The sequence below is a fragment of the Lactuca virosa genome, chromosome 4 (genome assembly GCF_052849685.1).
Source record: "Lactuca virosa cultivar CGN04683 chromosome 4, Lactuca_virosa_CGN04683_v6, whole genome shotgun sequence".
Lineage (NCBI taxonomy): Eukaryota > Viridiplantae > Streptophyta > Magnoliopsida > Asterales > Asteraceae > Lactuca > Lactuca virosa.
In genome coordinates this window covers 101,718,357-101,790,445 of record NC_136429.1, presented here as the reverse complement: position 1 = coordinate 101,790,445, position 72,089 = coordinate 101,718,357, and the positions used below count along the sequence as shown (strand labels likewise).

Sequence of the window (72,089 nt, the reverse complement as noted above, 5' to 3'; positions counted from 1 at the left end):
ATTTTTGACTTGGCAAATACTTTTATAAAACCATTTTTTTTATTATTTTCTTCCAATAAATTTTACGTTAGGTTGGATTACTCAATTTCCCTTTATTTGTACATTAGATTCCAATAAACTAAGTAAACGCTTTAGAATTGAATAAACCAAAACAATATGGATCAAAACTAAAACATTTAAAATCTTTGGGTACTAAAAAACGCAACAACACCAAACTCGAAAACCCCAAAACGCAACAACAAAACGTGGTTCGAGTGGCAATCGCATGCTTAGGATTTTAGGGTTAGGGTTTATCGATTACGGGGTACCAAATCACCAACTAACTGAACCTCGATTTCTTCATTTCAAAGGCGTAGATGGCGACGATCAATGAAACGGCGGCGGTGGAGATTGAAAATCAACAACCAGAACAGGGAGGAAGAGGAATAGTGAAGCGGAAGCCGGTGTTCGTGAAGGTGGGTGACCTGAAACCTGGAACCAACGGCCATACCCTCGCCGTCAAGGTATTGTCTTCAACGACGGTCTTAGACAAGAAATCGCGCATCTCATCGTCATTCAGTAGCCGACCCGGCGCTGCTAACACTCGCATCGCCGAATGCCTTATTGGTGATGAAACCGGCACCATTCTCTTCACTGCTCGTAACGATCAAGGTCCCCTCTCTCTCTCTCTCACACACACACACACACTACTTCTCCATGATAATTTCTTAATTTTACTTCGTTCTATTTACTGTGTCCAAGCTTCTGGTTCGATCTATTTGTTCGAATTTAGAAATCGATGATATTTAGCCATTTTTGGTTTTGCAAAGTCATTTTGTGTAAGTTTTTGTTATGACAGTGGACTTGATGAAGGCTGGAAACTCTGTGATAATCCGAAATGCGAAGATTGATATGTTCAAAGGGTCCATGAGACTTGCTGTGGATAAATGGGGGCGAATTGAGGTGACTGAGCCTGCAAGTTTTACTGTTAAGGAGGATAACAACTTGTCTCTGGTGGAGTATGAGTTGGTGAATGTTGCTGAATAAAGATTTCGGGGGTTTTGGTATACAAGAACATGGAGGTCAGTTTAGTCTTTTTCTTGTTGATATTATTTTAACATGTAATGGAACTAAGTCTTTATGGCCTTCATACTGGTTACTCTGTAAAAAGATCATCTTTTGAATTTTCTTAGCTTTTGTGCTTACATTGGTTTATTAGATGTGTTAGTTTGTTATCCTTTTATATCTGTTTATGCTGTGGTTCACATGTTTATCTTTGTGTTTGTGTCAAAATGCCCTCATTCAACTCGGCTACTATCTGTTTCATGACTATTGTTGTTAACAACTTTTTATGTTAGTAGTTTATCTCCATTATTTATTTTAGCAACAATGGACTTGTATTCTTCAACATTGATCTTGAACTCTGTAACAAAATAAACTTTGGGTGAGATTAAAAGAAAGAGTTGTTCACTAGAATGACAAAAAAAAGTGGACTCATAGTTCTAGTCAACAACTTCAATATTTAATAAAAAAACAACAAATCTGGAGTTTGACATTTTTCGTGAAAATGGTTGCTACATGCTCAATTTATTTGTATGTAAAAATGTGTGTAGAAGTCAATGTGATAATCACATTAACACCGATGATCTCATTTAATCATTAAGAAAAAAACATAGAAAAATTTCATGCTTTCCTGGTGTTCATCATACGATTATTAAGACACCGACTAGTTTGCGTTTTTACATACAAATAGATTGTATGATGGAACATTTGTAATATAAAAATTTATTCTCTATTGTAATCATGTAACTTGATATTTATCAAGGTTGTTGGATTTTTGGATTATTTGATAATATATTTGTGTGGTTTGTTGGGTATGAAGTGAACAATTATTGGATAAGCAACTTTCAAGTGATAAATGTTATGCTATAGCCATTACATGTATTTTCATAAATGCAATTAATACTACAATCCAAAGTGAAAATCACTAAGACCATGAATACAAAAAACCCTAACCAAGATAACATTTGCAAACTTTTGATCTTCCAACTTCAAACTAATATATTTGTTGTGCTTCTTCTAACTACATTTTCTGTAGTTATTATATATGTCATTCGAACTTTAAACTGTTGTTTTATGTTTATGTTCTTTTTCAACTCAAATTACGTTTCTTTCGGTTCCTACCAAGTATCTTTTAACTCATTGGCTTGTCAAGTAGCAAAACACATGTAGTTTTGCAAAGTTACTTCATCATGTATCAATTTGAAATATTTATTGTCCGGTCTCTTATCCAATAAAAATATCACACTTTTCATGGATGAAATTAACAATAATATAGGTTCATTACAATCCCTACCAAAATGTGTTGCACAAACCACATCAAAAAACTTCATTATAAGGTTGAAGGGGGTCCATGATGTAAATGATGGACCTTTAACATTACATTAATTCCTTTAGATTTCATTATTTTTTATCGACAACCTTCTCCTTCGTTAGCTTGTTTTAGATGATGAATAAAAGATTAACATCGATGATCTCATTTAATAAAGAAAAAAATATAGAAAAATTTCATGCTTTCTTGGTGTTCATCATATGATTATTAAGACACCGACTGGTTTGCGTTTTTTATTTATTATTTGTTGGGTTTGTTAGATTGTTTGATGGAACATTTGTAATACAAAAGTTTATTCTCTATTGTAATCATGTAACTTGACATTTACCAAGTTTGTTGGATTTTTGGATTATTTGATTATATATTTGTGTGGTTTGTTGGTTATAAAGTGAACAATTATTAGCTTAAGCAACTTTCAAGTGATAAAATGTTATGCTATAGTCATTACATGTATTCTTATAAACAAAAATAATACTACAATCCAAGGTGATAATCCCCATGACCATGAATACAAAAAACTCTAAGCAAGATAACATTTGCAAACTCTTGGTCTTCGAACTTCAAACTAATATTTTTGTTATGCTTTTTCTAACTGCATGTTCTTTAGTTATGATATATGCTCTTCAAACTTTAAAATGTCGTTTAGGTTCCTGTTCTTCTTCAACTCGAACTGCGTTTCTTTCGGTTCCGATTAAGTATTTTTAACTCGTTGTCATGTCAAGAAGCAAAACACATGTAGTTCTGCAAAGCCACTTCATCAGCTATCAATTTGAAACATTTATTGTCCGGTCTTTTATCCAATAAAAATATCACACTTAGCATAGATGAAATAAACAATAATATAGGTCCATTACAATCCCTACCAAAATATGTGTTGCACAAACCACATCAAAAAACTTCATAATAAGGTTGAAGGGTCCATGATGTAAATGATGTACCTTTGACATCACATTGATTCCTTTATATGTCACCATTTCTTACCGACAACTTTCTCTTTCGTTAGCTTGTTTTGGATGATGAATACGAGATTAACACCGATGATCTCATTTAATCATTGAGAAAAAAAAACATAGAAAAATTTCATGTTTTCTCGGTGTTCATCATAAGATTATTAAGACACCGACTAGTTTGCGTTTTTATTTATTATTTGTTTGGTTTGTTAGATTGTTTGATGGAACATTTGTAATATAAAAGTTTATTCTCTCTTGTAATCATGTAACTTGATATTTATCAAGTTTGTTGGATTTTTGGATTATTTGATTATATATTTGTGTGGTTTGTTGGTTATAAACTGAACAATTATTAGCTAAGCAACTTTCAAGTGATAAAATGTTATGTTATAGCCATTACATGTATTTTTATAAACGAAATTTATACTACAATCCAATGTGAAAATCACTATGACCATGAATACATAAAACTCTTAAGCAACATAACAACTGCAAACTTTTGGTCTTCCAACTTCAAACTAATATTTTTGTTGTGCTTCTTCTAAGTGCATTTTCTTTAGTTATGATATATGCTCTTCAAACTTTAAAATGTCGCTTTATGTTCATGTTCTTCTTCTTCAACTCGAACTGTGTTTCTTTTGGTTCCGACTAAGTATCTTTTAACTCGTTGGCATGTCAAGAAGCAAAACACATGTAGTTATGCAAAGTTACTTCTTCATCTATCAATCTGAAATATTTATTGTCTGGTCTTTTATCCAATAAAAATATCACACTAAACATAGATGAGATAAACAATACTATAGGTCCATTAGAATCCCCACCACAATATTTTTTGCACAAACTATATCAAAAAACTTCATAATTAGGTTCAAGGGGTCCATGATGTAAATGATGGACCTTGGACATCACATTGATTCCTTTAGATTTCACTACTTCTTGTCGACAACCTTCTCCTTTGTTAGCTTGTCTTAGATGATGAATAAGAGATTAAGAAGCAAAAGAAGAGAACGAACGACCTAATATAAACATGTTGCTTAGGACTACAAAATTGAAAAGGCCTATTTTTCAAACATCTTGTGTGTACCATCTTACACCAATCAACACTTTCACGAACTTTTAAATGTAAACATGTACACACAAACCATTCATGTGTTCACAAGGTGTATTTTCATATGTGAGATTTTTCATGCAAATGTTAATGCAAAGCGTGAATCATCAACATAATTCATGATGTTATTTATTAAAGCGTTTGTTTCCAATGCAACTATTTATATCATATCCTATCCATAGAGCAAATCATGAATTGTCTTTGAGTGTTTACATTGTGTAGGTTTTTTTGGTATATAATATAACATCGACCGGAGATTATGGATTAACCAAACTTACGCGCAAATTATCTTTTGATTAAGACACGATGGTATGAAGGCTCAAAACTTGTAGAATAACTACCAACAAATGAATAGGTCAACAAATTACCTTCCATTTATCTTGTCCTATTTCCATTTCCAACAATACTTCTTTATCAGACATATCTACTTCGTCGAGCCCAAATTTCAGCATCAAACTCTACCTTTCCATAATGATCCTAAGAGATTCGTGAATGCCTATCGGAAGAATTTTAGATTTTGCAAAAATATGGATTCTGATATCACTATCCAATGTAAGATCAAACAACACCGAAGTCAGACAAGGTCATTCCAAACACCACCACATCAATACATCTTTTAGATCGACAAAGTAATTCTTGCAAGTAAAAAAAATACGAGGAAAATGTTTAAAACTAATATCAATGTTTTTTTTTTAATAATATGTTTATGAACTAATATTGATGTTTTTTTATCTACTTTATGTTAACTAGTTTAGCAGTATTTAACTAATTTTGTTTAGGAAAATCTCCGAAAAAGTCCCAAAGTTTTGGTCCAGTTTACGGTTTAGTTCCAAATTAATTTTTTTTAACGAAAAAGGACAGAATACCGGCTAATGTAATCAGTTTGACCATTTTAACCTACTGGTAAGTGCTGACGTGACATCTGACTTGGCTAAATTGTTGACATGGCTGGCTGATAATACATGCAACGTCAGCTTCTTTGTTTTATTTAACAATTAATCACCGATGAATGGGGGAAACATGTATCGAACTCGCAACCTCCGGTTCAAAAGGTAACACACTTAACCACTTAGCTAGAACGCTTTTGATGCTTTATTTGCTGAACATATATATATATATATATATATATATAATTCATAAACTCTTACACATATATAGCTATTATTTACTGAATATTATAAATAATAATAATAATAATAATAATAATAATAATAATAATAGTTATTATTATTATTATCATTATCATCATCATCATCGAAAAGAAAATAAATATGAATACGTATTTAAATACGTTATATAGAATACGTTTTTAAAAATGTTTTTTTAAACATTTTTAAAATATGTTTCTAAATACATTTTCAAAAATCCATTTTTAAATATGTTTTTTGAAAACACGTTTTTGGAAATACGTTGCAAAATACATTTTAAAATACGTTTTTAAATATGTTGTCAATATAAATTTTCAAAAATCCATTTTTAAATATGTTTTTTGAAAACATGTTTTTGGAAATACGATGAAAAATACATTTCAAAATACGTTGTCAAAAAATATTTTTTGAAAATATGTTTTTTGAAAAAATGTTGTCAAAATAAATTCCCAAAATACGTTTTTATATAATGAATACGTTTTTAAAAACATATTTTTGACAACGTATTTGGAAACATATTTTGGAAAACATATTAGAAACATATTTGTGAAAATGTCTTTAAAGACCTATTTAATAATAATAATAATAATAATAATAATAATAATCTAAACCATAATAATAATAATAATAATAATAATAATAATAATCTAAACCATAATAATAATAATAATAATAATAATAATAATAATAATAATAATGGTCAACAAAAATTGTAGATTATATATAAGTATAAATGAATAAATTAATGACATCTGTGTAGCCCAAGTTGTTAGAAGCATTTGTTTAGGGATGTCGTACGAGGGGTGGCAAATCGGGCAGTAGTTTCGTGTTTTTTTTAACGCGACACGACACGAAGTTCATTTTCATAACCCGAACACGACACGACACGAAGTCGTGTTTTTTTACTAACACGAACACAACCCGACTAAAAAAACAACGAACCCGACAAACACGAAAACACGACAAAAAATGACATAACATGATAACATGTCCATTTGTTTATAAATGTCTTCGAACTTATGATATAAAAAAATCATTCCAACTTATGCTTTCATCATCGATTCATCTTTGTCCTTGCTATAAATAAATATAAACTTGTGATTGTTTATAAGAAATTACCGAAGATATTATGAAATTGAATATAATAAACAATATGACATAAATCAGATGAAGTTTGAAAAATAAGAAATTTTCTATATCTATGCAAACAAATTCTTAATGACTATGTATTTATGATTTATTTTCTTCATTTTCATGTGAAGTTAACAATCATATCAGGGCATAGGCGATTAGTTTATATTGAATCAAAATAGTCTAATTAATAAACACAACTTTGTATAACAAGATGTACTAACATATAAAAATTAGATTGCATTAGTTATTTCATTCATTACTCTTTATAGAAGTGCCTACCACGATGTTCGAAGTTTATAAACTTATCCAAAGTTAACATAATCAGTTTAATCAAAAGACAAATTCATGTTCAAGGTTTACTAACTTCTCCAATCTGATCCACTTCTTGAATATTCAATCAAATCAGCTACCAAATTGAAACTTATTTTCTATTCAACAACGGTTATTCAACAACAAATGTCTATCAAACTAACTCTATAATTCACTAAAATTATAAGAGAAGAAAGAAAACAATGGCTAATGCAACAACAAACGTCTATCAAAATGTCATGATTCGTCAAACACAAATTACGAAACCCAATCAAATTACAACGATTACAACATATGTTATGAAGATTCCACATTTTTTTTTCTTCAATTATTTTTATATAACAATATTCATTGTTTATAACTTTATAGTTAAATTATTGTATTTTATAGGGAAATTGTCAGAAAAGTCCTAATATTTTCGGAAAAGTTACACTTTAGTCTCAAGATTTTTTTTTGAACATAAAAGTCCCGATTATTTCATTTTGGCTCAAGTTTACAAAAAAGTCATTTTATTTCTTTTAACAGGAAATGACATATTATCGTGTTTTTACAAATAATCGGGACTTTTATGTTTAAAAAAATATATATTGGGACTAAAGTGTAACTTTCCTGAAAATATTGAGACTTTTCTAACAATTTCCCTATTTTATAAGTTGTTATTTTGGCTCTTTATTATATTTCAAAGTTATATTTTTTGTCTCTTACATAATTTGTTTTTATAGTTTTCATTATTATTAGTTTTCGTAAGATACATTTTCAATCCTTATTAGTGTTCGTCTCTTCCATAAATAATTGTTTCTATAGAAACTTCATTTTGATAACTTTGTGGTCTACTTGATATGGTATATTCGTCACTATAATATATGTGAACTTTTGACATGTGTAAATCAAATTCTATATATGAATTACAAATGAGTTATTTTGCGCATTAAAGTTATATTTTCGTCCCTTACATAATTTCTTTATATACTTTTCATTTTTATTAATTTCCATGAGATACACTTTCAAGTCTTATTTTCCTATATCTCCTCCATACATAATTGTTTGTATTAAAATTTTATTTTGATAGTTTTATAGTCCATTTGATATGGTATAAACATCACGATGGTATATTTGGATTGTTAACATTTGTAAATCACATGCTAATTACAAAGAAGCCAACCCACACATTAAAATTACGTTTAGGTCCCTTACATTTTTTTATAGTTTTCGATTTCATTAATTGCAAACGAACTCTCTGCCACAATGCGTGTCATGACCTAAATACTAGTTTTAAGTTAAGTATTTAAGAAAATTAGTTCATACATACTCAGATATGATTATTCATAATAAGGTTTGTGGTCATTTTTTAAAGTCCCAAAAACCTGTGGTTATAATGAATATGAGTCTTTTTATGGTCATTTTAGCGAACAAGTATTGAAAGAAAGCAAAAATGAGAAAGTACATACAAAAAGACAGGACAAGGACTTGATATCTTCATCTCTTACCTAAGCAAAAGACTTAAATGCCCTTTTCATCTCATCATTGAAAAAAAACCTTTAAAACATGATTACCAAACTAATAATATACTCATAACATCATCTTATCTTAATCAAGGGAATGAATAACCATCGACATTTGAGAGTATGAAGATCATTAAATTTCATGTTTTTTTTTAAAAGTACAAACGATAAAAATGGAGGATGTGACTACCATAACAATGGGCGACATCTTGAGAGCTAGCGATCAAATGCATAAAATCATCCATCTACAATCAACAAACAATTTACCCGAATGAAAAAACCATATGCTAATTCTTGATGCCCCAAGTCAACAAGTCAACCAATCACAGCCCTAAACAAACAAAACCCCATGTCAAATAATATATGCTATGTTTGCTACAAACTCAAATAAGATCTAAGTCTAAAACTTCAATTTTAGTGATGGCCAATATTATCATAATTAACATTAAAAAAAAAAACAAAAACGAAAGGGAATCCAGACTTGCTTTTCTTGTAGTAGGTTCAGAGCCTTCCAAAAAGTCATCATACATCGTCGTTCATATCTGATTAAAAGTACTAAATTAGCATCATACTTTTATAACTATGATAACTTATGTCAAATTGATCAATATCTTCTACAAATTAAGTTATCTGTATTGTGTTAAAACTTAAAAACTGAAACTTTTTAATACATACTAATACAAGGACACTTGACTAAACAAGTTGTGGAAATTTGCTTTAAATAGAGTACAAGACTATGTTTAACGATTCTAAAATCATATTGTTTGAGTGTACTATGAAACATGACAAGTTTTGAAGCAATCACAAAGTAATGTTTTACAAATACAAGCTTTTATCATGTTTATGGTCAAAGTATTGTTACCTAACATCAAATTAATAAGAACATATCTACAGGAGAATCATCTATATGAACATTAGTTGCACAGAATAAAAGCATATTGGCTTCTTCTAATAGAACAAAATTCCATTAATTTTCACAAGGCAAACATGAGAATTGAAACATAATATATAACACGAAGGATAAAATAATAAACAAAGTGAAACAAATATACCTTCAAGAGTCCAACCACAGGTCCTTGGAGCAGCTGAAAGCATTGATGTAAGCAATGCAGAGGCAGTAGCTGTGTGGAATGGAAGCATCGATTCAATAGAGACACAGCTCATCTCAACTGGTGACCTAACAAATTCAGATCCAAAATAAACATTAAAGGTGCGGCATTTGTGACCAATTAAACAAATTTCTCATTTTCTAATATCAGTTGTATTAGATTTACTCAAAAACCTAAGTAGTTTAACCCCAAAACTTTGGCGATCATATCATCACCAGGTAGGATTGATATTTGGGATGTAAATTCAAATTTATATATCATGAAGAACACGAATAACATATTGCGTTAAAATTGGAGGAACAATCAGTAGCAGAAAATAAGCGTATACGACGTATCATAGTAATGACCTGAAAATGCGATGAGAAAGGGGGTTTTGAGAGGGGAGACGAAAGGGAGAGCGTGCTGCCGACGTCGCATTGGGTTTAGCGCCAGCGGAGATTCTAGAAGCCGCCCTGCCAACGGTGGTGAAGGTGGAGGCGGAGCGGAAGACGGACCTAGCTGCGACGGCTGTTGCCATGTAGTTCGTCGAAACAAAATGTATTGGGGTTTGGGATCTGTACAACAGGGGTTTTGTGAGTGGAAATATAGACATGTTTGGTCCCTTAGATTTCAATATTTTCTAATTAAGTCCTTTTTCGACTTTTTTTATTCAATATTTCTTCATGTTTTTCTTTCTTTGTTTTTGCAACATTATTCATAGTACAATTAGATCCATGAAGTGAGAAATCCAGAACAAACGAAATCTTTAGAGTAAGATTACTTGATTTAAACTTAAAACTACGTGATCTTGAGACAATGATCTCAGATTATAAAAATATTAGTATTGAAGTTCTACTATTGAGTTCCTAGTTTTACATTTTCCATCTTCCAACAAACAAGTTTCAAAACATTTGTCCAAAATATTTTTGATCAATAGACTCTATCCGATTTTTATCTAGAATCTTGCATATTTGGGCTTTGGTACGTCTAGGAAACTTGATTATTATGTAAATTATTTGTAGTGAATTTAAACACAAAAGGACCAAAATGGATGATTATCTTTTTAATTAATTGACTAAATTACAACAATCTTCATCTATGAAAATTATGAATCAAGTCCCTAAAATACTTTTATTTTCTATCTTATTCTTATGGTTTCAATTTGTTTTGAATCAAGTCCCTCAAATTTACCTTTAAATTTATAAGTTTTATTCATCTGTTTATTATTTTTTTTTGATATGTAGGCCCAACCAAACATTCATCTTCTCCTTCTTAGACATGATTGTTAGGCCATGCGGATGGAGGCAAAATCACACATAGAAATCTGATGTGGAGGGGGTTTCCACTAGTGAACACCAACCCCAAAGTATAGTTGGTATCTTGTGGAGTAAGGATGGTCATGGATCTTGACAGAAGGAATGTGTCTATCTCTCTCTTTCTTTCTCTTTTTCACTGGTAAACACCATTTCCAGAACCTTGTGAAATAGTTTGATGATGAGGTGGATTGCATTTCACGCGTGAGGACTCTTTCTTCATCACGCTTTTCATGTCAATCGCCAACACTTCAAAAAAAAAAATATCATGCGTGTGAACAACCAAACCCGATTAACACAAAAACCCAAATATTATGTGCTTTTCATGTCAATCGCCGTCTGTTCCCTACAACAGATTCGTCAGATTCGCCGTCTATTCCCAGGATACAGCAGATTCGCCGTCTGTTCCCATTTAATCATCTCACTGTATCGCAATTACATCTAAGACCAACTCTTGGGATATTAACACTAGTTTATACACAAGATACAACATGTAGAAGTGTATTTTCACAACTTAAACTTCTTAACAATTTATACGTATTTGATGCCTTACATACAACTTGTGCAGTATTTTTTGGGTCTTACTGTCTTACACACAAGACCATATGAAGAACATTATTGTTGACCTACAAGAAAGGAGATTGTTATTCCTTATGCTATTTTGTACATATTTGACGATGATATTAGTAGTTAAACTAAATACACTGTCACTAATTTTACGAGGATTATAACACCACAACATGAAATTATAAGGTTTACGGAGTGTGATAAGGGTCCCAAAACAAAAAAGACATGACGACAAGATTAGGCAACAGGATTGGAATCCAAGGGTTGATATAATTCCCTAACCTTTTCCTTCTAAGTCTCTTCTTCACATACTCTATCTTATCTTCTTCACCCCATTTTGGTTCTTCTACGCCTTTCGCAAGCACCAAGGGTTGGGGTAGTTGATAAGGGCACTTTGACCTCCAAGATGCTTTCTTCATCGATACCCTCCTCATGAAAAGACTTAAAGCCCATCGGAATTCATGGTGTTTAGGGCACAGGATTGGAGGGTATTCCCAATCGAGGTAACATGGGATTTGTGTGGCGATGAAGAATTGGGCATGGAGAGATGGGGTGGTTGTATGGTGGGTTAGGATGTGAGTTAGGGCATGGTGTCTTTGTTCCCATGTCGTTTCTTCCATTTGGAAATTTAGAGGGTGGGTTTTTGTTTTTGATTGGATTGAATTGAATGGGTCTATATTACTAAATATATATATGGTATAAAGTGTTAAAAATTAAAGTATATCAATATACAATATAAAAAAAGAAAAATGTGTCGGTAGTTCTGTTGTTGCTGTGTTAAAAGTTTATAATTCAATAAATAAATGTGGTTATCCATCAAAAATCAAAAATTAAAAATATAATAAATAGATTGAGATCGTTTTTTTTTTTTTTTTAATTTTTTAACAAGTTTGAAGTAAAAGAAGAATTATCTGGAAATATATGCTTAGATATTTTTATTTTATTATTATTATTTTTTTGTAATAAAAAGCTTCTAAATAAGGAATTACTTCAACTGTTTTTTAGATCTTTATGAATTTTTAGCTTTTATATTTCATTTAAATTTATGATTTAAAATATTTATAGTTACTTAAAAAAATATTTTTACATAAATAAAAAGAGAAATTAAATATTCTCCTACTTTTTGTTCTTACAAATCCTCCTATCAAATTAAATAATGACATGTATAAAATTTAATGTTCATTTAATGATATTTTAATATATTAATATGATACATGTTATCATTTAATTGGGTAGAAGGATTTGTAGAAACAAAAACAGGAGAATATTTAATTTTTCAAATAAAAATGACATCCTCCTGTTACAAAGTATTTTATAATTTCAAAACTTTACAATTATTTTTACCAAACAATTTTATAAGGATAAAATCATAAAACTTATAATTTATAATTATAATATATTTTTGCTAAACATATCATGAAACAAAATAATATTTTATATAATGAAATGAACGGTTATTGATTTTTTTTTTCATTTTGTTGATTTTCATTGCAAATGTTTAATGTAATCCTTTTTATTTATGTAATTTTCAACAACACAATGATTTTTTAGAAATTTAAAATTAAACTTTTATTTTTTTAAAAGTAACTAGAAAGTATATAACTTTTATTAATAATATTTTTAGATTTTAACAAGCTTTTGTTATGTATAATTTTTTCGAAAATATTAATACCAAACCTACATAATATTATTCATCCCATGAGTTTCTTCATTTCATTATTCCATTAGGATAAATTACACGGATGATCCCTGTGGTTTAGGGTAATCTGTTAGATTGGTCCCTAGCAACTTTTTTTTAACTCGGACCGTCCCTAATTTATATTTTCGTTACACGCTTGGTCCCTGACCATTCTAAAAAGACTAATTTACCCTTACTGATTTCTTTTACCTTTTTTAAATTATAAATTAATTAAAAATATATATATTAATTAAATGTGGAAAAAGTATTAATTAAAAAATATTTTGGTCTCATTCAAGAATCTACACAACCGAAGCCTCTTCCCCTCCCTTCCCTCCTTGTGTTAAATCCTTGGAAAATCTCACTCCTTTCGCCGGAAAATCTCACACATTAACGATGTCTTCTCTGGCTGCACTTTCACCTCCCCCACGGCTGTCTTCTCCAGCTACAATCGAATCTGATACTGAAATCAAACACAAAATTGAATGGAACCCGAACCTTAAATTGATCCAAGATGCAAACCTAAAACTGAAACTAAAATCGAATATGAAACTGAAATCAAACACAAAACTCAAAATCAAATCTGAATTCAAACCTGAAACTGAAATCAAACATGAAATCAAATTGAAAACTGAATGCGGAAATTAATTCAAACCTAGAACTCAATCAAACATTAAACTGAAAATTAAACCTGAAATCAAACCTAATCGGTGTTGTAGAGTCGATTTGGGCACCAAAACTGATATCAAACAAGAAATCTATTGTATTTATCACTTCTGGTTCGGTAACATACTTTCCAGTCCGAGACAAAGAAAGAGGCCAATGCTCAAGTTTGTATTGTCTCGTCGGATTCGAGTGCCTGCATCACCTCCGCCTTTTCTGGTGGTGCTGGAAATAGATGTTGGTGGAGGAAAACATGAGTGAGGCAATTGGATTTTTAGGTGTCGTCTGCTTTCAAATGAAATAAAGAGTGGCAGAGTAGAGAGACGGGTTAATCCCATGAGTGAAGAGGGGAAGGAGATGAAGGATTTTCTCACTAGCCATGTGTGATGTTGTTGGAGTCGCCGGAGATGCAATTGATCGGTGATGCAACTGGTGAATGGTGATGATGGAAGACAAGGGGTGAAGAGGGAGCCAATGAGGGATTAGAGACGTTGCTTAGCGTTTTAGGGATTTTTTTAATTTTATTTTTTTAATTTTTTTAATATATTATTAATATAAAAAGGTAAAATAATAAATAATAAATAATTAAGGGTAAAATAGTCTTTTTATAACGGACAGGGACCAAGCGTGTAATGAAAATATAAATTAGGGACGGTCCGAGTTAAAAAAAAGTTGCTAGGGACCAATCTAGCAGATTACCCTAAACCAAAGGGACCATCCGTGTAATTTACCCATTCCATTATTTCCAATCAATTATAATATTTTATCTTTAATGAATCATGATTCCGGCCCATCTTTGCCAAACTACAACGAGTTACCCAAATAGCAGCTGTAGCAGTGTAGCCTATACTTTTAGCCATCCACCGAAGAACTTCAAAACTGAGCACGATCTAGCAACTTGATCACTCTCTGAATGCACCATCATCTATGGTAGTAAGATCTTTCTCGTATTTACGATTCTTGTCATATTAAAACCCATCATTCGTGTACTTGGGTGTCTCCAAATGATTGTTTGATAACATGTCTACAAACTGTTTGATAAAATGTCTGAAAGAAAGATCATCTTTACACCAGGCCTTCAGATATCCAGTTTTCACCTGAGTACCTCCGATAGACTTATGGGGTAGTTTGGAAAAAATTCGTGGGTATTTGCGACATGGCGATGAGAAGCAAAGCAATTATCAAATGGCCAAAACAAGTAACAACATCTCTAGTTGAGCAACTGATTAAAGCTGAGCGAAATGTAGAAAAAGCTGTCATCGTTTTTGATTCGGCATCAGCAGAGTACGCTAATGGCTTCCGCCATGACCACACCACTTACTCCCTCATCATCTCGAAGCTGTTATCTGTCAATCAGTTTACAAGAGCAGAAGATTTCATCGACAGAATGACAAAAGAATCCTGTAAAGTCACCGAAGACATACTCTTATCAATATGCAGAGCCTATGGACGCGTCCATAAACCTCATGACGTCATGAGAATTTTCCAGAAGATATCTGAACCCACATTGAAAGCTTACGTCACTGTCTTCTCCATTCTCGTTGATGAAAACCAGTTGAAAGTAGCCTTCAAGTTCTACAGGTACATGAGACAATTAGGATTCCCTCCAAATCTCCCTTCACTTAATGTCTTAATCAAAGCTCTTTCCAAGAACATCTCCACCATTGATTCAGCCATTAACATCTTTCGTGAGATGCCCAAACATGGGTGTACCCCAGATACATACACATATGGGACTTTAATCAATGGGTTATGTAAATTATCAAAAATTAAAGAAGCCAAAGAGCTTTTTAAAGAAATGGAAACAAAAGGTTGTTCTCCAAGTGTTGTCACCTACACTAGCTTAATCCATGGATTATCCCAAAACAATTTAGATGAAGCTTTGGCTCTTTTTCAAGAAATGGAAGCTAAAACTATAACCCCTAATGTATACACCTATAGCTCTATTATAAATGGGCTATGTAAGAATGGGCGTAGTTTGGAGGCTATGGAGATTCTGGAGGGTATGATTGCCAAACGACATAAACCCAACATGGTAACTTACAGCACTTTACTTCATGGATTATGTAAGGAGAAAAAGATTCGGGAATCTTTGGAGATATTTGATAGGATGAAGGTTCAAGGGTTGAAACCAGATGCAGGATTGTATTGGAAGATGATTGAGGTGTTTTGTGATGATGGGAGATTTGATAAAGCTGCAAACTTTCTTGATGAAATGGTGTTTGAAGGGATTCCTATAAAGAGAGTGACTTGGGGTGTTCATGTTAAGATACATAATACTGTGGTGAGAGGTCTTTGTAGGGGTAGTGATGGAAATAGAGGGTTTCAAGTGTATTGTAGGATGCGAGGTAAGGGGATTTGTGTTGATGTTGAAACTTTTGAGGTTCTTGTTGGTTTCTTTTGTGAGAAACGTGATCTTGAGAAGGCGATTAGGGTTTTTGATGACATGATTGTTGATGGATGTTTTCCTGAAGAAGATATATGGAGTGATTTGGTTTGTAGAATTTTGGGGAAACAAAATGTGCAAGAAGATGATGAATTGATGAGTAAACTTGTAGTGTTTGGAAATCAAGTTTGATAGAAGTCATCTAATCCTTTGTCGTTTTTTTTGTCATTTTACTTTCTATAATTACTTATTTTAATCATATGTATGCAATGAGCAAAGGTTTAGTTTAATGGTTAAGATATTCATTATATTTATTTTAAATTGAAGAAATAAAACCCAACCCAAAAAGGAATATCACAATTCACAATCAACCTTTGAATGTCAAATTGTCAATCGCATTCCAATGCTTTACAAAAGGAAGCGTCTATTAGCCATCCTTTGAGTTAGGGTCAAGTTTGTCTATTTTGGGAGGAATGTGTGGTTTAAAGGGTGCCGTATGCAAGTTGCGTGTTATAGATGTAGTTGATGGTGACATGACATCTTTGTAAATGTTGCATCGAGGAGGGCAAAGTTATGATAAGTTTTTGTGAGAATCGTTTGAAAATATGGCGAATAATATAATTTCTTGTGATTGCATATATAAACAATAAAAAGAAAACTGTAAATTTGTACTCTTTATCCATCGTTAAGAGCACACAGTGTGGACCTTCAAAACGTCGTTACTGCCTACGTGGACGAGCCACAACGGCGTCTTAACAAGAAGAACACCGCCCTGGCTTCTCGTTATGTGTCATTCGGTCATAACGACGACGAGCTCACTTTGATTGGCTGATCGTTTTTTGTCCATTGGGTTTGACCATTAGGGTTTGAAGCAATATAAAAAAAATTAATTACTTTTTTTACCTATAAATTCATAACATATACATTTTTCAATTCACACAATTCCCCTCTTTCTCAATATTCTCTACAATTTCAAAACTTTTCAAAAAAAATTATGGATCCTTTCGACTCGTCCGACGATGACGGTGATGATATATTCATCACTATGATGTACCCGTATTGCACCAACGAGCCACTACAACTAGACACAGCCCCTCTACTAGCAAGACGTGCGATGTTAAATAGAAATTGTGAGGAAGGACATGAACGTCTATATCGCGATTACTTTGCGGATAACTGTGTATATGGATCGAAGAAGTTTAAAAGAAGATTTCGTTTGAGTAGGAATGTGTTCCTACGGATCGCCAACGCCTTGGAAAGTCGGTATCGTTTCTTTAATTTAATACATATTTACTATATTTTTATACAAAATAAATAAAAATTTACTACATGTACAATATATTTTTTAGTACAAATTTACTATATGTTTCTTTAATTTTAATACAAATGTACTATTTTTTAAACATAATTACTATACGTGTCGGTATACATTTTTCCAATTGAGCTATGATGCTAGAGGTAGGTGAAGATTCACAACGTTGCAAAAATTTGTTGCGGCCATTCGTTTGATGGCTATGGAGGAGTCACGCGACACCATGTACGATTATATGAGAATGTCCGAAAGAACTGCATGGAAAAATTTGTATAGATTGTCAAAAGGTGTTGTGGAAACATTCGAAGACGTATATTTGCGGAAACCTTCGTTGCATGATACGCAAGAACTTTATGCAACACATGAAGAAAGACATGGGTTTCCCGGAATGATTGGAAGTATTGATTGCACGCACTGAAAATGGAAAAATTGTCCAGTAGCATGGAAATGACAGTATGCAAGTGATCATCATGGTTCACCTTCGTTGGTTTTAGAGGCTGTTGCCTCGCAAGATTTATGGATTTGGCTTGCGTTTATCGGGGTTGTGGGTTCCAACAACGATGTCACAATCATCAATATTCGACGATCTTTTGAATGGAAAGGCCCTTAATGCTCATTTCACAGAGAATGTAAACAAATACAAGTTTGGGTATTACCTTACGGATGAAATATATCCTCCGTATTCCACATTCGTGAAGACATTTCGACACTAGGTTAAAGAAAGAGATAAATTATTTAAGAGAATACAAGAAGGAGCATCTAAAGATGTGGAACGTGCTTTTGGAGTTCTAAAGTCGAAGTGACACATAGTTGAACATGCAACACAACCATTGGTCTTAGAAACTCTATGGTATATCATATATGTGTGTATCATAATGCATAACATGGTAGTATAAGATAAATGATATAATATTGCACACTATATCCCAACGGAGCCCAGACACATTCAATTTAAACTAGGAACAATATAATATTTGCATAGATTCGTTGACATTCAAGACACAAATAAACATATGAAACTTCGAGATGAATTGTCGGATTATATCTTCGACGGTAACGATGTCGAATAGCGTTGTTTAGGAAAAATAAAGTATGTATTTTTTTTGTCTTGTAATGTTTTTTTTGGATGTTATGTGTAATTTAAATGTTATGTTATATTTATTTTTCAAACATTATGTTTTATTTAAATGTTATGTTTTATTTAAAATATATTCGTTTTAATAAATAAAAAAAAACTCGAAAAAGAAATTATGAAATGAAAAATAATTGGTGTTATAACATGCTTTTAACATGGTTACAATTTCCTCACTTAGTGTTATAACCAAGGTTTCAAAAAGCTCGTCATGGCTCCAACGAGTGTGCATGCCGTCAAGCTTTACCAAAACGCCGTCTTAACTCATATATGTGTATAAAATAGAATAATAGTTGAAAATACATATAAAAATATTAATTATGTGCTGAATTGTAGCTTTAAGTCATGCCTTACAAACGACATGGCTCGCCAAAGCTCGGAAAAACTTGAGGCTTGACATTGCCGCCAAGTCACGTCTTACGTTATTTAGAACCTTGGTTATAACACCGTTGATGAAGTGACATGTGAGGTGACACCAAAATGATGTTATAAGTAGTAGTCCATATCTATTGTCAGAATGGATCTAACGTAGAATGGATCTAACGTGTTGCTAATTGATGCATCATCTAGTGACATATTTCATCGCTATCGGATGGTTAACCTTTGAAATTTTATTTTATTTATTTTATTTTTTATTTTTGGCACACTATCGTTCAACTACCTTTAATTTAGGGTCCCTTTAATTTATTAAATACCTATCAATCCAATTATCTAATCATAAACATTTTCAAAAGCTAATAAAAAAAACATACTAGTTCATCCCTATCTATAAGTTTTATAAGAAAACCTTTTTTTTAAGCATACATATACAATTATAAAAAAAGAGATGAATAATCTTATGTATAATTATAAAAAATAAAATAGAATAAAAATATTATGTTATCCTTATATTTTTTAACATTTAATATTTCTCTCTCTCTCATATATATATATATATATATATATATATATATATATATATATATATATATATATATATATATATATATATATCAAGGTTATAAAAATCGCTCGGCTGTAGCTCGACGGTCGACTGGGGTCAAGCGATTAATCGGTTTGGCGGGGATTAATCGGAGACCATAAATTACTAATAAAACAATTTTTAAACTTAATATATCCTAAGAAAAAATAGTATTTGAAAATTTAAAATTTTGAAATTTTGAAATTTTGAAATATTTGGTATAATATTTGAATTTGAATATTTAAAAATTTAAAATTTTGAAGTTTTGTAAATTTTGGTGTAATATTTGAAATTTTGAAAATTTGAATTTTTTAAAATCTTCCCGCCGAGGACCACCGAGGGCCGCCAAGGACCGCCTAGCCTGAGTTTGACCGGTATTGACCAATTTCCGCCAAGCACCCCTAATCGTAATCAGTTGCAGACCGCCTAACGCCTAGGCCGATATTTACAACACTGATATATATATATATATATATATATATATATATATATATATATATATATATATATATATATATATATATATATATATATATAGAGAGAGAGAGAGAGAGAGAGAGAGAGAGATGATGGTTCAATTGAGAAAAAAAATATTGAGAATGGAGGAAATGACAAACGATACACATGTGTATTCTAACCACAAAACACTTGGTCATATTGGCGGAAATGGGCAAACGATACACATGCGTATTCTAACCACATATGTTTCCTTAAATTATGTTATCATTACATTAATATATATAAAAACATGGTTTTTTTCGTTTTTTAATTATTAAAAAGCTATTTTTATCGAAAAATGATTTTAAATATATCAAAATTTATAATTTTTTATTCTCTATAAATAGACATCCATATTGATATTGGTTTAAGACAAAATATTTTTTATTTTATTTTAATTTCAGCTCTTGTTATTTATAACTAAAAACAATGCATCAAAATTTTATTACAGTACATTCATTATTCACTTATGAATAAAACTTATGTTTTTTTTTTGCAGTTTAAGTATTATTCATATATTAATATAACACATAATAAAATTTTCTTACCTAAAATATATTTTTTACATCATCTTTCGTCATATATTATATTCATATATGAATAAAACGTGATTAGCTATCGTCATATGTTATATTTACATATGAATAGAACATTTATTGGATATTTGTTACAGTTCATTTGTTTTTCATATATGAATAAATAATATGTTAATAAAAGACGAAGTGTTTTGAAAAATCGAATTATTTATTCATATATAGATAACAATGAACTGTAACAAAGTTTTGATAAATGTGTTATTCACATATGAACATAACTTGTGAGAAGTGCTAATACACGTTTTATTGATATGTGAATAAAACATGTGACGAGAGCTAATGTAAAAAATATATTTTAGCTAAGAAAAATCTTTATTACATGTGATATTCATATATGAATGATACTTAAATTATAATAAAAATAAGACAAAACTGCAAAAAGGGTCCCTGTGGTATGCATTTTTTGGGGTTTTAGTCCAAACCATGAATTTTTTGGCTTCGTTGTCCTTTTGGCCATGTTTGTACGTAGATTTGGTCCCTCGTAAAATTGAAATGACTAAATTGACCGTATTAGATTTATTTTCAATTTTCTTTTTTTGTATAAGTATTTTTATATATTCAATAAAGATATGGGCTCTCTCTCTCTCTCTCTCTCGTATAGAAACTAAAAGAACATACACACTTAAACATCTTTCTCTCTCACTTGGAAGAGACCACCGATCTCTGCATTGATAACCTCCGCCAAAGATCTTTCCGCCTCAGAAAACCCTCAGCATAAACATCATCCTCATCCCACACTCGCGACTCCCAATTTCATTTGGGATTTGGTTTCGTTTGCGATTTTAGGATCATTGAATCGTGTGTATCTTGCAAATTGAAACTGAGCGATTATCCTTAATCATCATCTTCTTTGACTTTGGTGTTCCATTCATGTGTTCAAGTTTGGGTTGGATCTGGCGTAAATTCGGTTTGTTCACTGTGGGTTGAAGGATTCACTTTGGGGTAATTATTTTGGTATCATATTCGATTTTGAGTTCGATTTTGGCATAGTTTGATTTCGTCTTCTTCTGATTTTGGTTTAGGGTTTGTGTTTGATTTTTGTATCGAATTTTGTACTTGATCTAGATTGCTATAAGTTTCGATTTTTTGATTTTGATTTATGAGTGGGATGTCGGTCAGAGAACAGGGAAATGAGATGGTGGGTTCAAAGGTCTATTATGGCTAACCTGGATCGTTTGAGTTTCAATTTTGGGTTGTTTTTCGTATTGTCATACCACCTGCACAGGATTCAAGTTTCGTGTTCATCTTCTTCAGTGTGTGTCTCATACAATCGGTAAAGGAAAGAAATAAAATAGGGTGAAAGGTATACAATCCAAATGCAAGAATCGATTATTTGAGAAGGGTAAATCGGATCTTTAATGGTGGAATCGAATGTTTGTAAGAAAGAAATTGCATCTCTAATGCTGGAATCGATTCTGAACAAGGGTTGGATCATAAGTGGGTTTGCACAGGAGAGAGAGAAAGAGAAAGAGAGAGAGAGAGAGAGAGAGAGAAGTAGGCTCAAATTAATTATTTATTTTCTTTTTCATTTAAATTAAATAGAAAAAACATAAAAAATATATTAGAAGGACATTACAGTCATTTCAATTTTACGAGGGGACCAAATCTACGTACAAACATGACCAAAAGGACCATGAAGCCAAAAAAATTAGGGTTTGGACTAAAACCCCCAAAAAATGCATACCATAGGGACTATTTTTGTAGTTTTGTCTAAAAATTAAGTGAATAACTTCATATATGAATGATACTTAAACGGTTTATTCATAAGTGAATAACGAATGTACTGTACTAAAAAATGAATAAAAATGTATTTTAGATAAGAAAAAAGTTTATTACATGTTATATTCATATATGAATGATACTTAAACTATAAAAAAACTAAGCATATTTTTTATTCATAAGTGAATAACGAATGTCATGTAATAAAATTTTGATGCACTTTTATTTACTTATGAATAACAAGAGCTGAAACTATAAAGAAATTAATTTATTTTAAAACTATATACGTATGCATGTCTATTTATAGAGAATAAAAAATTATGAATTATGATATACTAAAAATGATTTTTCGATAAAAATAGCATCTTAAAAGTAAAAGTAAAAATAAAAAACTATGTTTTTGTATATATTAAGATAATGATTAGTATAATTTAAGAAAATATGTTTGGTTGGAAAACCCACGTGTATATATTTGCCCCTTTCCGCCGGTATGATAGAGTGTTTTGCGGCAAAATAAATGTGTGACTGAGATTGATTCTTAATTCTTAACTTTATTTTTTCTTAATTGAACTTATCTCTATATATAATTGAGCTATAGTGAGAACCACAAAACACTAGGAACTTGAGAACTCTTTTTCTACATAATATTTTTCAAAAAAAAAAAATACCAAAATTCATCAATTGCTAAATCTATTACATTTTAAAAAAAATGGATTTTTTTTATTCATATGCATATTCATATGTGTTTATGCATATACACTATTGTTGGAGATTATTAAGCATCAAGTACACTATCTAATAGGCAGGGGAATAATCAAAAGAATGACCTAAGTGTGCATGCATCCTAGAATCTAGGTTTTACTAGTTATAGACACATACTTTAAAAATCTAACAAAAGAAGAGTTACTAACCTCTGGATTGCGTGTTTGTGATCTTGTGCGTTCCAGCTCGTTGCAAGGATGAAGGATCCAACGTAGCACCCATCTAATGGAATTAGACCCACAACACCAAAAGCACAAAGAAGAACCCACAAATTAGGGTTTGTATGAAAATCGCAAACCCTATGAGAGAGATTGTGATTTTCGGATTTGGAGAGATAGAGAGATAGGGATTGGACGAATTTAGAGAGGGAAAAAGCAACTCTAGGGTTTACCCTTAACATTCTATTTATAGGGGTTATTCTTATCTGATTTAAACTATCCGTCTCCCTATCCAGGGACACCTCAAAATCGCTCCCTCATGGTCTCCAGAGACTTCTGGAATATTCCAATTAATATATTTGATTAATTGATATTCAAGCCCTTTAATTAATTAAAACCTTGTAAATAATTACGAAAATAATTTATAATTAATTTATTAATTCCTTAATAAATCAACAACTTATTTATCTCAGTTTCTTTATGTCATTTGGGTCATGAGGCCAACCCAAAATGACTCTGCTATTATTAAAAATATTATCAAAACAGTTAATGACCTTGGATACTATTTCCAATTCACTACTAGAAAACAACCCTTTAATGACACGCAAACAATGACACGCACTAATTTACGATACACATTTTTTGTGTGTCCTAAAATAATGTCAGTTTTGCAATATTTGAAGGATAGAGGACACGCATTCGTGCGTGCCTAAAGTTAGTGTCAAAAAAGAAAAAAAAAATACGGAGGGCGCCTATCATAAAATGTGTGTCGCTTTATAATCTTTTAATGAAACGCGCGTTTTAATGGGCAGGAGGGAAATGAAATCCCCAAAAATTAAACCCCTGCCTGTTCGATCCCAAAAATTAAAACCCTAATTGGCGGCCACATAACACGCTTTATCATCGTCTCTCTTCCATTGATGCACAAACCCTTATTCTCCGGCGATTTTAGGTAATCCCCCTTTCTCTCTCTCTCTCTCTCTCAATATTATTCCTTCTGCTTCTTCTCCATTTCTACTTACTGTAATATATGTTTCTTCTCCTCCCCCAAGTAGGTGTTTGGACATTTGTTAAAGTCGGTGTGACTTCCACGGTTCCCCATTACACCGTTTCCTCATTTTTAGACCTAAGATACCACAAAATGGTGACAAATTTTATTTCTTCTCTTCTACATCGAGATGGATAGAAAAATCCACCACCTCATATGTGGATTGAATCACCCACCACCAAAGGCGTATACTGAAATATTATGTAAACAACACCTTAAGATGATATGATAAGAAAAAAAAGTTAAATTATTATGTATAAACTTGTTTTAACAAACAAAAAGATTATAAATACATAAATATTTACTTGAATACCAGAAGACCATGCAACAGCCTCTACGCGTTGGCGAAGACAATAATAAAAAGCAACTTGTACAACATTTGATCCAAGAAATGCACGAGTTCAGATTATATCAATCTGGAAAAGGTACAAATCACAAGTCAAGATTCAACTTTGATTTATCACAAACTAGAATTACTACTTTTTTTTCTTTAACAGAGATAGTGTAGAAAGTTGCTCCAAGTTCAGAAGTAATGGGTCTCGTGGTCTTGGGCTAATCAGGCTTGAGGAAGATTTTAAAGGGTCGAGGAATTTAGTGATCAAAGGAGAAGAAGAAGAAGATGTGAAGGTGGAGGTTGTCTGGCCTGAATGGTGGCCAAGGGAGTGGTTTTTGGAGCATGATCAGGCTGCTTGTTAGAATCTTTTTGTCGGGTAACTTTTTACCATTTTCTTAAAATTCGTTAAAGTGTTTCCTTACATGAGAAGAAAATAAGAGTTGTTATGGTGGGTGGGTGGGTGTATAACTTTTGTTTTATGAAGTTTTGTTGTGTATTTTTAGAAGATGAATAAATTAAAGATAAGCCTCACTCTACAAAGGCCGAGCTTTCACAGAGGTTGTTGATGTATATAAAACAATGCCCAATTTTTGTGGCATAGGGAGAAAAAACTTAACAATGCCCTATGGTTTTGTTGCATATGAATGAGCCTATTTACCTTTCATGTCAATAGGGATAGTTGCTCAAAGCTTGTAAAAATATATTAAATAGTGGTTGTTGTTTGTTTGTTGAGTTGACACCAAGACCATGTTATGATAGGAATTTAGGTTTTGTGCATTCAGGGGTTCTTAACATGATGTAAGCATGCAGAGCGGATAACTCTACTGGTTGAGATGTTGCAGGTAATCAATCTCACTATTTTATTGAAATGTAATATAGACAAAATGCTTTTCCTATGGATATTTTGAATAAGTTGAACTTGTATATTACTATTTAGTATTTATTATTAAAATATTTGCAAATCGAGATTAATAAATATTAAGCTTTGAAATTTTGTAACTTTTTTCATCAGAACTCTAGTTTCCCTTGTTTCAAAGGCAGTATCCCTGATTCGTAGCCAACTTAGATGCATGGAGAACACGTAAATATGATTACTATAACAAGGTTATGAGTGGAATTTTATATAACCAAAATCTGATTCCATTCTATGATTTTTCTTTTCAATTGGGTCATGTGATATATAAATCCAATCAATTGGCCTAAAAAGCGGGTATACCCTCCTTGTTTGTAAAATATGTTTTTTTAAAGATTTATGTGTTTTTTAGATCACTTGGTATGATCAAGTGGTTTAATATCAATACACAAGACAACACTTGGTAAGTATAAGTTTTTTTTTGTCATTTTTTCTCATAATTTGTGGTTTTTTTATGATGGTTGAAAATTCTGGTCATGTTTACACACATATCATGTTTGAGGATGATGTGATGGTGCTTCTTGATTTGGTGAAAGTTGATTCATGTATCTTATTAACTTCTAATGTTCCATTAGTAATTGATTATACTTTTCAGGTCAAATTTAGAGAGATTATGTGCATACATTTTATTTTTGAATAATGAGATTATTGAATGTGATTCAGTTTAAATGTTAATACATTTATCGTATGAAATGAATTGTTTTCTTATTATGCGTAAATGTGTGTCGTAAATGCGTATTGTAAATGGTTGATGAAGTTTATGACACACAAATGTGTGTCGTCTTCATTTATGACAGGGGCTTTAATGATACGCAATGCGAGTCGGAAATACGTATCGTAAGATTATGACACGCAAATGTGTGTCGTTTTCCTTTATGAAAGGGTCTTCCTTAACACACATTACGTGTCGTAAACGTGCGTCATAAATGCGCGTCGTAAATTTACGACGCGCAAAAACGTGTCGTCTTTCTTTATGATAGGGCCTTCCTTGACACGCATTTGTGTGTCATCTGTGCGTTTTACGACACACAATGCGTGCCATTAAAGGGTATTTTTGTAGTAGTGCGCAACAGTCTCTCATTTGGACATGTCGTGAAATTTTCAGGATTTGAATATATCACTAACAATTAATAGAGAGTATGTAACACCCCGATTTTTTTATAACTTTTTCAATGCTATGATTTTCAAAATAATTTTGGGTGTTAACCCACATTTAGTAAAAATCGGTCGTACAAAAACATTTACAATTAAAACCTTAGGTGTTACCATTAAGCATCATACAACCATAGTAAGCAAATACGAATTTCATCAACAGAATTATTAAGGAACTTAAGAAGTTCCTCTCCATTCTCTATCTCTTGACTTCTAACTTTCATCTATCATCCTCTCTCCTTAACTGTAACCTGAGATACATGGCATTAAAATAGAAACGTAAGACAAAAATGTCTCGTGAGCTACGTGGTTTGCTACGCAAAACATTTATCACATTTCATCAAAAACATTTCATCTTTGCAAAAAAATAGTTTTAGACCATAAAACATTTTCAAGGAAAACTCTTTTCATACACCATAAATATCATTTCATATCTTATCCTTTGCATATCTTATCATTCTGTTTCTATTCATTTCATTTCAAAAGACATCTTTCTACATTTCTTTCTATTTTATTTAGGGCTAATTCCGGTATTAAATAGTTGCCATTTTTATACTTAGGGTACCCCCAAGTCCAGACCAAGGTTGAAAGAATAAATCAATCCACCAAAGCATCGTGCTACTAGGACATCTACTTCGCGAAGGGAAGACACCACCCCAGTAGATTCCTCTAGATCCCGTTACGGGGACATCATGAATCGAGCAATATATTCTTTCCATTACTTTCCAATTCTTTTCATTACTTTCCAATTCTTTTCATTACTTTTCCATTTCTTGTCATTACATTTCATGCTTTACACATTTCATATGTTAGTATCAAAATACTCATTTCCATACTTAAAGAAACATCTATATTTCAAAGCATTTCAACACGTTATCAAAACATTCGTTCTTCCAAAACGTTATTTGCTTTCAAAAACATTCTTGCCTTAAAGGTATTATTTCAAAATATTCTTTCCAAAAAAATTTAAAACTATCTTTTCAAAATATTTCATATATCAAAACATTTCATTTATTATTATAAAATCATTTTTCCATTTACCCCAAAGTGGGAAAAATGTCAACACGTACTCACCTCAATCACACGTAGATCATCTAGTTATCTTCTAGTTCCTTTCCTTATGGAAACACTCTCAAATGCCAACTATGTAAAAAGTAGGCGAAAGTCAATATAATGACCAAAATAACCTTCAAGGGTTCCATTACCAACTTTTATTGCTTCGAACTATTCCTCATGAAAAATTATGAATGAAGCGAAAACCGCACGTAAATTGAAGCCCATATGCAAAAGTTATGAAGAAAACAAGTAACTCTCTAACAGAGCCTTCCATGGCTGTGGATATTAAGACATGAAATATCCATGGGTCGTGTTTTCATGTCTGCACACATACACACACACACAACTCGATTTTTCTCAAAATAATACCCTGCTTTGCATAGCTCTTGAAGACCCTTTTCCAAATCACTTTGTACCATTTATTTAGGTTCTCACACATGATTAGGAGGTGTTTTATCATCCAAACACACCCCACTTAATACATTAAGTGCTCATTGAAACCACTAAGGATATAATGATCTCTAAGTTCAATTGAAAGTTTAACTAGTCTACCTTCCAATTGCACATTCCAAAGTTCCCAAAACTTGTTCCCAACTTAATGATCACCCAAAAGAATGATGTTAAGTACATGAAACCATAAACAACCCCATTGCAAGTGTTTAATTTTACAATGGAATCCTCAATTCCGTTATTACACTTTAAATGCTTATAATCACTCAATTGAAAGGTTTAAGAGTTCATGTTGCTCAATAACAATCTTCAACCCATAAGACTTATGCCCAAATCATCTAATACATCATTGGGTGTTTTCAAGTACTTAACATTACACAAGTCTCATGTTATTCCTTAATGTAGTTATGGAATATCCATTTCCATTGTAACTTTCCCATTTTGCCCTTATAGCCAATAACTTCATTTATTATTATAGAAATCAAGCAACACCTTATGTTTTGAATTCAAATCATTCCAAGAGAATCCATTCATGATTATGAGCTTCCTTTACTCATCAATTTCTCTACGAAAAAGGATTTCATTTTTTTCATCTTATTGTCCCCAATTCCATTTCCATTCAATCTTGAACATGATTCTCCTATCATGGATGAATTTTAGCATTCCAATTGGATTTGTTGCTATCAAATATCATCTAGGTCATAGAATCCAATCCCAATTTAACATATAAATAAGAAATCCCCAATTTAGATTTCTAGGGTTCATGGTTCTCAGCCAAATCCTCAAATCCATCAATAAGATGATTGGACTAAGATTGGAATCATCAAAAAAACTCAAGAGAGGTTAGAAAACCAAACCCTAATCCTCAAATGAGATGAAAATCATACATAATTCCTAATCCATAGATGAAGCTCGAATTCTACATTAAGGGAGGAAGAAAGTATACCTTGAATCACTTGATTTCGTCACAACTTGCACCAAATGAACCAAGAAGGATTGAGATCGACTCCTAGGGTTTCTCTTGAGCTTGAATCGCAATTTTACTTCCTCTATTCTCATCTCATCGTTAATATTTGGCTGAAATGAAGAGTATGCATTCTTATTTTTGGATTTGTCATATTTGGTCCTTCAAGTTTCCTTCTTTTGGCTAAAACCTACCAAACTTTAATATTTATGATTTTAACTTAATTTTTAGCATAAAAAGCCCTTATCTATCCATTATACAACTTTTTTTAGTCCTTTACACTAACTAAGTCAACCATTTAGTCAATTCACTTTGTCAATTTGACACTTTTGGCCCTTCAACTTTTAAAATGTTATTATTTTCACTTCTAAATTTCCAAACTTCATATCAACTAATGATATGATTATACCTTGATTATTTAACTATATAAATCATTTTTAATTTATTTAATTTATTAATTTAAGAACTCAGTCTTAAAGTTTAGGATGTTATAGAGTAGTCATCCATTGCAACTGCCAAACTCTGATTAGAATCTGATCTTTAAGACAAGTGATCAACTTATTCCTTTGTTATGGATATCTCTATGAACATAACCCATGCATATGGCTCAATCTCAACGTTCAACATTCCGTTTCCCGATTAACGATTTCTGACATTACATTTGACTACTAAATCGAACAAATCAATTTAGTCAGGGCTCGACCAAGCACTTTTGATATCAACACCAAATCATCAAGGGGTTAATAGATATCGCTTCTGAGTTACAAGAAGGAACAAATAAAATTTGACTACATAGCTTTCGCCTACTCATTGAATCATACATGGAAACACCCTTTATGACTACTAGTTACAGATAGTGTTAGAGCACATCAATGCACAGTTGATTTTTGCATACAACCCTCTAAGTATGTATCTAAGTTTGAAGAATTAAAGATATTGACACTAATGCACAACTGATTTTGCTAACACACCAAAGCACAACTTATTTTGCAAACAAACCCCAATATTGATTTTGTAACGTCCCAAAAACCATAGTAAAATTTTCATTTATAAAAAGAGATAAAAGATGTTTTCATAGCCGTTTACTCGCGCCAAGCGACGGTTGCAAATATTTTTTTTTTCAGAAATTAGTTTGTAGAGGCGATTAATATTTTTGCGTCAATCGTTTACTACATCTAAACAATTATCAATAAAAGTCAAACTAAAAAATATAAAATTAGGAAGAATAAAAAATGAAAAGTTAAATTTGTTTTCAAATGTGTACGGACACATTATTGATTGTACATTATTAATTGTGCTATAAGTTTTTATACACTACATTTGATGTATAGACCTCACTACCTTTTGTTTAAATAAATTACTATCAATATTCAAAATATCAATAAAAACAACAAAAATTAGTACTCTGGTGTAGCAAATTTACCATTTTTAAGTTTAATTAAATATTGGGATTTTCTAATATGTGCCCTAAGGGCACATATAAGAAGTATTAATTAATCACAATTATTACCATAATTAAATGTTAAATACATTAATTATAATAAATATTACCATAATAAATATAAAATTCATTAATAATCTCCATAATTAATGCATTTCACATTTAATTATGGTAATATTTTTTATAATTAATACTTCTTATATGTGCCCTTAGGGCACATATTAGAAAATCCCTTAAATATTATTAGATGAAATATAAATACAATAATGATATACGGACATTAACTGTAAGATGGTCAATTAAATATCTAATATTGATTTTCGGCACTATTTATGCCCAAATATGTACTCATAATCTTTTAGGAGAATCCTTGGACCCTTTAAATGTTCCAAAATTGATTTCTAGTGATTAGGGAATAGTTTCCTTTTTATAATTGTTTTCCTTTGAGAGATGTCTTTTCCTTCCAAGATTACTTTTCTTTCGAAGAACGATGAATAGGCGTAATCGTATGTGGTGGTATGGTTGTAGATGATGTGAAGAACGATGAATAGGCGTAATCGTATGTGGTGGTGTGTTTGTAGATGATGTACAGAATAATAGGAAACCCGGACTGATTTTACAAAAATAAATTATTTAATTTTTTCTTATTTTATCACCGGTGGGTGTGTAGGCTCAATGACAGACATATAAGCATTTTTTCAATATAATATAACAAACCGGTTATTTTAACATTTAAAACAAGTGAATCATGTAAAAATGAAAAAAATAATAATAAATTTATTATAGGGCTAATTACTAATCTAGCCAAATTAAGGGGGTAATTATCAATTTTTAGCCAAAAATTAGCAAATACCAAAAATAGCCCACGAAACCGTAGGTTTCGAGATTCGCCTACTGTTTTGCCATTTCGTCTACTGTTTCGCGTATTGTATAATTTTTTTTTTCATTTTTGACATTCAAAACCGTAGGTTTTTTAAAATCTACGGTTTCCCAAACCGTAGTCTACGGTTTTCGCAAAAAAGATACGGTTATTTATTTATTTATTTGGGGGTTTTCGCAAAAACCTACGATTTTTTTTTCCAAACAAAAATCATAAGATACACACAAGGAGATACAAAAGTTTATTGGCTATTAAATTTTCTTTAATAAAAAAAAACCGGTTTTTTTGTGAAACCTACGGTGTACAAGTGTTTAATGCACAAACTGTGCAGTAAATACTTGTACACCGTAGGTTTCTAAAAAACCTACGGTTTCCCTTTTTTTTTTTTTTAAAAAAAAATTATACCATAACAAAATACATCCAATTCCTATTCTATTGATACCATTTAAAAAAAAAACGAAAAAAAAGTCCGTACGGTTTCATATGAAACCTACGGTGTACAAGTCGACACTGCACAAACAATGCATTGGACACTTGTACACCGTAGGTTTCATATGAAACCTACGATTTTATATATTTTTTTTTCAAATTTTTTCAAAAAAAAATTATCCCCATAAACATAACCTACTCTTAATCACAAACACGGTAAAATTTTTAAGAAAAGTAGACAAACCTGGTTGTTCTTCGGGTGTTCCATTGAGAGAAAAACGTAGCAAAACAAAAAAAAAACAATAGGAAAATGACCTAATCTGAAAAAAAATTCATTATATACTTTGGACTAATGGGTCACGAAAAAGTAAACGGCCCCTTGAAACAATAGCCAATTAGGGGAAAAGAGTAGTCAACGGGCGTTGACCATAGTCATCCTCTGTTGACCGTAGTCAACCAAAAGTTAACTACTCTTTTGTGGGCTATTTTTGGCTAAGTGAGTTTTTTTTGGCTATTTTTTATTAGTAATTAGGAAAAATGGCTAGTTTTGTATTTTTCCATTTATTATATTGAAATATCGACTGATGAGCCTATGCTGTTAAAGAAAGTACTTTTGTGGCCTTGTGGGCATAAAGTTAATCATAATTTATAATAAATAAATTTTAGTAACGAATGCTACTTAGAATTGATTCATTTAAAAAAATTGTATAAATATATTATGAATCTATGAGACTTGAGATAATTAATTTTAATTTACGTTTCTATATACTAAAACAAAAAAATGACATATTTATAAAAAATATTATTATTTTTCTTTGAGAAAAAGAGGCAATTATTTCATTCAAAATAAAAAGAACAAAAAAACGATAACCTATGTAGAAATCATAGCCAAACTAAATAAAAATTTGTAATCTGCCAGACTCTATGTAATCATCTCTAAGGGCTATATAATGACACGGTCTTTGTTCTTCAAACCAGGCCCAACAGTCTATTTTGATCGATATGACCATATTTTAATAATCGTTTTTACAACACTGACATCAAACCCTTTTAAAATGAAGTTTTTGCCCTCCACTTAATATTTTTACTAACTATTAGTATTGTAAAACAAAAAAACCTCATCTTACTTTATTTTTCTTGTTATTTCATTGTACTTATATTTCTTCTTTGTACTTGGTATAACATCCTACTTCTATTGATGTGCATTGTATGGTATTCTACTTTTAGTTCAACAGCAAAGAACCATATGCTAAAATATAGCATCAGGTTCTATAATTTTTTTTTATAAATGTTATTAGAAACAACATTATGTGCTATAAAGTGTTTAAGAAGCAATACAATGTGCTAAAATAACTTAAGTATATCTATGACTGATCCTTGATAATAAGATAAATGTTTTGTAAACAACACCAGCTTTAAACATCAAAGTAATGCCTTATAATAAGAAAAATATTGAAAATATGGTGTTAGAATTAGGTACGGTTTTCAAAGAAGAATGCCTTATTTAGATAATAACTTAAAGTACGATGTTAGATCACCCTGGTGCTACTGGCTATGATCTTCTAAACTATATTGCTACAAATGAATTTGTCTAGACATCACACTATTGAATCAAAACTTTCAAAAATAATAAAAATAAAAATAAAAAATTGACCTTTTCTAATGCCTTACTAAGAATCTTGAAAACAAAAGTCTTTTGTCTATTCAACAGTTGCCAAATCCTTTTGGGTGTCAACTGATTAGTTGATCTCCATGTAACACTTGATGTTAACGTTCACAAGCTGCAAAAACAACATACAAGAGAGAGTAAATGTGTTTGTAATCATTATACCACAACCATTTCCTTATTCAACAATGACAACCAAGTTTTAATTTAGAAAATACCCAAGGCTAGTTGTTTTAAGAAACAGTTGAGGGCATAATGGGGAAAAGATTTTGAGGCCAATGCCCAAGATGTATTCTTTTCTAAGGGTTTAAGAATTGGGTTCCTTTTCTAAGTGTATTAGAAGAGGACCCGATTTGATAACGTGGATATGGCGCTTGAGAAGTGTTGTAAAATATAAGCAAATGGTTATGTAACAAAACCAAAAATGATACATGGTATGATTCCCAAACTATGTACCATTCATTGATGGAATCTATGTTGACGTGATTTTGTTCAACTTACTGCACATTCCACATGATCTTTCATCATAGGCAACTTTCTCAGCCTGTAACAAAAACTCATAACAAACCGTTAGGAATAAAATGAACGAATGCCCTCCACAAATTGAGTTTTATACCCACTGTGAACCTACTAAAAAAACTGCATGTTGTCGCTTTTTCAAAAATAAGTGTTGGTTACAGTGTGAAAAAACAGATATTCAAAGAAATTTGTTCATGATCTTTTTGAAAAACCCCAAAATCAGAAAAAACCTTAATACAAAAAAAGCAAAACAGAGTTGCACACATAGTTATATACACATATACAGACACACACAGAGAACCTAATTTTACACTGAAAACAATTAAACATTACAATAATCTTGTTAGTTTGACCCCAATTTCAACAATAGTCGGTTAACCTTAGGACCAAAAATGCAAAGCAATCAAGATCTAGAAAGGGGGTGTAACAGTAGCAGCGATCACGGCTTTCTTAGTAGAGAAGGAAAAAGTAAAGGAGTGACGTCTCTAACCTGATACCAATCGGGAGAAAGATATTGTAGGGTGAGATTTTTTTGAAACTGAGGATGACTGAGCATCTAACATCGATTCAGAACTCTGACTGTGATAACCCTTTCTTGGATAAAGGAATCAGGTCCTTTAAACAATAACTTGTGAGCATTATCAAAAGCTAAAATGTCATCAAAAGCAAGTTAAAATCATGAAAAAGCAACATATCACATACAAACATCAGGAAAATGCAATGTATACTTCGAAAGGAAAAATAAAGCATCAATTACCTTAATTTTTATATTACCTTTTGAGATATCAGTGTTTTGTTTAGGAAATAAAGTATCAATTGATAAAATCTCCCCCCCCCGTCTCCATAAATCTGAAGTAGCAAACCAAAAACCCTAATTTATGCTAAAAAAATTAAGCTCTATATTGAAACCGGATGGAATCGATCAATGTAGTGAAGAGAATTTCAGATTTACCTCACTGCGTTCACGATGAAATAGGAGAAGCACACATCAATGCATATTCCATAGTATCGATTACGTTGATAAACAACAGTGCTTGGTCATATAATTTTCCTTCCATTGTGGCTTGCATATCCTTCCATTGTTAGTTATATGAAGAAGTGGCGAGTAAATACATGCCAATAGCAGCAAGGGCCATCCTTTTTCCAATAAACCCTGAAAGCGAAATCTGGCAGATGGAAAGAACACGGAACGGTAGTGAATTGTGATAGTGTCATAGAATAGGGTATTAGATACAAACAGAACATATGTATTTAACTTTGAACAATTCAAATGGCTGAAATTGAGGGAATGTTGGTTTAACGTTGTTGACTGACAAATCGACGGGATAAAGAGGAGTAGGGTTTGAAATTGAGAGAAATAATGTGGTGGAGGTAAGGATTGCAGGAGATACTGGCGAATGAGGCAAATGTGGATACGGGAACCATAAATGGAATAGGAAGGATATGGATTAGGGTTCTTATCAGAGAGTTCGAGAGAAGAGGTGGCGAAGGGTTCCTCCACAAGAAATGCCTATTAATCGACTGAGATAAGAGATGATATATAGAGAGACAGAAGAGAGCAATTAGCGAGACAGAAGACATTGAAGTGAGCTATTAGAGAGACAGAAGATATTTGGGAGAAACGATGACTGATGGTATGTAGATGAAATTAGGGTTTTCCACGTTTAGATATAGGGAGAAGGTACTACCGTCAGTTACAATTAAAGGAGCATGTGCAGACGTTTTCATTATGCTTAATAGGATTGTACATGATGTTATAATAGGTATATCTCTTAATTTTCAAGAAATGGACAATATGCTTAATAATATAGTATATATATATATATATATATATATATATATATATATATATATATATAACTTAATTTTCAAGAAATGGACAATATATATATATATATATATATATATATATATATATATATATATATATATATATATATATATAACAACTATGGGTTATCAGCAACCTTGTGGACTATGAGCAGTCCTATGGGCTAGCAACAACCCAAAGTTATCAGCAACTCCAATACTTGTGGGTTATCAATAACCTATGGGCTATTAGCAACCCTATGGACTATCAGCAGCCATATGGAATATCAAAAGTCCTATGGGCTATCAGCAACCTGAAGCTATCAACAACTCCAATACAACATATGATATAAGTAACACAGTGAGAATACTCACCTCACAAAAAAGCATAAATCCGTATATCCCACAACATAGAAAGGCATGCATGATGTCCAACTAAACACATATTCCAAGGTCAATTCTTAGCCTATGACCTAAAACCCTAACACTTGGCCCAAGGTCAAACTTAGTCCAAAATTCAATGGTGAAAAGCCAATTCAGCAGACCACCACACCATGACAAGACCTTTGCCATGTCATAGACTAGAATGGTACATTCACAATCCCCGAGCCTGCCATGCAATGATTAATTTTTTTTCACGTCACGGTAGAGATAAACCATTCGTGAAACACTTGCTCACCATGCCATGGCCAACTCCTGACCACACCGTGATTCGCCTGGCAGAAACAACTTCTTGTTAAGTCCTTAATCCTTTAATAACAATGATTAAACTTTCCAGAAGGCTTAATCTTAGCAAGATGAGCCATAAAAATCCTAACTTTATGAACTTAAACACCCTATGCAAGACCTACTCCATTTTAGGTCAAAAAGGGTAAAAATGAGATCTTATTCCATGGATGGCTCCAAAATACTCTTTGTTTCTAGATCTAGAATATAGAACTCATTAGGGATGCATAAATTTGATAAAGTTGCAAGATTTATATGAATTCCTTCTCTCTACTCCCACCAAAACCATAAAAAGTGACCAAACTGCCAAAACAAGCTAGATCTAAGAGGTATAATAATCAATATGGAGTTTTAGACACTTACAAAGGTCCAATAAATACACAAGCTGATGAATTTCTTCAATAGCTACTTTACAAGCTCCAAGGGATGATGTTCTCTTCCAAGAATGATACCAAACACACCAAAAAGGTTTATAGGGAAAGAAGGTGACTAGGGTTTTGGGAGAGTACTTCTGGAGGGATGGAGGTTAGGGTAGAAGGAAACCATAGCCCCATCATTCCTTAAATAGGGCTCAAAAACCGTGCCCCGGATTTTGGGCTCATGACGGCTCCATGTCGTGGCACCAATGCACACCACGTCGTGGTGACAAGGCAATCACCACGTCGTGGTAAGCCTCTCACCACGTCGCGGTTAAAGCTAAAGGACCAACTCCAACTCTTTAATTAACTAAGAAAAATATAAATTTATACCAGGATTCAGATGTTGCATCTATAGTCAAGAGACTGCACCCTCATTATTACAATAGATATCCACAAGCTCTTTGATGCTTGGTACAACTCCAAGATCACCAACGAAGTTCATTAACCATGTAGCCTCCTTTGCTACTTTACATGCCACAATATACTATGACTCATACTTCGAATCTGCCATTGTTTTTTGTTTGGAACATTTCCATGTAACAAATCCTCCATTCAGCAAAAACACCCAACCTCACTATGAGCACGATTTGTCCCTGTCTGTCTGGAAACTTGAATATGAATATCTTGTAACTCTCAGCTCTTATCAGCCACCATATACTAAGAACATATCCTTAGTCCTTTTCAGATATTTGAGGATATTATTTACGGTCGTCCAATCACTATCGCCATGATTCTCTATGAGATATCAGGTCTAGTACATGTCATGAAATACATGATCGATCCTATAGCATAAGTATATGGGGCTCGACTCATTTTATCCAGTTCCTCGGGCGTACTGGGTGATTGATCCCTACTTAATCTTATGCCAGGTTGCATGGGTTGATACCTTCTTTTAGAATCTTGCATTTTGAATATTTTCAAAACCTTATCTAAGTATGTAGTTTGTCTTAGTATAATAAGACGTTTAGATCTATCTCTATAGATTCTAATGCCCGATATATAGGTTGCCTCTCCTAGGTCCTTCATAGCAACAATTAGAATTTTATCTTTCATAAATTAAAATTGTAAGACCAACAATTACATCACTATTCGGTATGCTTCTTTATTTTTTTTATTTTTCTTTTCTTTAACGCAAGAAAGAGAAACACACTTTCATTTCTTCTTATTAGGTTTTCCAAGTACAATGTCCTAATGAGAAAAATGAAAGTATAATGCCATAAGTGTGCCTGATTTTGTTAACTTGGTATCCTTCATTTTACAGAGGAAGGGCCAGAAACATAGATAAAGACAACATTTGATGCTGGAAACAAATGCATGGGAAACCGGAACCAAGTAATAAGTATGAGGATGACATTTACCTCTTTTGTACAGGCATAACAAACTCCGATTACTTCATATTTTTTTGAGGAGATGACAGAGGGTTATTCATGTGTAGCTTTTATGACACTTGATAATCCTACAAAGCAAATAACTAAAAAAGAAACAGTCGATTGTCTGTGTTTTGAGCCACTACGTATTGAATCCCTGAATCCATTCAGCCCTTAAATCAAACGTCTTCTTCATCTTGCCCTCTGTTGATTCGTTGATGCTTATAAATATGTTTTTTCTGGGATTTTACTATCTTTTTTTTCCTTGAATGAATTATGAAGATAAGGCTAACAGGAAAATTGACAAGACTGTTCAGGTTATATGGCAGGGTTCTAAAACTTTTTGTTCATCTTTACAGGTGTGCATACAATACATAAAATGAAGAAAGGTCTCCAAAAGGTTGGTGCCTCTGCTACTCACGCCGGTAAGTTTTCAGTGACTTTCTATAAATTGTTGACTACTTCAATTTCATTTCCAAAAATGCAACACTGCAACACTGATGATAGATAGTTACTCACACAAAAGAAATTTTGGAATGATCTTTTAGTTGTACATTTCGTGATAATTGAGTTCAACTTTGGTCGATTCTTACCTTAAATTGAGGGTTTCTTTTGATTAATTTATGTTTTGGTGGTTTTGATTGCTTATGAATTGTAAATAAGGCTTAGGAGGCTATGGTTATCTGTTGGAGCCAGTATGGTGGATTGACATTCTTTTGTTTCTCTATATTATTTACCTAAAACATAAGTAAACTTCTTGTAGATACAATATAAGTGATTAGCAGAAGAAATGCAGACACTTATTAAGGGACTAAAAAAGTTTGAGCATGAATTAGCTGCATGGTAGCCTTGTCTTTGAATTTTTTTTCAAAAGGTAAGTACATAAAGATGGTTTTGAACAAGAAGAAGCCCTATAAACAGCCTGCCTGGTGCAACTGCTTACTCTTTATTGATATTTTTCTATTCATGTATTTTACTTCTTTAATAACTGTGGATTTTCAATTATTGTAAATCTTTATAAAAAATTAAAGCTCTTATTAATCTTTCATATAACTTTAGGCTTTCAATCCTTTCGTAACAAATTTTGTCCAGGCCAATCCAAACCCGCACCAACGGCACGTCGGGTCTTCATCTAGTTTTGCCTAAATCCCTAAATAGTTTAGTTGTAAATCATTTAGACCATCAGTTATACCCACCATTATAATGGTGAGTGTCACATCATCACGACACTCTCTACCACTAACCATGAGATAAACACACAATTCCACCTAACTTTTTGAATTAAATTTAATTCAAAAATACATAAAAAAATATAATATTTTTTTAATACTAGTTTTTCATTAAATTAAAATATCACATTACATTAAAAAAATTACATTAATTAAAAAAACCCCTAAAATTACCAAACATAACTAAAAAAACTACCCCCTATTCATATATCAGGCTCAAACAGACTATTTCGTCGTGAGAAAAATCTTCAAATCTTCGCCTTCGAGATCGTCCGCTTTCATCTTCAAAATCTCCATGTCGGTTTTTAATTGAAGTGTTGTTTGCGCCTCTTGGAATGACGTTTGCGATTCTATCATTTTTTGCTCCACCCGAATCAGCATCTCCGCCTTGGTTTCTTGAATATGGACATATCGATGAAATTTCTCTCCAAGATGACAGATAACACTCGAGCCTGAAGCCTACAAACCCGTTTTTTTGCTTTATTTCTTCAAACTGGCCGACGAAGATGTTGCTCGTCTTCAAGATCGAGTGAATCATCGTTGATGTCGATGTGTGTTCGTCCGTTCGATTGGTGGGAAGTTGCATCTGGGTTTCTTGAACGCTTTGAATCGGAAGAGGTTTGTGAAGTTCCTTCCGTTTGCTCTTTCCATTTTGGAGCGTCTTTCAATTTTAGCCACAATTTCACATACAGAAAAGTTTTGCGGGTTAGCGTTGTTTTTCCAAATTGATTCAAGGACGCTTTGAAGACATCAAAATCGTTTGACCCCTTTTGCGTATGTTTTGGAGGTTTTTGTAAATTCCTTCTAATTCGGTGCATTTTAGTTGAATATCGCACCACTTGGAGCTAATTTGATCGGGATTTCAACTTTCACTTCCCGTTAACACATAAAACATGTTTCAAACTTTCTCCTAAAACAACTGAAGGTTTGATTATCTCCTTCAATTGGGTCTTGGGAAGCTGAAACCCACTCATCCGCTAGCTTTTCTTCTTCCTCTTTTGTCCATGGTACGCTTTCTTGCGTAGTGGGGCGGGCCGGTTTTTTTCCTTTTTTCTTTTTTGGTTGAGGTGGTGGTGGTGAAGGTTGTGTTTCGGAAACAAAATCCGGCGAATGAGGTGGTCGTGATTGTGAATGTGGTGGTTATGATTGTTGTGGTTGTGAAGGTGGTGGTTGTGACGATTGTGGATGTAATTGTTGGAATTGTTGTTGAAAAACTGGGAAAATGTTGAAATTATTGTTGGAAAATTGGTGTTTGTTGGATATAAGAACCGATTTGAAGCAAATTGACAAAACCACATTGAGGTGATTCTATGGTCAGGAATTGACGAGAGGTTGTATCTAACGTAAAAACGTTATCGGATTTGTGATTTCTAAAGTTTTTTTTTTGGGAGGGGGGGGGGGGGGTTTATTTTGGTTGGGATCCATGTTTTTTAGTTGTAAAAAGGTTATGTGCATATAATGTAATATAAAGAAAGAAAAGGTTGGTGTAAGAAGTATGAGTGTATAGTGTGGATTTCATAGGTAAAATTTGAGTTCAATTTTTTTTTTTTTTTGAAAATTAGCCGTTGAACGGTCCTTCAACGGTCAAAACATTCCCATCGGCCGTTTCCATTCGTGGTGGGCAGCACATCGGAGCACGACCACGTCCGACCACAAGCGGCCGGGGTGGTCAGACCACTATCGTGGCCACGTCAACCACAAACCGACTGATGGCCGGTATATCAGATGGTCTTACAAGTCATTTATCTATTCTCTTCGTCGATCTTTTTCTCTCCACCAATGATAAAAAGTTATTGTTTTTTGAAAACTAACTTTAAACCTAGAAAGTCGATAGATATCATTACCACCGATACCGAATTAAGATGGTTGATGGCAATTAATTTTGCCAACAAGTCATGTGGAAAACTTATAATTTTATTAAAAGAAACATAACTAGTCAAAGCTCGAGACTTGTAATTGTGGAACCCATTTCAGGTTAAATAGCTGTCACAATTGAGTATGCCACTATGAACAAAGACACATCACCTAATTTGGCCATTTTTATATATTTTCATTTTCACCCCCAATCTTAATCATGTCTAACATAAAAACGCCCCATACCATTAGATGTTACACAAATTAACCATTGTTACTTTGGCATTAGTGTAAGATATTTATTTGTATTTAAAAGGAGTTTTTTTTAATGAGTTTTGGTGAAACAGATAATCTTGTAATAATAATTTGATTCAACATGGGTTCGTGTCCGTTTCGTGCATTCTTAAATTATATAAATAACTAATGTATTAAATAAGATTATCAAAGTTATATTATTAAAATAATAATTTTTTATAAATAACACAATCATTCGTAATAAATGAAAATAATTTTGCCGCATGTCATTCTTTCATTCAATTTATCAAATGTCAATTTGTGGTAATTTACAGATATATATTTTCCACTTGTCACTTGTCATTTATTTTATTTTTTTATTTTATTTTCTTGATTTTTCAATGTATCATTTTCCATAAATTAAATATATCATAATGACTATATTAATTTCAAATTTCAAATTTCAAATTACAATTTCAATTTCTAATAGATTACAGTTTAAACCTTCGTATTTGATATTTTGTTATAATTAACATGTTTAGTACACATGTCGGATAACTAAACACATAATTTTAATTTATTTATTTTTGCATGTTTATTTATTTTTATTTTTTTTCTCATAATTTTCACTTATTTCAAATTTTAATACAAATAAATTTCCTGTTTCCTTCTTTGTATTTAACATTTTGTTTTAATCAACCTGTATAGTATACAAGTCTCACACCTAGTCTACTCTAAGGCTAAAAGGTATCATCACGCGTGAGAAGGGAAGAAAAAAAGGTCACGTCATTATTTTAACCATTCCACAACCAACCCACTAGGTTGTGGAAATGGTGTTCACTAGTGAAGTGGTGATGAAGAAGAGAGAGATTGCAGAGAGAGATAGACACAAAGAAATTATCCACCAATCACAGCCATCGTCTTCTTCCGTAGTGGGTACCACGCCACAAGACACCCACCTATCTTTGGGGCGGTGTTCACGTGTAGCCTACTATGCCACGTAGGCACTACGCGTAGTTTGACCCAATCCATACCGCATGGCCTAATAAATGAAAATTTGTTTGTCACATGTCACACTCTCATTGATTTGACCACATGTCATTTTATGGTTATTTTCAATCAAAATTTTTTCACATGACATTTTGTAGTTTTTTCTATTTTATTAAATTCCACATAATATTTAAATGTTATAATTGCAATAAATGAAATAATAAATGATATCAACATCATTAATTGATATTTCTTCTAATTTCAAAATTTCTAAATTAAAGCTTAGTTAGTTTCCTATGTTTATTTATCTAAATTATTATGTAAATTTGAAAAAGAAAAAAACACTTTTATTTTAATAATTCAATATATTTCTAATTTTGTTATAAATTCAAATTTCTCAAATGTTAAGAATTTCATATTTAATTTTTCTTTTAAATGAACTCACGTAATACATGTGTCTTACACCCAGTTTAGAATATTGTAAGAATTTGAATATGTCTTCATAACATTCGACCTTAAAACCTATCTCAACAATTCATTTTTGTGAAGTTTTTTTGTTTATTTTATTTGTTTGACCAAAAAATTGAAAATAAATAAGTATAGGGAAAATTTAATAAAGAACCATTATTAATCAAAGAACCAATGAACCAGTGTAAACGTCATAATTAAAGTGATCAACGATAAAAGGAAAGGTTGTAAACTTTACAATGGACACATATTCACCGGATTATAACAAAACTCATTTCATTGTTTTTCGTTTAATTTTTTTAGGTCATGTTTTTTATCGAAAAAAAACCGAATATACTATTTTTCATTATTTTTCATCATTTTTCCATAGAGATCCATATTGATATACAAAAAATGATTTTTTTTTTCAAAAAAACTCACTTCATTTATTTGTTTTTTGAAAAAGTTATGGCCTATTTTGTATCGAAAAAATTTAATAAATATATCAAAATTTATATTTTTTGTTACTCTTTAGACATATATTCATATTGATGTTAAAAAAACGAAATTTCAGTACAGATTCACATTGTGAATAATAGTAAATTAGATTAACATTGTGAATTCTGAAAACTAAATTATATACAGTTCAGATTCATAATATGAATAAATTTATTTGTTGATTTTACAAAACTAATTTACGAGTAATCAAAACGTTAAAATATTATAAAACTACATAGAAATATATTTCGATTCATATGTAAATTTCAGTACAGATTCACATTATGAATCTGCTCACATTCACATTGTGAATAATAGTAAGTTAGATTCACATTGTGAATTCTGAAAACTAAATTATATACAGTTCAAATTCACAATATGAATAAATTTATTTTTTGATTTTACAAAACTAATTTACGAGTAATCAAAACGTTAAAATATTATAAAACTATATAGAAATATATTTCGATTCATATGTAAATTTCACTTAATTTGTGAATGATCAAAGAGTTAAAATAGTAAGTCAGATTCACATTGTAATGTTAAAATTGAAATATTTACAGTTTAGATTCACAATATATATATATATATATATATATATATATATATATATATATATATATATATATATATTTGTACATATATGTATACATATACACATAAATACACAATATATATGTATATAAAAAATGATAATAAAATTAATAATAACTTAACATAATGGAATGTATATAAACGAATGTTTATGAAAGTAAATATAAGAATGTGACCATTGTCTGTTTTCATTCGTTTATATAAAATAACAAACAAAGTTATACGTGTTTTATTTATTTATTTATTAAATAAGCAAACATATGAAAACTTATTCTTTAACTATTCGTTGAATATTCCGTTCGTTACAACCATACTAACAAATGAGCTAATCATATATGATATATCACACAGAAAAAAAAAATCCATTTTAGTATTTGGGATGCCTCTTGGATATATAGTAACTTTTAGTGATTACCTAGGAAAAAATTAAGGTCACTGTTTACACAATCTTTAAACTATTACTTGTATTAGATTATAAGATATGTAATTAATGAACAATATAACTCTATATGTTACATTGAGAATAAATGTAGGATACCCATTGCCAACACGAGGGACTAGAAGTGACCTGGATAGAAATTAAGAGGTCTCAATGGAACCCAATCCCATCCATCACTATGAAGATGGGCCGCACCCCCACGTGACCAATTGCATGCATGAAAAGGACGTGGCATCGCAATTTTCTGATCGTCAATGAACCAAGATTTCTATTTAAGCAAATGCTTATTTTATCACTTAAATTATACCCCCAAAAATATGGATTTTTCACAACCCAAAAAACACCCACAAAAAGCCAACAAGAAGAGACTCACAAATGAACAAGTAAAGCTCCTAGAAACAAGTTTTAACTTCAACAACAAGCTCGATTCAACTCGAAAGAGTCAACTCGCTCAAGAACTTGGTGTGCCGGCTAGACAGATTGCCATATGGTACCAAAACAAACGGGCACGTTGGAGGAACCAGAGCCTAGAGACAGAACACAAGACACTTCAACAGCGGCTTGAACGAGTGTCAAGTGACAAAAACCGGCTCGAAAGAGAGGTTGAGAGGCTTAAAGGTGAGTTGGAAAAGGCTAAAGATTTGTTGGTGTCATCAAAGTCAATGAATTATGCATCTTTACCATCCTTTTCAAGTTCTTGTGATGATGTTGGAAGCTCAAGCTTGCTTGGTGATCATGGGGATTTCTATGTTTGTTTTGATGATCATCAATTTGATCATAAATCCAATGGGCATGATTTTTTTGCTAGGACCATGTCTTGATCATCTATTTGTGTGTGTGATTAGATCTATGCTTTTTGGAACAAATAAAAGTCTTTGCTTAATTGATTGATTCCTTTTTGATGATCGAGAGGTCTATCATGGTTTGTTGGTCGAATCATATGAATTGCAATTTCGAATGGTCGAGAACGAACTACTACTTGATTGGTAAGTGATACAGATATATCAAGTCAAAATTCAAAACCGAGTAAAATGTAGTTGATAAAAAAATAATTTTTCTACTTTCTGCTTCATAATTCTGTTAAATATAGTATTGGTTAAACACTTAAATGACAAAGAATGTACAGAATTCACACTTTAGTGATATCCATATTTTCCTTGCATATCTTTGAAATTCACTCGTATTTTACCTAAACTCTTTTATGTTTTTTTTGGGATAAGATGATTTACATCTATCATGTTGGTCATGCATGTTATCATCATAGAGATGTCAGTCACGTCACCAAGTCATTAAGTAAGAAAACCAAACAAAATCACGAATATATATATGGTTCATAACCCGAACCGTTTTGTTCCTTTGGATGAAATTAATGATGGGGTTCCCTATGTACACACAACATCACAACTTATGGTGAATAGATCCTATTCATGAACAATCAAATATCACACCGATGGCAACAAGATTGTGGTCAAGTATGTTTGGAGCATTAATACACTTGGCCCGTACAATAGCTCTAAATATTTTTAATCACGGGTCCAAACTTTACGCCTTTGTGTGTGTGGACTGTGGAACTTACACAATATTCTTATAGGATATTGTAAATATTTCGATTATTATATTTGGATAATAGTATATTGTGATTTTTACATGCATGATAAACAATGTTAAAGAAGCTATTATCAGAACGGCGTTAAGAAAACTATATATGGAAAACATACAACTTACTTCAAACGGTATATATAGTTTTTTTTTTTTTTTTTTTTTTTGAAGGAAACTTTATATATCATATTGGTCGAGTACAAACATTTAACTAGATAGAACAACTGGATGACAAGTATAAAGATATTTATTTTTGGAACTTTGAAATTCAATCTATATATTAGTATATCTATGATCTAAACATATATCGTAAGCTAGATGATAAAACAAATAAAAAATGATATGATTCAAACCTCAGACCTAGGCATGAAAATTTCACCCGACCCGGTGGAGAACCTGGTTGACCGGCCTCAATTGGGGACGGGTATTCCCCGCAAAAACGGATACCGGGGATGGGGTCAGGGATCTCCATTATGCTAAATCTAGGGATGGGTCGGGGCCGAGTATACCAATCCCCAACCTGCCTCGCCCCCGCATTGATGACATTATATATATATATATATATATATATATATATATATATATATATATATATATATATATATAAAGAGAGAGAGAGAGAGGTAGGTTCAAATGTGGATTGACATCTATTGTGTGGACGTGTGGATAATGATATTCTGTGAAAATTACAAAGAAAATATGTTGTTTGATAATATGAATACATTCAATCTTATGTAATTATTTTAATTATTAAGCATTTTTACTAATTAAATCGTCTATAAGGTTATTATACATTTTTTTTTTAATTATTCTCATTCTGTCAGAATGTTATCAGGATGTTTATTGAGTCGTATTATGTAAGAATTAAAATAAATAAAAAACGATGAATGAGAACAAAAATGAATTAGAATTGGTGAGAATCCATTAAAATAACAATAATTTTGTGAGATTGGACGTATTCACATTACTAAACAACATATTCTCTTAGTAATTTTCATAAAATAACATTATCCACACGTCCACACAATAGTTGTCCATCCACATTATAACCTAGCCCTATATATATATATATATATATATATATATATATATATATATATATATATATATATATATATATATATATATATATATATATATATATATATATATATATATATATATATATATATAGGATGGGCCGAGGGAAAGTCCAAAATTTAAAGGGGAGAGGATTCGATTCCCCGCATTCGTCGGTGATGGGGATGAGGATGGGGATGGGGACGAGGTCAGACGCTTGGGGATGAGAACATGGATGGTCAACCCCTCACTACCTCGTCGAGTTGGCAAAGCGACTCGTCGAGTTTTCCTAGCTTCAACGCATTCAGACGTTTCCAAGCGAGTTTAATGCTCCAAACTATAGATCTGGTCCCCTAGGACTGAGATACCACGTAAAGTTGCTAACTTTACATCCATACATGGCATCAAAGGGGCTAAAACACTCAAATAAGGATTATCAAGGGACCTAGGGCGTGAAAGAGGGCCAATACTTGACAAAGATGACGACTTTATGTCAAAAGGGGCCATGAAACGTCCAGATCTGAAACCATGGCTTCATAACATGCTCAAATCCAAGAATGGTCCCAAAATAAGCTAATAATGGCCATAACTTCTAAAAGAAGAGATCTAGAAGAAGGGATGATCAAGATAACGACTTTATACCTCCAAGTGGCTATAACAACACTAGAAATCCCGGATCTAAAGCTTCTCCATTCAACCTTGCACCACCAACTTCAAGCTCCTTCAAGAAAAGCACCAAAGAACACTCATTAAGCTCACAAACATTCAAAATGGGGAAAGAGGTGCTATTAGGGTTTTCTCTGGACTAAGGGGGCGATGAGGGAGGCCACAAATGAGTCATAAGTTCTTTAAATAGGGTGCAAAACCATGAAAATTAGGGTTTCTTAAACAGCCGTCAACTCGTCGAGTTAGGGCCTTCCAACTCGTCGAGTAGGCATTGAAAGACACGCATGATTTAGATACTCTACACGACGAGTTGGAGCCTTCAAACTCGTCGAGCTGCCCTGAAAATATAAATAATAAGCTTTTAAATTTATACCTGGAGATTAGGATGTTATAGCAGTGCTCGAGTATTGATGTGTATTTGAATCATAAAAGCTAGCAATCATTGGTATGCTCATAAAAGTTCCAAACATGCCTGTAAAAAGATCAGAAGTGCTCAGAGATGTACGATATGTATCAACAGTTTTATAATACATAAAATGATGATCTAATATCATCCAGAATCCTATAGTTTAAACTTGACGGTTATACGTCTTTAAACTCGATATCAACGATAAGACTTTTGAATAAACTTTAAAAGACTCCATTAGACCCTTTGTACCCATTGGATAATTAATATGAACTCAAGAAACACGTATAAACATAATTTTACTAAGAGAAATTATATATTTTCCTACAAATCCTTTTACCCAATTAAATGGTGACACGTGTAACATTTAATGCTCATTTAATGAAAATTAGTATACTAATGTGACATATGTCATTATTCAAATGAGTATGATGACCGATAGGAACAAAAAGTAGGAGGATATTTAATTTCTCTTTTACTAATATTAGAGTAAGTTAAAGTTTGGTTGGTTGACATGAATATGTTAGTTTAGAATTATCTTTGAAATTTTATATTAGTAGTATGATTGAAAAATCTATATGTTTTAGTCCCTATTTTATTTATTGTCAAATACTTTTATGTTAAATGTATATGAAATAATTAAAATATCAAAAAATTTGTCTTTTATCCGATTTTATATTTCTTATTCATTATAATTATTATTAAATTATATCAACAACATTATTTTTCAATACAGGCCGCCACCACCGTTTTTCACCATCATCACTGTCATTTTTCACCACCACCATCTTTCACCATTGTTTTCGTCACCACATGCAACTCAAAATTAGATTACAATATAGCTTGAAATAAACCAAAATCATAAATAGACCACTACTGTATATCACCACCTGAAATGGACCAAAATCAAATCGATGATGGTTTTGTATAGGTAAGAGAGAGAGAGAGAGAAAGAAAGAAAGAGAGCGAGAGAGAGAGAGAGAGAGAGAGAGAACAGAGAGAGAGAGATCAGGTGGAATATGAGAAGGTCGGTGGTTGCGTCGACCGGGAATAGAGATGGTAGCGTCATCGACCATCGACAATGAATGAGAGGTTGTAAGAGAGAAGGTGGATGATGGTAGCTAAATCATCAAAGAAGGAGATGGCAACATTGATTGACTGGATTTGTAAGGCGGCGGGACATCGTAAAGTAGAGAGAGATCTGGTGGAAGAGAGAGAGAGAGAGAGAGAGAGAGAGAGAGAGATAGAGAGAGGGCGATGGAGGAGGATAAACGGAGCATGCAGAGAAATGTGGAGTTGAGCGATGGAGAAAAAGTGGAGGTTAGTGACATCGATTGTTCCGTTGGGGACTGCCAAAGAAAGTGAGAGAGGTCCCAGTGGTTGAGTGGAGTCGTGGATGGGAGAAAGGATAGTGTATGGGTTAACTAATCCGATTAGGGCTTTTAGGTCTTTATTTCCAAATTAGCTCCATATAATTGAGAGTTTGTTTATGATTGGTTCTAGGATAAAACGGTCATTTCACAGGAGCTTAACGGAGGTGGACTGATGATAATTGAGATAGACACCAAAACTAAAGAATTTGCCGACCATAAAGATCAATGATGAAGACTTTTCAAATTATGATTAAAACTATAAATGTATGCCAACCACAAGGACCAAAACTATAATTTAATCTTATTATTATTAAAACTATACTGAAAATTTGGTCCATGTGGTTAGCAAAAAAATATAGATGAAGTCCAAAATCTTTTGGACTTGCATTAATGGTCCAAAATCGGATCTTTTTTGTAGTTACGGTCTCCGTTTACCCCTCTCCCCCCCCCCCCAACACACACATATTCTCTCTCTATCTATCTATCTATCTATCTCTATCTCTCTTTCCCCCCTTCATCTCATCATCTTCTTTCTTACTGCTCTATTTCACACCTTTCTCCGTCATCTGTTCAATCAAATTATTCTTCATCTCTGGCACCAAAAACCACACAAAGACCGATATAATTTACACCTACCCTGAAAAGAACAAGAATACCCCAAACTTAAATCGGAAAAGCATCGACATATAGCTTGAGCAATCACGAAAGTAAACATGTTTATCACATAGTCACACTCTGTACGATTGACCATGTTGCTAGCGAGAAAGTTTCACTAGGAAGCAACCACCCTACTGGCCCCCACGAGGTTTTGGTGACTTTGATTACGATGGTGATTATGATTACAACTTGTGCAAAGGACATCTAAACTCCGGCTTCCAGGAGAAGAATCTGGCGAAGAACATACCCACCAGAAACAGAGGAACCATGTCTCTGTCTATCCTCTTTTTTTTTCCTCTGGTTGTCAAATGCGCTCCTTCTCTATCACCGACAACAAATTTCTGGTATTTTGAACAATAATACTTTTACTTTTTTCTCATTGATTATAATATCTTTGTGGTCCCATACCCCCGACTATCATCTAACGTATATGTTGAGTGTAGACGCATCTATTCCATCATCTCATTACAAAATTACATTTGTTCCTAAAGGGCCAATAACATCTAATTTTGATAAAAACACCATCATCAAATCGAACTCATTGATCTGATGATTCTTTGTTGATTTATGTGTTTGAGGACAACTAGTGGGTGTTTGCTGATGAGGATGGGTGATGGCAGATGAGGAATACGAAAGGAAAGGAGATGGGTGGTTGAAGCTGCTGACGATATTAGGTTTAAGTAGGAGAGAGGGGGGGGGGGGGGGGGTAACCGCAGGTTGATATTTCTTTTTTATTTTTAAATTATAAAAATATTAAAATAAATAGAAAAAAATTGTAAATGTCAAATTAAGAGGGTATGATACCAAAAAAAATAAAAAAATAATAATCTGATTTTAGATTGTCCATGCAAGTTCAATAAAATTTAGACCTTATCTATACATTTTTTTAGCTAACAATAAGGACCAAATTTACATTATAGTATTTTATTAATGCATACCAAACAATTCGTCAACTAACACAATCAAATGTTCATGGCCCCAACCACTATTTGATCCCCACAAATCAGCCAACCGGCCAACCCTACCGTTGTATTTTCATTTATTTTACACATAATAGTATGCAATATAGTCAAATATATGTCTTTATATGATAATACTTGACAAGGATAATAATGCAAAATCACATAGGAAAGCCAAAGGTGATACGACAACTCAAAAATATATAAGAAAAAGAATATGTTGATACGAACCTAACTTTTATTAGGTCTTTACGCATCACTTTATAACTATTTGAAGATAGAAGTTCACAACAAAGTAAATAGTAAATTACACGGATAGGTCTACGTGGTTTGGCTTGAATTGTACAATGTACATTATGTTTTATGTTATATTTTCCACTCATATTGTTTTCAGTTTGTTTGAAATAAGCACGTTTCATTCCGTACGGACCTAAAAATAATCTATAAAAGGAAAATAATGCATTTATATATATTTTATTTGTTATTTTGTTTATTATTTACCCTAATAAATGAAAATATTTTTGATACATGTCTCTTCACTTTTGCCACATGTCATTATGTGGTATTTTTATTTTTATTTTTTAATCAAAAAATAATCAATTTCACTAATTAATACATCTATTATATATATAAAGTATTCATTGTAATAAATATTTAAATAAACACTATAATTATTGAAAATGTATTATTTAACGTAATTATATATTTATTTAAATTTCACATGTCATTATGTGGTATTTTTCTTTTTTATTAATAAAAATTAATTAATTCCACTAATTAATACATCTATTATATATGTAAAGTATTTATTGTAGTAAATGTGTAAATCAACATTATAATTATTGAAACGTTTATTATTAAATGTAACTATATTTTTCTCCACAAAATGAATATAATAGTAAATAGGTTGTGTTTTTCGAAAACTAAAAACATTTATTATAAATGTTTTTGTTACATGAATAAAAGTAATGAAATGTTATAATTAATATTGTTAAATTCAGATATAATAACTTTTGTGGTGGGTCTAAGATTTTAAATTTTATGTAGCTAATTCTCTTTTAATCTTGTTGGAATTTGAGATGATGTAGACATGAGTAAAAATTTATCGCCGACCCATTAGTGTGTAGTACACAAGTCTATCTATAATATCTATTTTTAAAATATGTTATAGTTTTTTTTATTAATATAGATTGAATTATATACTTATTCGTTATATCGTTTGTATTTATATAAAAGTATTTACTTTAAAAAATATTTAATGTTTACACTAATATTAAACTTTTATTTTTAATAAACTCGTGTCGTATATGACTCTCACACCTAGTGTATAATAATTAAAAAACAAAATAAATCTCATCCCCACCCCACCTCCATCCTCTCTCTCTCTCTCTAATAAGATCCTAAATCCTAAATCACTTAAATTAAACTACATCGACCACCATCTAGTTTGGTTATTGCATACTACACTTTCATGTCAATCTATATGTTTGTCGTCGATATGTTCTCTGGGTTGTAAACGAAAAAAAAACATAAATGAGGCATGTTTATGTTTTGTTCGTTTAAGTTTAATTAATCGAAGAAATAAACGAACATGAACACATAAATGAACAAATTTCCTTGTTCATGTTCGTTCGTTTAAGAAATTACTTTGTTCACGTTTTTTATGTTCGTTTATTTGTTGAAGATAGTGTCCAAGGTCATTAACTATTGATAATATTTCAAAATAATAATATGGTCTTTTTGGGATGGCCTCATGACATAATTAATAATAGGGAAATAGAGAAAAATAAGTTGTTAATTTATTATGAATTAATAAATCAAGTAGAAATTATTTTTGGTAATTAATTAAAAAAATTTAATTAATTAAAATGCTTGAATATTAACTAATTCCAAGATATTAATTAAAATATTCCAAAAGCTCCTGGAAGATGGATGTTGACAGTTTTGGTATCCATTGGATAAGGATAAAACATGTTTTGAAAAGGATAAGGATTATCCTTAGAAATATGATTGGCTTAAGGATTTAAGTTGAAGCCTATAAATAGGATGTTTGGGGATCAAACCCAAGGGATTCATAACATACAATTTTGTTCCCCATTTCTTTCTTATATCTTCATGAAGTTGAAATTATATACCCTCTCTTGGGATATAGAAAATTTGACATATCCCTTATTAGGTTTTTCCTTATTTGCTTCTTGTAGTCTTGAGTCTGACAACACTAGAGGGATTCTACTTTGGGTCATTCATCCATTGAAAGGCCTCAATTGAAAATTAAGAAACTTGCTAAATCTTTGATTGTTTACACTACCTTTAGAAAGTGTATTGATGTTAATAAAACCCAACAATGGTACCAGAGACTGGTTGGTTTTAGTTAATAGCACAAACTTTGTAAAAATTGAAAATTAAGAAACTTTTTAGTCGCAGTCGCGACACGATGCCATGCTGGTTGCGGTGCGGCGGGCAAGTTGTTCATATTTCGAATTTTGTTTGTTTTTTTTGATATCATGGGGATAAACCTCTTGATTAAAATATTGTTTTAATTGTTTAGATATGAATATTCAAATCTTAGATAAAATTTAAAATATTATAAATATTTAAATTTGAATATTTAATTAATTAATTTTGAATATTATTTAAACTTGAAGTTAAATTTTGAATATTGATGTTAGAACTTTATTTAATAAGAGAATAAAATTAGAAAGCAAAGAATATAAATTTAAAAGGTTAAAATTTAGTATATGATATGATTAATATATGTATAACAATCATACAAAAAGTGTCATCACGTGTTTAATAAAAACATTATCGTCGAATCAAGACTAGGCGCATCCACTCTAATACTATAAGAGATGTTTAAGGAGGTCTTTTTTTTCCGAATAAGGTCGGTTTTTAAAAACATTATCGCTTACCACCTTCACCGCCTTTTTTATTTTGAGAGTGGAGTTACCGAAAAGTTTCAGTTGGATATTGTTTCAATATAAAAGTATTAATCAAGTAATAAAAACATTCTCGTTTATATTAAAAACGCGAGTCATGTGTTACCCACGAAAACACACATATTTTTTATATTTTGATGATGGAGCGTGTGTGGTTAACCGACACATCATTACAAAAATATAAGTTAATATGATGTGTCACTTGTAAAATTATTCTGTTAATGGAGCATATGTAGTTAATCGACACGTCAATATAGGGATAATTTTATATTGAGGGTCACACGGTTTTGCGTGGTTGATTCACCGTCTATTCAATGATCAACAACATCACCATCATTGAATCAAGATGAGGACAATACGAGATTAACATGCCATTGAATGTCAATGAATCTCAAATGATTTAGGAGTTTTAAAAGAATGAAATTGGCAAAGTGCATTGCCTACCTAAATAACTTTGTTGTGTGTTTATGACATTCCTTTACACATAACAAAGCCAAATATGGGTCCTAGTCTTAGTAAATAATTTATTAGGGTTAAAAATTATTTTATGGATTAATAAAACAAACAAGAATAGATTTAACAATGAATGATGTCTATAAGATTATCCACTAAAATATACTGCTATAAAACCAGAGAAAAAAAAGATTAGCTGGTAGGATGATCATTCTAGTCAAAATTTGTTGTTTGGGAAAAGTTCTCATAAACAAATAAAAATATCATGCATTAGATAAGCTCTTCCTAAGGTTCCTCCAACCATTGTGGTGGTTGTCGAGGCCAACAAATAAATAACCCTAGAAATTACACACTAGATAGTGTATAATGGCAAGGGGATCGAATCCACGAAGATTGATTCCGTTTGTAACTCAATGAAAATCACTTTGTAAAAATACTTGTAAAACAACAATAAAAGTAAAAATAGGAACTTTAGTTTTTGTTATAAATCTAATTTTAACTAGAACAAGTGAAACACAAATTAAACTAGTAAGAGTTTATGTAAATCAATATGGAGTAAATGGTTGACATTGGAATTTTGTCATTTGAACAATTGGTAAATATATCATTAGAAGTCAATGTGTAATACTTGTAATAAATCTCTAATTTGGCTATAGCAATCCAAGAAGCTTGAAATTACCTAGACTTTTCTTAGTTAATACAATGGATAGAGAAGCTCATAACACATTTTTTTTTAGTTAAAGCCACAATTTCCATAAAGCATGTAATTAATGAAAATTAACTAGCATTAAGATTAAAAAGCCTCCAAATCCAAGAGGAATCAAAATGCTTTCACTATCATGTTAGAAAAAAAAAAATACTTTCAGGATCGTGTGAAAGGAAAACAAACACCAAAAACCATTTTTTTCTTGCTAATTTGAAGATCCATTACTTAATCAAGAAATTAGCCAACTAATCACTAAACAAACGTATAAAGTTTTAAATAAATACACATGGATATATAAGATGTTGAAATGGAGAATACTTTCATAAAGATTCAAACACAAGTTCTTGAAGTTCTTCAAAATAAACCAAATATTCATAGATTACTTCCAATATCAACCAAGATTAGTTTAGCCTAACATGGCTAAACTCAAGAAAAAGAATGAGAGTTAGATGTACCAAATATTTCAAGATAAACTCAAGAAAAAGAATGAGAGTTAGATGTACCAAACATTCCAAGATAGAAAGATGAAAGAAAACTCAATCTTCAAGTGTTCTTCAAGCTTCAAAACCCTCTCAAAGTGCAGGGAATTCTCTCTAAAATTCGGATCCAAGAATGGCCAAAAGAACCCCACCAACCTTCCTCAAATAGCTTCCAATTGTAAAAATCCCGGAATTTCCCCCAGCAGAGGCCACACGGGTCGAGTGTTGAATCAGATTTTGAGCCTCTTTTCTTCTTGGGCATGCACTACCTTAGCCCACTACTCTAATTATTCTCCATATGATTGTGGCCTATAATTCTTCAAGATTTCTTCATTTGGTCTGATTCGTTTCCTCTTTATCATTCATAGCTCGAATACCCGGTCGATCAATCAAATCCATAAGCTCAAATGTTACTTCCATCTTCTTTTAAGTTAAAGGCCCATATTTTCTTAGATCTTCCATTAATTAACTAGCCCAATTTGTATCATCTCCAAAAGTCACCAAGCCCAAGATTCCTCAATCCTCAAGTCAAATTTATTCCAACAATCCTTGATCATCGCTCCACACTTGTCTTCTTAAAATCTGAAGTTATACTCAAAGACTAAAAAGTATCGATATAGGAAAAAAAAAATAAGAAAAATGAAATTATGCATGATGATTAACTAAAATTGGAATGGAATACGCTAAAATAAACTATAAAAATAAGTAAATAAAATGAAGCTATCACACTGCATTCTAAAACTGTTACAAGAATTATCAAATAAACATATTGAAGTAAGACAAAATTCCATATTAGTTGGGAGTTGACTGTGGTTATCATAATTAACTAACTAACATGTACATATAATCAGTTCACTTTGATTTTGATATGAACAACTTGGAAATGTCTACAAAGGAGTTGCATGGCATGTTGAGACCCTTTGGAAGTAACACGGCCGATCATAGAAACTCCAAATTCAAATGCTCCTACATTCGCTATCATGAAAGAAGTTTCAAGAAAGAGAAAGTCAGTTGCCCATGGTTAAAAAGGCGATTAGTTTTGATATAAATAATCCAGAACCAAACGCCAAGGAAAATAAGAAGGCTTATTCTGAGACATGTTCTGATAGGCTATTCATTTTCCAAATTAAGAAAAGGAGATAGAAAGAATCCGTGCACAATATGTCTGATGGATAAGACCGAAACATGGAGAAGATGATTTGAAAATGGATTACGAGCCCATGCTACTATCCATAGGATCAGAAGAAAACTCGTTCTCACGAATTTTTAGTCTACAATCAAATATACAAATTCATAATACCATTGGAACATTACTTTCAATCCTTGAGTATTTTACTATGGATCAAGTACTGACATTTGCAAGAATGGGTATTGGCTAAAAGGGAGTAAGAAGACTGAAATAAGGAGAAGGAAATTAGATCATGAATATCGGGCCCTTGCTACTATTCATAGGATCAAAAGACATCTCTTTCTCCCAAATGTTTAGTGTATGGTATTAAAATTGTTTATACAAAATTTCATTAGATTGTTATGACTTAATGAGAATGTTTTTATCGTGTTTGAAAGAAAGTCATGAAATATATGAAGTTGGTATTGTAACAATAGCTTAAAAGGTTGACTCAAACATTTGAATAAGATGTACTAATGTGGAATTATTTTCTTGGACAATAAGAGTTGCATTGCCAAAGATCCTGCTGGATAGGATTTTGGAATTCATTTCGACCACAAGTCTTATGATAAATGCAAGTCTCATTAGTCAAATTGAATGATGAAAGTATTGTATTAAGGTGTCTAAGATCCTAACTAAATTGGTATAATGTTGATGAATAAAAGTAAAGTCATTTTTGCCATCATAACTAGGAAATGGATTGGATTGATCAAAGGAGATAGAGACAAATGATTTATTAATATATTATATAATTAATATATTATTAGAAATAGTAATAGTTAATTAAGAATTAATCAGAATTCATTTAGAATTAACTTTGGGTTAATTAGAATTAATTAAAGGTGCAATGGATGAGCTGTAATTTTTCAATAGTTGAACAAAAGAGATTGTCACACCCCCAAACCAAGGATGGCGGAAACGTCCGGGGGTGGAGGACTTCATGTATAGTATCATAACAACAATTGTAATAGTAATTCAAGCAAACCCAACCAACATATATATAATTGAAAAAAGTTACATCATTGTATGAATTACATGTTTACGAATCAATTACATTATGTTGACAAAATATGAAATAGTAGACGCCTTAGCGTCCCATCCTCAAATGCACTTGGTTACCTGTTTAATGATTTCCTGAGAATACAAGTTGTTTGAAAAAAAAGTGTCAACACAAGGGTTGGTGAGTTCATAAGCTTTTGTTTGGTATTATTAAAAGCCTTTCGTTTGTAAAAGTAGTATTTGTGTTAGAAAATCCAATATTTTCCTTAATGTGTAAATGTAGTCTTAAAACCCAAGACCGAAATGTACAAGTAATTTGTCATATTTATAGTAAAACAATGCAAGTTTAAATCGACATAAACTCGTTAAATTTTAATGAAGTTCCCGTAAATTCCAATGTTTATTAATACTTTATGTGAGTTTATTATAACCATACTATGACCAAGGTTGCCTAAAACGACGTTCTTCAGGCGTCGGAAATGTTATGACATTTGTCACCCCAGACCTATCGGTCTAACTGTTGCATGCAGTTTAGGTGTGGGTTTGTCAAACCCAATATAGATCTATACACAAGTATCACGCTCTCCCTCGAGGAGACTCTGGTTATAATACATGACTTATTTGTAAATTGAATCGAATGTCTCACAGAAGTCATTAACGAATTTACGTGTAGTGTAATGAAAACTTGGTACCGTATGGCCGTACCTTGCTTAATGAAAATATCCTTTGTATAAATGTACCCTTTTTAAATGTATGTGTTATGTAATGTTTCATAAAGTCATTAACGGAATTACGTGTTATGAAAACTTGGTACCGTATGGCCGTACCTTGCTTAATGAAAATATCCTTTGTATAAATGTACCCTTTTTAAATGTATGTATTATGTAATGTATCATAAACTATACCTATTATAGTTTATCAACCAAGGGTAGTACGTAGTAATGTATGCAAACTATATTCAAAATAGTTTATTAAATGTTTGAATGTATCGGTTGTACTTTGATTATAATCACTTGTTATTCTTTATATTTTATATGTCCAAATCCATTTGTAAACTGATGTGTGTCTAAATATTAAGATAAAATGTCATATATTGCAATAACATATAATCACATAAAGATATACACCTTGCTCAACATGTTACAAGGTGAAATGAAATTGACAGCAACTTTTTGTTGTATACAGTTTCTGTTACTGTTCTTAGAAAATTTATAGAAAAATCATCAAAGCTCTAAATCCAAATCCGCAAATTCTGAGAGTTTGGAATATGAGTCTAGTTTGTTCGTAAATTTTATCATGATTTTTAGTGATCTCTAACAGAGGTGAAAATGTTCATAATCACAGACTGGTCCGGGTTTGCCTTTGAAATGATAGGCAGTTTTGTAAAAATCACCATAAATTGTAGAAAAATCATATGGAGATGTGCAAGTAGCCATTTTAAAGCTAAGAGTTTGAGCTACTTGCACCTGGAACAGTTCTGAAAACTAAAATATTTAAGTTGACCAAAACAGTCCGTGATCAAAGTTCATCTTTTCTGATGTAATCTGATAGAAAATGTTTAATTGTGTTCTTGATGATTTTACTTGTATTCCCCCCTTAAAACTTAAGAAAAACATGTAAATGTAGGGGTATGAACTCACCTTATGTGGTTTCAGTAGATGAAAGTGAGAGAGAGGAAGTATTCAACCCAAGAACACTAAGAAGATGTCTTGATGATTCGAGAATCTAACACCGAATAAGATGGAATTTGTGTAAGATATCAATGATTTGAGTAGAATGGAGTGTAATAATTATATGAATGATGAATATACTTACTAATTGAAGAAAGAAATCCCTGAAAAAAGTCTTGAAGTTCTTGAAGTTGAGAGAAAAGATGAGAGAATTTTGGAGAGTGTCCTTTGGTTGCTAAGTGTAGAATGAAAGAACTTTATGGAGAATGAGGAGAGAGGATCAATCCTCCAGCTCTTAGAACGTGGGAAGAGCTGGAGATTGGGTGTAAAGGTCCACTAAGGAGACAAGGGGTAGTGGGAAAGAGTGGCTGATCATAGAGTGAGGTGGTGGTGGCTTGCTTTTGTCATAAAATAAGGAAAAACAAATATTCCCTCAATAATTAGTCCAACCACCAATTCTTTTAATACATTTTTATAAAAACCCTGGAGATTTATATATTTTGGGGCGTTATTTTAGAAAATAAAGTTTTGGGTGAAAATCCCACGTTAAAATAATGAAAAACGGAGTTAAAACGAAGTCGTAGTCGAAAAACCGGTAAAAAGGGGTCGTCTGCGAGACCTCTCGCATGGGCTGTCTGAGAGGCTTCTCATGCGAGGCTTCTGTCCTGAGAGGCTTCTAATGAGAGGCTTTGGTCCTGAGAAGCTTCTCATGAGAGGCTTCGGTCCTGAGAGGCTTCTCATGAGAGGCTTCGGTCCTGAGAGGCTTCGGTCCTGAGAGGCTTCTCATGAGAGTTTTCGCTTCTAATAGGAGGGTTTTGGTTCCTTAAGGTTATTTTACCCGTTTTTACCCCGTTTCAAGTGGTTTTTGACCCGGTTAAGGGTCGGGATGGCCCGAATGATTACAAAAAGTTAAAGTAACTTTTGAGAGAGATTTGGGACAGATTTGGGAGAGATTTCAAATAGAAAGAGATAGAGTGAAAACGATTTAGAGAGGTTTCGTTTGTGATTAATTTGAGTGTCCGGCTTCACAACGCAAGGTTCGTAAACCCCGTTAAACCGTGTTTTAGTGTCGTACACACTCCCGATGAGTGTGCAATAATTTTTTTATCGTTTTGGTTCAATGTTTACTGCATTTGAGACTTAGGAAATTCAACACACGAACTTTCCAAATAATGTTTCTCTCATTAAAATATTGCATTGTACAGTAATTACATAGTGTAAACCCTAATATACAAGGGTTAATTGAGTCGATTGGTTTTGACTTGTTGACTTTGTTTGACTTTGACTTGACTCAATTTTGACGGTTGTCACATCATCCCCCCGTTAGAAGGAATTTCGTCCCGAAATTTGCATTTGACTGGGACATCAAGAGTTTGGGAAAAGATGTGGGTATTTTTTTTCATTTGATCTTCGCGTTCCCAGGTGCACTCAGGCCCTCGTTTAGCGTTCCAACGGACCTTCACGATGGGAATACGACTTTGTTTCGTTCGTTTGATTTCCCGATCCATGATTTCGACTGGTTCCTCCACGAAGTGGAGATTTTTGTTAACTTCGATTTCGTCGAGTGGTATTACGAGTGTCTCATCAGACAAACACTTCTTTAGGTTCGACACGTGAAATGTGGGATGTACTTTGTCGAGTTCCTGAGGTAATCGAAGTTTGTATGCTACTGGCCCAATCCTAGCAAGGATTTCGAATGGCCCGATGTACCTTGGATTTAGTTTCCCGCGTTTGCCGAATCGTATCATTCCTTTCCAAGGGGAAACGTTTAGTAGTACACGATCACCCACCTGGAATTCCAAGGGTTTGCGTTGTTTGTCTGCGTAACTCTTTTGCCGATCTCGAGACTCTTTTCCCTTATGATTTCAGGGCCAGTGAGGGTGCTATTAGAGACTTGTCCTCTAGCTAGCTGTGTATCCCCCACCTCAGCCCAACACAGGGGTGATCTGCATTTGCGACCGTAAAGAGCTTCGAATGGAGCGACTTTGATGCTAGTATGATAGCTGTTATTGTAGGAGAATTCGATAAGCGGTAGATGGGTATCCTATGCTTTACCAAAGTCTATCACACAAGCTCTTAACATGTCTTCCAACGTTTGAATGGTTCGTTCGCTCTGTCCGTCGGTTTATGGGTGGTAGGCCGTACTCATGTCAAGCCTAGTTCCCAAGGATTTCTTTTTGTAGAGACTGCCAAAACCGTGAGGTAAATCTACTATCTCTATCGGAGATAATGGATATCGGCACACCATGGAGTCGTACAATCTCTTTGATGTACGTTCTAGTCAGCTTCTCCATCTTGTCGGTTTCTTTTATCGGTAGGAAGTGTGCTGATTTGGTCAATCTGTCTACGATTACCCATATGGTGTCAAGCCCGCCCGATGTCTTAGGCAGCTTGGTTATGAAGTCCATGGTTATTCGTTCCCATTTCCACTCAGGTATATCCGGCTGTTGTAATAGCCCGGATGGTTTCTGGTATTCGATTTTGACCTTGGCGCAAGTCAGACACTTGCTCACATAGGTAGCAATCTCAGCTTTCATGTTCGGCCACCAGTATAATTTCTTGAGGTCCAGATACATCTTATCCGACCCGGGATGGATGGAGTATCGAGTCTTGTGTGCTTCATTCATGACGACGTCTCGGAGTCCACCGAACTTCGGTGTCCAAATCCGGTTCATGATATAACGTGCTCCATCATCCTTGACTTCTAATTTTTTATCCATTCCCCTTAATGTCTCTCCTGCCACCTTTTCTGGTTTCAAAGCTTCCAGTTGAGCTTCCTTGATTTGTATGGTCAGGTGGGAATGGATTGTCATTGTTAAGGATTTTACTCGGCTGCCCGAGTACTCCTTCCTGCTTAGAGCATCGGCCACTACATTGGCCTTGCCCGGATGATAACGAATTTCGCACTCGTAGTCATTCAGCAACTCTACCCATCTCCTCTGTCGCATGTTGAGCTCTTTCTGATTGAGGATATGCTGAAGACTTTTGTGATCAGTGAAGATAGTGCATTTCGTGCCATAGAGGTAGTGTCTCCAGATCTTCAAAGCGAATACTACTGCTCCTAATTCCAGGTCGTGCGTAGTATAATTACCTCGTGCGTCTTAAGCTGTCTTGATGCATACGCGATAACCTTCCCTCTTTGCATGAGCACACATCCGAGGCCTTGATTCGAAGCATCACAGTACACTACGAAGTCTTCGGTTCCCTCTGGGAGAGACAAGATCGGTGCGCTGCATAGGGCTTGTTTTAACGTTTGGAAAGCAGTTTCTTGTTTCCAAGTATATGACCGTTTGTAAAAGTTTCACACATACTAATTTAGTCGGGACATAATTAATATATTTATGTTTTAAAAAGATCTTTATCGGTTACTTCATTAGTTGCAAAGTGCATACCAGTCATATGTGATTAAGATATAATAGTCCTTCGAATAGATGACCCTAACTCCAAGACCACAACCAAACAAGGACAGGAAGTGAAACAAAGATACATAAATTCTAAGTCTATAGCATCTTAGTTACATATGACCTTAGCGCATCCACTTAGCAGCTATTGATCTATAAATAAAGACCTATTTAATTCTCAGATAATTTATTATAGTAACACAAAATACTCATATAGTATTTGTAAATGTTTAGTTTTGAGTTCTTAAAGTATCTTTTGTAGTGTGTTATTAGGTTTGTTAGATTTTTTGCCCATCCTGACCATCCCCCGGTATATGCAAGTTAATTCCCGGACAGATATAGTTGATCAGGCTATATCCTTCCCAGACTTAATCCACATATACTAAGGCATACTCAAAATGTTCAACTCTTCTTCTTTTGCTTTATGTTTTCGCTAGTTATGATACCATGCGAGCATGTAATGTATGTATGTATACTTTAATCAAGAAAATCATTTATTTTCTAAAAGTATATTTATTTGAAAAATGCACAAATCAGAGACTATTAGTCCCAATTGTGTTTATAGTTTGTATATCTTATGTGGTTTGATATACTTAATTCACTATAAACTGTGCTCTGATACCAATCTGTCACACCCCCAAACCAAGGATGGCGGAAACGTCCGGGGGTGGAGGACTTCATGTATAGTATCATAACAACAATTGTAATAGTAATTCAAGCAAACCCAACCAACATATATATAATTGAAAAAAGTTACATCATTGTATGAATTACATGTTTACGAATCAATTACATTATGTTGACAAAATATGAAATAGTAGACGCCTTAGCGTCCCATCCTCAAATGCACTTGGTTACCTGTTTAATGATTTCCTGAGAATACAAGTTGTTTGAAAAAAAAGTGTCAACACAAGGGTTGGTGAGTTCATAAGCTTTTGTTTGGTATTATTAAAAGCCTTTCGTTTGTAAAAGTAGTATTTGTGTTAGAAAATCCAATATTTTCCTTAATGTGTAAATGTAGTCTTAAAACCCAAGACCGAAATGTACAAGTAATTTGTCATATTTATAGTAAAACAATGCAAGTTTAAATCGACATAAACTCGTTAAATTTTAATGAAGTTCCCGTAAATTCCAATGTTTATTAATACTTTATGTGAGTTTATTATAACCATACTATGACCAAGGTTGCCTAAAACGACGTTCTTCAGGCGTCGGAAATGTTATGACATTTGTCACCCCAGACCTATCGGTCTAACTGTTGCATGCAGTTTAGGTGTGGGTTTGTCAAACCCAATATAGATCTATACACAAGTATCACGCTCTCCCTCGAGGAGACTCTGGTTATAATACATGACTTATTTGTAAATTGAATCGAATGTCTTACAGAAGTCATTAACGAATTTACGTGTAGTGTAATGAAAACTTGGTACCGTATGGCCGTACCTTGCTTAATGAAAATATCCTTTGTATAAATGTACCCTTTTTAAATGTATGTGTTATGTAATGTTTCATAAAGTCATTAACGGAATTACGTGTTATGAAAACTTGGTACCGTATGGCCGTACCTTGCTTAATGAAAATATCCTTTGTATAAATGTACCCTTTTTAAATGTATGTATTATGTAATGTATCATAAACTATACCTATTATAGTTTATCAACCAAGGGTAGTACATAGTAATGTATGCAAACTATATTCAAAATAGTTTATTAAATGTTTGAATGTATCGGTTGTACTTTGATTATAATCACTTGTTATTCTTTTTATTTTATATGTCCAAATCCATTTGTAACTGATGTGTGTCTAAATATTAAGATAAAATGTCATATATTGCAATAACATATAATCACATAAAGATATACACCTTGCTCAACATGTTACAAGGTGAAATGAAATTGACAGCAACTTTTTGTTGTATACAGTTTCTGTTACTGTTCTTAGAAAATTTATAGAAAAATCATCAAAGCTCTAAATCCAAATCCGAAAATTCTGAGAGTTTGGAATATGAGTCTAGTTTGTTCGTAAATTTTATCATGATTTTTAGTGATCTCTAACAGAGGTGAAAATGTTCATAATCACAGACTGGTCCGGGTTTGCCTCTGAAATGATAGACAGTTTTGTAAAAATCACCATAAATTGTAGAAAAATCATATGGAGATGTGCAAGTAGCCATTTTAAAGCTAAGAGTTTGAGCTACTTGCACCTGGAACAGTTTTGAAAACTAAAATATTTAAGTTGACCAAAACAGTCCATGATCAAAGTTCATCTTTTCTGATGTAATCTGATAGAAAATGTTTAATTGTGTTCTTGATGATTTTACTTGTATTCCCCCTTAAAACTTAAGAAAAACATGTAAATGTAGGGGTATGAACTCACCTTATGTGGTTTCAGTAGATGAAAGTGAGAGAGAGGAAGTATTCAACCCAAGAACACTAAGAAGATGTCTTGATGATTCGAGAATCTAACACCGAATAAGATGGAATTTGTGTAAGATATCAATGATTTGAGTAGAATGGAGTGTAATAATTATATGAATGATGAAGATACTTACTAATTGAAGAAATAAATCCCTGAAGAAAGCCTTGAAGTTCTTGAAGTTGAGAGAAAAGATGAGAGAATTTTGGAGAGTGTCCTTTGGTTGCTAAGTGTAGAATGAAAGAACTTTATGGAGAATGAGGAGAGAGGATCAATCCTCCAGCTCTTAGAACGTGGGAAGAGCTGGAGATTGGGTGTAAAGGTCCACTAAGGAGACAAGGGGTAGTGGGAAAGAGTGGCTGATCATAGAGTGAGGTGGTGGTGGCTTGCTTTTGTCATAAAATAAGGAAAAGCAAATATTCCCTCAATAATTAGTCCAACCACCAATTCTTTTAATACATTTTTATAAAAACCCTGGAGATTTATATATTTTGGGGCCTTAGTTTATAAAATAAAGTTTTGGGTGAAAATCCCACGTTAAAATAATGAAAAACGGAGTTAAAACGAAGTCGTAGTCGAAAAACCGGTAAAAAGGGGCCGTCTGCGAGACCTCTCGCATGGGCTGTCTGAGAGGCTTCTGTCCTGAGAGGCTTCGGTCCTGAGAGGCTTCTCATGAGAGGCTTCGATCCTGAGAGGCTTCTCATGAGAGGCTTCGGTCCTGAGAGGCTTCGGTCCTGAGAGGCTTCTCATGAGAGTTTTCGCTTCTAATAGGAGGGTTTTGGTTCCTTAAGATTATTTTACCCGTTTTTACCCCGTTTCAAGTGGTTTTTGACCCGGTTAAGGGTCGGGATGGCCCGAATGATTACAAAAAGTTAAAGTAACTTTTGAGAGAGATTTGGGACAGATTTGGGAGAGATTTCAAATAGAAAGAGATAGAGTGAAAACGATTTAGAGAGGTTTCGTTTGTGATTAATTTGAGTGTCCGGCTTCACAACGCAAGGTTCGTAAACCCCGTTAAACCGTGTTTTAGTGTCGTACACACTCCCGATGAGTGTGCAATAATTTTTTTTATCGTTTTGGTTCAATGTTTACTGCATTTGAGACTTAGGAAATTCAACACACGAACTTTCCAAATAATGTTTCTCTCATTAAAATATTGCATTGTACAGTAATTACATAGTGTAAACCCTAATATACAAGGGTTAATTGAGTCGATTGGTTTTGACTTGTTGACTTTGTTTGACTTTGACTTGACTCAATTTTGACGGTTGTCACAGAGATGATCTAGAACCTCCCTAGAGTATGGATAGTTTTAGAGGCTCTTGATAGTCGGTCTAACACTAGAAAAATACTAGTTTGAAATATTACTATTTTAAGTTCAAATCTAGGTTTTTGGGATTACCAGGTAGTATATACAGGGGCACAACCCCTTGGATTGTCGGTCTAATACATACACAAAGAGAATTCCAAAAATTCTCTATATATCCCCTCTATCCTTCAATCCTAAGGTTTCTTGAGTTTTGGGTGTAACACATTAGAGGCTACCATACTTTTGGAGCTAGTTTTCCAAAGGAGACTACAAAGGTTTTGATTAGCTTAATTCAACTTAAGAAAAAGGCATGTGGTTCTATTCATGATTTTGATATCATAGGGTTTATAGTTTTTGTTTCATAAGTATGCTTCTATTAATAACAAAAAGACATAGATCCAATTTAGGTTTCATGTATCCTTAAGAGTTAAGTGAAATTATGCATGTACAGTTGAATTGTAACCTAAAAACCCTAATAGTGGTATCAGAGTCTGACTTTTCAATTGGTAGTGCATAATAGATGAAACCAGAAAACAAATGACAATTTGTTCTGGCCACGATGTGGGCAGCCCTTTGCCACGCCGTAGGAACTACCTGAAATTCGATTTCTGGATTATCGTGGATTATTTAAAAGATAGGATAATTATTAGTTAATGAATATTATTTCAAATGTTTAAAATCTGAATATTATAATAGATAATAATTTGAATAAAAGGAAGTTTTAAATAAGGTAATTATCTAATTATAAGATAATATAATTATCCTTTAATATGATTTGTATTAATTAATTAAAAGTTTAATTAAGGATAATTCCTAAATCTTATTTAGTTCAAATATTAATTAATTAAAGGTTGATTGAATTAATATGATTAGAACCTTGTAATTTAAAAAGTTTTAAAATACACAATATACATATGTATAAGAGTATAATACTATATGTATCATTAAAAGTCATTTGAATCTATAATACCTCTCATTCAAAAATCCATAATATAAGAGAGGTATAAGGAAACGACCTATAAAATAATCGTTAAATGGATGTGCTTTTCACCCATCGTTTCTTTGTATGGTGGAGGGTCATTAGTCGAACGGATTTGATTGGACATAATCTCATTAACAGTATAATGTATAAAGTACTAGAACCTTCTATAAAATCCCACTTTAGTTACTTTAGGAAAAATGTGAAATTGTATGCTAATCCATGAAAACACACATCATTTCTTTGTGAGTCGTTAGTGGAGCGCACGTAATTAACCGGAACGCTAATGTGGGACTACAAATATGAAATGATGGCACATACTTGAATTTATGGTTGTTTATGGAGCATGTGTGGTTTACTAGCACATCAATGCGAGATCATAAATAACCTCGAGCATGTCATGTGGGTTTGCATGGTTATTCACATCTTGTTTGTGATCCTCGACATTCCAGTCATAACTTGAAAAGCATAATCTAAGATTAAACATGCCATTGAATAGTTCAATGTATCTGAAATGATCTAGGAATTTCATATTAGGTTAAAACTGGGAAAATGCTTTACCTACCTAAAATAAATTCGCAATTAGAATACGACATCCCTCTTCATAATTTCGAATTGTATTTATGGATCCTAGCCTTGAACATTAATTTGGGCTAAAATATTAAGGATTGAATCAACTAACTAAAATCTTATCTATTGTCTAGAAATGGTGATCTTCCTCCTCCTCCTCCTCATCCAACCACTCACAACTTCACTCTCTTGTCCATCCTCTCAAAGGACAAGCTTACTTGCCTAAACTACATGGACTGGTTGTGAAATTTGAAGATGACTTTGAGATACGAGAACAAAGAATATGTTCTCGAGAATCCAATCTTAGAAATTAACAAATAATCTGCTACTCCTGAGGAATTAGTTGAATATGACAAGCACGTTGACGACGCTACTAAGTTCTCTTGTATTATGATTACAACCATGACACCTAAACTCCAAAAGAACTATGAGGACTATTGACCCTATAGCATGAACCTAGCTCATTGCAAGATGTTTCTCAAGAAAGCAAGACAAGAGAGTTATGAAGTTGTCAAGGCCCTTATGGCGTGCAAATTGAAAGATGGGGAATATGTGTGTAATTATGTGTGGAAGATGCAAAGACACGTAGAAAGATTGGAGACACTTAATGTGAACTTTGATAAGGAGTTTTCCATTGACATTGTGCTCAACTCCTTGCCTAGTAGTTATGATCACTTAATTTTGACCTGTCATGTGAACAATACTTAGACTACATTGATTGAGCTTCATAATCTATTGAAACAACTGAGGCAAGAATGAAGAAGTCTCATTCCAATAGTGTTGTAGCTGCCCCAGTCATGGCTATGTTGAAATATGAAGTATTGTCCAACATGGAACACTTAGAATCAAGTGGATCACTTGGCGTTCTTGGAGCATGTGACAAATGAATAGATCATATGAGAAGGGAATGGATCATCTGATAAAGGAACGGATCAGGTGCCAAAGGATCGGATCATTTAAAAGGTGGTATGGAGTATCTGGAAGTGGTTTGGAGCACTTGGAAGTGGAATAGAGCAACTTGATGCATAGTTGCGCCATTTGATTAAGAGTTGGGCCAACTGGAAAGTATGTTGCATCATTGGCGTACATGTTGAATCACTTTCGACCATGTTGCGCCACTATAGTTGATGATGTGCCAGAGTAGAAGATGTTACGCCAACCTGGAAGATCCTGTGCCACCTTAGAAGGAACGTGTGCCACTTAGAAAGAAGTTGTTCCATGCTTGAAGGATGTCATCATTGCAGACGATAGACCATCATCATGCAAGATGCACCACCTTGGCGCAAGGTACTCTATTTTGGTTCCTTGATGAGCCATGGTATCCCTTATGAGCCACGTATACTATGAAGTCATCTATGATGATCAAGATTGTTCAAGGTTGCTCAGAAGTTGGTGATGCTCAAGGCATACGCCATGTTGTGCCACCATGATGGATTTTGGGCCACTAGTGTTCTTGAGGCGCCATTAGGTTAAAGGTTCTAGAAGTGTTTGCATGGCACTCTGTGATTGGTTGGAAATTAGGGCATCCCCATACTGGGCTAATTATGGATATGGCCCATCAGAATTAGGGTTTCCAATGTAGGCCTATAAGTAGGCTCATATTCCTATTCATTATTCTCTATGTGAGTGTGTGCAACTGCATGTACACAATAATTTCAAGAGAGCAATCATTGTGAGGTTGAGTGCATATCCTTTGGAGTAGTTAGTAAGCAACAAAGTTTCTTTTGTTTTGAGAGATCAAGTGACGTGTAACCTTTTTTGTGTGATTGTGATTGTTCTTGGAAGCTTACTAAAATCCTATATATCGTTCGCCTGTGGACATTGGTCCCATTGACCGAACCACGTTAAATATTTTGTTCACTTGAATTATGTTTTTTCAGAAGTTTTATTTTTGCAAGTTTACCAAAGTTTGTTTGATATTTTCCTGAAGTGCTTAACTTGTTTTGTTGTCACCCAACAAATTGGTATCAAAGCTATGGCTGAAGATGGGAGAGTTAAGATCGAAAAATTCAATAGGCATGATTTCGGTTCTGTAAATTGCAAATCGAATTCTACCTCTACAAGAAGATCTTACATGAACCATTATCCAAAATTAAACGTGAAGAAATGAAGTAGGATGATTTGGATTTGTTAGATTAAAAGGCACTTGGTGTGGTGAGATTATCCTTGGCAAAGAATGTTGCTTACAACATTGTCAATGTGAAGACTACTCATGAATTGATCAAGGCGCTATCTAACATGTATGAAAAACCTTTAACAGCGAACAAGGTTCACTTGATTCGACAATTGGTAAATCTGAAGATGAAGGAGGGTGACTCAGTGACGGATCATGTTAATGAATTTAATTAAGTATTATCAAGGTTGATGTCGATTGATATTAAATTTGAAGATGAAGTCATGACATTGCTACTATTAGCATTTTTGCCTCATAGTTGGTCCGGTACAATGGCAACGGTTAGCAGTTCAACTGTAAATGCTAAGCTAACATTTGAAGGCATTAACGATTTAATCGTTGGTGATGATGTATGTAGATGGAGTACAAGAGAAGCTTCTCATAGTCTTCTGAGTACTGAAGACAGATGTGACATCCCCAAATTTATGATCATTTTAAAATTTTCATTTATGCTTATTTTAAAACAGAGTATTTCTTTTGTGGCGGAATTGGTCTCAAAAATATTATTTCAATGTGAGATAATATTAACATTAAACATTTTTGAAAAAAATGTTTTTCATTGATATCTTTTCAAACTTGGGATGTCATAACTGATACAAGAAACATAAGCATAAATGGAGACTTACAATGTCTTAGTATACTAACGATCTACATCTCCTTGAATCTCTCAGCAAATAATTATCCATCAGTACCTTCGTATCGATACCTGTGATACAAAGAAACTAAGTGGGTCAGGTTTGGAAACCTAGTGAGTACATAGGGTTTTCAACCCACAATAATATAGTTAATTATCAAACAATTAACCCAATTACCAATCCCCATTATCTTCTTTATTCTTAAGGATTTACCCTAAGCATCTTTTATACTGATAGTACTAGTTCATGAATTCCTCCGTAATACTTGTGAGTAGGTTGTTTTTTTATCTTCCTTCCTAAAGGCTTGTCCTAAGGAATAGACACGAAATCAGTCGCTGTTAGTTTTTATCTAATAGGCACTAAGTCAATAGCTACCAATGTTTGTCTAATACGCACTAAGTCCATAGCTGCTAGTGTTTGTCTAATAGGCACTAAGTCCATACCTGCCAGTGTTTGTCTAATAGGCACTAAGTCCATAGTTGCATGTGTTTGTCTAGTAGGCACTAAGTCCATAGCTGCCAGTGTTTGTCTAATAGGCACCAAGTCCATAACTTATAAACATCTACAGGTGGTGTACATGTCCATGCTTGACCTAAATTGACTTAGAGTAGTCTGTGGTCATTATCAATACCTTACTAGGTAACTACATTACTAATCCGATAGT

The 72,089-nt window shown here is 32.6% G+C and overlaps 5 protein-coding genes across 10 annotated transcripts; 3 read left to right on the top strand and 2 right to left on the bottom strand.

The window, feature by feature from the left end:
* Positions 1–244: 244 nt before the first annotated feature.
* Positions 245–1,222, top strand: LOC145106801 (uncharacterized protein At4g28440-like). The gene is made up of 2 exons (XM_079043732.1): positions 245–651; positions 839–1,222. The coding sequence occupies exons 1-2, from the start codon at positions 357–359 to the stop codon at positions 1,024–1,026; spliced, it is 483 nt and encodes a 160-aa protein (XP_078899858.1). The 5' UTR covers positions 245–356; the 3' UTR covers positions 1,027–1,222.
* A 7,322-nt stretch (positions 1,223–8,544) lies between these two features.
* Positions 8,545–10,188, bottom strand: LOC145106798 (protein NUCLEAR FUSION DEFECTIVE 6, mitochondrial-like). Of its 6 annotated transcripts, none has more exons than XM_079043725.1 (4): positions 9,979–10,188; positions 9,575–9,699; positions 9,004–9,064; positions 8,545–8,853 (listed from the first exon to the last, which is right to left on the bottom strand). In XM_079043725.1, the coding sequence occupies exons 1-3, from the start codon at positions 10,146–10,148 to the stop codon at positions 9,045–9,047; spliced, it is 315 nt and encodes a 104-aa protein (XP_078899851.1). In that variant the 5' UTR covers positions 10,149–10,188; the 3' UTR covers positions 8,545–8,853; positions 9,004–9,044. The 6 variants fall into 6 exon arrangements, with proteins under 6 accessions (XP_078899851.1, XP_078899853.1, XP_078899852.1 ...); XM_079043727.1 differs by having other exon boundaries at positions 8,545–8,767; XM_079043726.1 differs by having other exon boundaries at positions 9,008–9,064.
* A 1,239-nt stretch (positions 10,189–11,427) lies between these two features.
* LOC145106797 (uncharacterized) lies at positions 11,428–12,166 on the bottom strand. Its single transcript, XM_079043724.1, has one exon. The coding sequence runs from the start codon at positions 12,108–12,110 to the stop codon at positions 11,679–11,681; it is 432 nt and encodes a 143-aa protein (XP_078899850.1). The 5' UTR covers positions 12,111–12,166; the 3' UTR covers positions 11,428–11,678.
* A 2,460-nt stretch (positions 12,167–14,626) lies between these two features.
* LOC145106795 (Pentatricopeptide repeat (PPR) superfamily protein) lies at positions 14,627–16,538 on the top strand. Its single transcript, XM_079043721.1, has 2 exons — positions 14,627–14,761; positions 14,906–16,538. The coding sequence occupies exon 2, from the start codon at positions 14,988–14,990 to the stop codon at positions 16,407–16,409; it is 1,422 nt and encodes a 473-aa protein (XP_078899847.1). The 5' UTR covers positions 14,627–14,761; positions 14,906–14,987; the 3' UTR covers positions 16,410–16,538.
* Positions 16,539–45,112: 28,574 nt separating this feature from the next.
* Positions 45,113–45,788, top strand: LOC145106791 (putative homeobox-leucine zipper protein ATHB-51). The gene has a single exon (XM_079043719.1). The coding sequence runs from the start codon at positions 45,131–45,133 to the stop codon at positions 45,632–45,634; it is 504 nt and encodes a 167-aa protein (XP_078899845.1). The 5' UTR covers positions 45,113–45,130; the 3' UTR covers positions 45,635–45,788.
* Positions 45,789–72,089: the final 26,301 nt, after the last annotated feature.

Bases quoted from the DNA above. Each gene is read 5' to 3' on its own strand.
- LOC145106795 (XM_079043721.1), top strand. From the start codon at position 14,988: ATGGCGATGAGAAGCAAAGCAATTATCAAATGGCCAAAACAAGTAACA.
- LOC145106798 (XM_079043725.1), bottom strand. From the start codon at position 10,148: ATGGCAACAGCCGTCGCAGCTAGGTCCGTCTTCCGCTCCGCCTCCACC. The intron at 9,700-9,978 runs GTCATTACTATG...TGAATTTGTTAG, and splicing joins CTTTCTCATCGCATTTTCAG to GTCACCAGTTGAGATGAGCT. The intron at 9,065-9,574 runs GTATATTTGTTT...ACTTTTAATCAG, and splicing joins CTGTGGTTGGACTCTTGAAG to ATATGAACGACGATGTATGA.
- LOC145106801 (XM_079043732.1), top strand. From the start codon at position 357: ATGGCGACGATCAATGAAACGGCGGCGGTGGAGATTGAAAATCAACAA. The intron at 652-838 runs GTCCCCTCTCTC...TTGTTATGACAG, and splicing joins CACTGCTCGTAACGATCAAG to TGGACTTGATGAAGGCTGGA.
- LOC145106797 (XM_079043724.1), bottom strand. From the start codon at position 12,110: ATGGAAGAAACGACATGGGAACAAAGACACCATGCCCTAACTCACATC.
- LOC145106791 (XM_079043719.1), top strand. From the start codon at position 45,131: ATGGATTTTTCACAACCCAAAAAACACCCACAAAAAGCCAACAAGAAG.